The sequence below is a fragment of the Candoia aspera genome, chromosome 3 (assembly GCF_035149785.1).
Source record: "Candoia aspera isolate rCanAsp1 chromosome 3, rCanAsp1.hap2, whole genome shotgun sequence".
In the NCBI taxonomy this organism is placed as follows: Eukaryota; Metazoa; Chordata; class Lepidosauria; order Squamata; family Boidae; genus Candoia; species Candoia aspera.
Window position 1 is genome coordinate 49,652,628 of NC_086155.1, and position 72,089 is coordinate 49,724,716.

General features: G+C 39.9%; 2 protein-coding genes across 4 annotated transcripts; one reads left to right on the plus strand and one right to left on the minus strand.

Moving 5' to 3' along the window:
* The first annotated feature begins 5,616 nt into the window (after positions 1–5,616).
* Positions 5,617–30,939, plus strand: SPDEF (SAM pointed domain containing ETS transcription factor). 2 transcript variants are annotated; one of them, XM_063297620.1, is made up of 6 exons: positions 5,617–6,023; positions 24,147–24,638; positions 27,100–27,297; positions 27,753–27,800; positions 29,130–29,270; positions 30,251–30,939. In XM_063297620.1, exons 2-6 carry the CDS (start codon positions 24,173–24,175, stop codon positions 30,427–30,429), a joined length of 1,032 nt encoding a protein of 343 aa, XP_063153690.1. In that variant the 5' UTR covers positions 5,617–6,023; positions 24,147–24,172; the 3' UTR covers positions 30,430–30,939. The 2 variants fall into 2 exon arrangements, with proteins under 2 accessions (XP_063153690.1, XP_063153689.1); XM_063297619.1 differs by lacking the exon at positions 5,617–6,023 and having other exon boundaries at positions 24,140–24,638.
* Positions 30,940–46,102: 15,163 nt separating this feature from the next.
* Positions 46,103–60,391, minus strand: PACSIN1 (protein kinase C and casein kinase substrate in neurons 1). Of its 2 annotated transcripts, XM_063300098.1 has the most exons (9): positions 60,329–60,391; positions 57,991–58,147; positions 56,485–56,720; positions 54,934–55,089; positions 53,959–54,134; positions 49,451–49,571; positions 48,937–49,061; positions 48,552–48,745; positions 46,103–46,924 (listed from the first exon to the last, which is right to left on the minus strand). In XM_063300098.1, exons 1-9 carry the CDS (start codon positions 60,389–60,391, stop codon positions 46,815–46,817), a joined length of 1,338 nt encoding a protein of 445 aa, XP_063156168.1. In that variant the 3' UTR covers positions 46,103–46,814. The 2 variants fall into 2 exon arrangements, with proteins under 2 accessions (XP_063156168.1, XP_063156167.1); XM_063300097.1 differs by lacking the exon at positions 60,329–60,391 and having other exon boundaries at positions 57,991–58,150.
* Positions 60,392–72,089: the final 11,698 nt, after the last annotated feature.

The following is a 72,089-nucleotide window of genomic DNA, read 5'->3' on the forward strand; positions in this document are numbered from 1 at the left end:
ATGAAGAACAGTTTTCTGTAAATATAACTGGAAGAACAATCTGCTTCTTTCAAACACTGAGTTAATGAAAAGTTTCCTGGCTTTAGCATGCTGAAGCCCACTGGTCTCTTACCTCCTGCCATGTGTATAAAAGCTTGACTAAGATTATAATAGCATTCCTCAAACTGAGAAAAGAAAAAAGCCACCCGCAAATTAGAAAAATGGATAAGATAACATTGATGAATGTTAAAAGGCTCCTTTAAGTTATTGATAACATGGGAATGTACATACAGTGCTTATGTCAGTGGTGGTGGAGCTCTAATGTGTAGGCATCCTTTATGTTTAGTAACAAAACAGTGTTTTAATTGTATGCTTATCAATGTGGTGAGTTTTCATTGCAAAGGTTACTAGTGAAGAAAATGAGGACCTTTTCCCCTAGATCAACCAAGACCTGAACTATTGATGGGAATGGAGTGTTTCTGTTCTAAATCTTGGTCTCCTAAGTGGCAGTTTAATGTTCCAAGACAAACAATTGCCATTTCCTCTCTGATAAACACTTAGTGCCACACTGGCATTTTCCATGGAAACCAGAGATCTACCCTGCTTGAGAGGTAGAGAGATCATCTGCTGCCTTTTCAATGACACACACACACTCACCTACCAATTGTGTTTGAAAACTCAGAAAGCTTCTTAGAGCTATGCTGGAATCTGACCTTATGTGATTGGATTTGCCCTGAATCATTTGTGTAAAAAATGTATTGAATTCCATTATTGTGAGACAATTCAGAATCCAGTTAAGAGAAGAAACAAAAATTTTAAAATGTCAGGTTGGTTAACTTATGTATAGTTAATTATTCTTCTAGCTCAGTGTTCTGCCTTTTGAGTGATACTGCCCAGATTCTCGAGAAAAGCTCACAAAGAAAGCTAGAGGGTGGTATTACAGGGAAATTGATTCAAGTTAGTTATTAAGAAGAATTTCTTGATGGGGAGAGCTGTCAACCAGTGGAATAGGCTGCCTCATGAAGTGGCATGTTCCTGTTTACTGGAAAGTTGATGCCCATCTCTCTAAAATGCTTCCATTGATTCTGTAAGTAGGGGACAGCAGCCCTGATGAGTGGTCACAAAGTGAAAGATGGTGGTTGAACTCCATCCCTTTGTACGTGCATGGCATTGACACATACAAAAGAGGTAGGGCTTCAATCACACGGTCCCAGTGGCCATCTTGATACTTTTGATTCCCCCCACCCCAACAAGCAGGGGTAGGACTAGGTGACATCTGAGGTTGATTTGAACTCTGTGATTCTCTTTTCTGACAGGGATCTTAACACAAGGGAGGATGAGTTCTTTAGATAAATGAGTCTTTGAGTTTTTAGAGTTTATAGGCAAATAGTAGCAGGCTAGGTCAGCCTGATCCCCACTGCCAAATGATTCAGCAGGACAGAGCAGGTGGAGGAGTAGCAGAATTAAGTGGCTGCTCCTCGTTTCATTTCATTTTGTTTGTTTCATTCCATTTCATTGGACTCTGGGCAGCTTACATTTTAAAAGTAAGAACAATAAAATGAGAAATAAAAAAACCTTGTGTGATGAACCTTCAACATAGCCCTGCATAACGGGACAGAAAGGGCTTGGAGAAAGTGCCTGCTCATCCTTTCTGTCTAATCCTCTATTCTGGGGTATCTAGAGAAGGAGGAAGGAGGAGCAATTATGTTTTCCCTTATTTGCACTCCATTGGGAAGCTCAGAAGAACTGCTGCCAGTTGTCCTGAGTGAGGAAATAGAGGAAAGAAGAGAGATAACTACTGTCTCTTTGGTCACCTCTCCTTGCTTACTAACTTCTTCTTTAACCAAGAACCCACGATTCTTGATTGTGGTTTAGCATCATGAAGAGCTGTTCATGCTTCGAAAAAGTTTTGGAAAAAGTACTTCAAACTTTGTATGAGCAAGCTTGCTTTAATTTCCCACTTTCAGTCCTCCTTGTAAGGCAACTCTGTAGTCATGTTTAAGAATTGGATTAAAGACATGGAGCTTTAATACTCTTTTTTGTTTGGTTTGATGTCCAAGCCTTTGCTGACTGTGACTCTACATCCATAAACTTTGATATATCACAGATTTCTGGTCTGGTATAGTAATAATGTATTTTTTCTATTTAGCTTTGGTCTTTTGTTCTAAACTTTTCAAGTGTGACAGTCATTATCATTTGGTTGCTAGACATCCAGTGGCCTTCTGTTGTTCTCCCTCTATGATCTGTCTTTTAAAAGGTCCTCCCTGATAATTGATCTGGCTCTACTGATTTGTCTATTAATCTTTCTGGGTGGGTAATTCAGTCTCCTGAATGCCTTGTTTATTTCAATCAGTTGAGCATTTCTGTCAAGTGGGTCAGAACAAATGCAGTTGTAGCATAGAGTCTGGCTGTAGATCATAGATTTGGTGGTGTGTTCTGGGTGGAAGGTGGAACTATGTAGGTATGCAAGGTGTTCTGTAGGTTTCCTGTACAATGTGATGCTTATGTGTCCATTGTGTAGTTTTATGGTAACTTCAAGGAAGTGGACTTGTTCTGTAGATAATGTAGGCTGAGGCTGATGGTGGAATGGAAGTTGCTGAAATATAAATAGATCTTCAGTGATTTATCTAATTGTTTAAAAGTTTTTAGTTTCATCTACCAAATTTTTTTAAGTTCACATGCTTTGGAAGTAGTTATAGAAGGCTAAACAAGGAGCTTTCCATAGAATGAATAGAATTACAAATTAAAGTGAAGAAATTATTTGGTATGTAGCAGAAATGAAGGAAAGCTGGAAAATATTTTAGAGATTGGAAGAGGAATGATAATGATATCCTGAACAGTGGAACAAATGCTTTGCAACTTAGTATACAAACAACAACAACGTAATAAATGAGAAAGTTGAAAAATAATAAGGCTTCAGGTGTTGATAGTGTAACTAGAGATGTGAATGTTGTATGTTTATGCTGCTCTGCAACTTGCCTAATATGGCTGTAAAAGATGCATCTGTGCTTGATGATTGGAAGAATAAGAGTAAATGCAAAAACTACATTATTATGCAATTATGGATTAGTTTTTTAGGTGCGCCTGGGAAGGTGTTCAGCAGAATTCTGATTGAAAGGGTACAAAAGATGACATTGAGGAAGATCTGGAAAGTACAATTCATCTTTTAACTAGGCAGGGGCCTGCAGGTCAGATTTCTGCTGTTCAGCAAAGCACTGAGAAATATATGTATGAACAGATATTGTACAGTTGTTGATTTAGTGAATAGATGTGATTGCATGAACATGGTGTTGAAGGTTGTTGAAATTTTGTGGCAAAATAGTTGAATTTCAGCAGCACAATTTCAGGCTGTTTTCCAAGAGGGGCAAGAGTTAAGACTGAGAATGGTAGCAGTTTGTCTTACAGAAGCTTCCTACTCTCATTCCCACCCTTAACCTGCCAGTGCCAAATATGTCCCCCCCCGCTTCCCCTAAGTTCAGTGCCCTTTATAATTCATTCATCCTTTTCCAGTGATATTACATTGCCATAAGAGAACCCCTGCAGTTCTCCAGAAGGTAGAGAGTCTGGGTTGTGGCCCTTGGTCTTTTAGATGTCATCCCTCTCTGCACTAAAAGAAATAAATGTGACAGTAAGCTTACTTAACCGGAAATACTGAATACAGTACGCTGTTTAGGAAATAGAAACTTTTGCAACTTGCATGTAGCTGGTATAAGCAAACCATTCAATGTTTAGTTTTAGACAAATCCTTTGTTTTTTCTTTCATCACTAAAAACATTTTCTTCCTAGTTATTTGACAGTTCTTCCAATTTCTCTGACAGTCCTGCAAAATGCTAATTAATCTGCCAATACAATATATTTAAAGATGTTTAGAGTAAAATGGTGGCATTTAGGTCTCATAAGTTGTAATTGTTGAGTGTGTTTGTGTATGTATGTATGTATGTGTATATATATGTAAAGCTATATAATTATATAAAATATATAATAAGTTGTAGATAACTTATATAGTTATAACACCATGACTAACCTGACTTGTGACTGAGTTTAACAGAACATAAATTCAGCTAAATTTGTCTGATACAACTCATGGTTTATTATAGCAACAGTATGCTATTGTCTGAGTACCTTATTTATTTATTTGTTTATTTATTAAATTTATACACTGCCCATCTCACTATGAAAGTAACTATGGGCAGCTTACAAATGAGAATCATAAAAACCATTATAAAAATACAAGAAATACAAGGAGAAAAACTAAAAGGCAGAGAGAGCATCTTCAAACCACCAGCCACCCCCAGGGCTTCTTATCACTCTTGTATCCCCAAACTAGTTGGCAGAGCCAGGTCTTGACACACCTCCTGAAGGCCAGAAGAGTGAGGGCCAACCTCACCTCAGGGGACAAGATGTTCCACAGGGCAGAGACAATGGCAGAAAAGGCTTTCCTCAATCCCGTCAGCTGAAATTCTTTAGCTAACGGGGTCCGTAACATGCCCTTCCTGCCAGGCCGGGTGGGAGGGGTCAGTGTATTTGGGATGATATGGTTCCTCAAGTAACCTGGGCCCATGGCATGGAAGCCTTTAAAGGTGATAACCAACACCTTGAACTGGACCCAGAAGCACACTGCCACCCAATGCAGCTCACTCAGCCAAGATTTTACCTTGTCTGCTATTCACATGTCTTCATACAAATTTCTCATACAAGTAGTTCATGTGAAGCTTTTAAGGCTGTATAATGAGACTGCAGTGCAACAAGAGGGAGAGATCTGCCAAAATCGGGAAATATGTTCCTTACATAGAGTTGACCGGTCAGTCCCCAATGGCCATTGAATTCTCTGTCACTCAACAGATTATATATAACCCATCCTTGCTTGTTTTATATGACTGGCTCATGCTCTCTTCTTTCTACTCCTTTCATTGTTCATCCTTGTGGTTACCATTGCTCTTTTAAAAACCACCCCAAATGAGTGAGTGAGTGTGTATTCATATGCAATAATATTACGCTTACGACTGAGGCTACTGTAAACAGCAAATTGATAAATCAGTGGAGGCACCCAGAGTGGCAAGTGAAAAGGTGCTTATTAATGAATAACTGCACATTTCAGTAATATTGCAGCAATAATCTTTCTGGACCCTGTTGGTTTGTCATTGTCTTGTGGTACATACAGAGCAAGGATGAGCAATGCATGGCAGCCTCCAAATCTTGTAGGAAGGAACCTCCCATCATTCCCTCAGCACTGGAGTTCTAGTTAGGGCTGATGGGAGTTGGAATTCAACAAATGGAGGCTCTTGCACATTGTCAATTTTGATTTAAAGGGAAGGGATGCCCATGCTGCTTCAGAATATTATTAGCTTTTTCCCCCTTTGTGGCAGCCTTGAACACAAAGTGGTATTACACTAGCTGTACTTTTAAGCACGCAAAAGATAAAGAAAGCGGGGGTGGGGGGAGAGTAAGGGGGTCAATTGTCAGGACATGAAAATTTATTTGGCTCATATGTAGGATTATCATATATCTATCAAAGGGTTAACTGTAGGCTGAGATATTTAAACACTTCTAACTAGGTACGCACAAGCTTGTTTGTTCAGGTAAATAAGGAAGGAATTAGATATAATGGGGAAAGAAGGCTTTTCCTGAACACTGCATTCCTTGTATTCAACTGCAGATCTACCCTTGGTGCATAACTTTTTTCAGATGCTGATTAGATGAATGCATTTCTTCTCATATTCACTCACCATTGCACAGTTTCCCTGAACAGTGTGGCTGCCTGCCTGCATTCCTTAGTTTGTGGCAGGTACTTATGGGGGTATCTTTTCTTTGCAGGTTTGTTATGTCTTTGAGCATTTCACTTCTTGCATACAATGCTTGATTTCAGATGCAGGGATAAAGTATAGTTTTAGCTCTTTTAACCACCTTAATCAACTCTTGGCTACTCCATCCTCTCTTCTTTGACCCCTCCATGCTCAGTGAAGGCACTTAAGATTGGCTGGAGCATTTGCCTCACTATTGGATTGATGCTGCTGGTAACTGATACATCTCTGAACATCTAAAGGGTAAGTGTGAAAGTTTATAACTGATAGATTTAAGAAGCAGACCTCTTCATTATTCTAAAAATTCCAATGCCTTCTCTCTGCAAAGTCTTCAAGGAGAATGGGTAAGATTTTAAGATTTGTTGGCCAATCCTTATGTGTTCAGTATCTTCACTACCATTGAATGCCAGCTAGCTGAGTGCTTTTTCCATTCTTTGCAATTAGAGAACAATTCACTAAAGTATCTCTGGGATATTCAACAACTTTTCAAGTTGAATGGATAATCCCTTTCTTACTGCTTTGCTGATGTGGTATAGCTATGTAGTCGCAAATACTCTCCATTAGGCACAAATCTGCAGTTCAGTGAGCTAGTTCCAACTCAGTACTGACATGCCATTACATTATGGGGCCATATGTGTTGCATTAATATGCACACCCAATAATACACAGTTTGAGTTAGCTGCTTTGTATATTACAGAAGTTGTACTGGAACAGACTCCTCCTTTGTCCATTGTTTCTCCTTAGCCAGGAATAGTTTAATACTTCTTTTGCTTCCTTCCATGTTGGACTTATAGAGAATGATAGCCAAGATACTGCCTTAGAAGAAGGAACTGGAATTCAAGGGCTTGGGTACAATATCTCCATGTAGATTGTATTAACTATACTGATCTCAAGATGTCATCAGTCCACTATGGTGGGGGTCAACTCTGGTGCCATGTGGCTTGAGAGGGCAGATATGCTATATTAGGTCATAAAAACAGAATAGTGCCCCCTTTAATGGATACCTACTTCTAATAAATAAGTAAATAAATAGTGACTGCTGGGGAGGTGGAAGATATCCATTAAAAATTGTATTTTGCAATATATTTTTCTCCCTGTTCCCCATGTCAGTAACCTCCCATTTCCCACCCTCAAACCACAAGCAGATTGGCATAATGTTTTATTTTTTTTTCTTTCTCTGGTTATGCTTGGTTAGTGAAACACAAATGACAGCTTACCTGCCAAATCCTTCACAACCATTTCTCATGGGCCCAGGATCCTTGTGGGGCAAGTAGGTTCCCAGGAGAGGGAAGAGGGTTTTTAAATAGGGGCTTCTCAGCATTTTGAGGAGAACATCAAGCTCTGCTGCCCAGCTGGGGCATGCACAGGTTTATGCTCAGCTGACACTTGGACCACTCCCCGTACTGTTTTCATCTCAGAGGTAATCAATAGAGTGCAGGTGGAGAGAGGGCAGTCTGACCTTGGGACACAGAGACTTATGTATGTAAAGGCATATGAACATCAAAGCCAACTCAGAATAAGGGATGCCATCATCCATGCATCTCAGCAGTGATCCAGGTGAATTCCTGGATGTTGGTTGCCACCTTCTCTGATCTAGAGATAGGATTGAAGATCTAAGACAACATGAACATTTCTCCAAACACATAATGTTAATTTCTGGAAGATGAACATAGAGAACTTCCTTGGAGGGAGATTGAGTGATCAGCTGAGAATTGAGAATGAAATCCTGGGGAGACATAAAGGTGAGAACAAATAAAGGAATGGTCCCAGAAATGGTTTCCTGGAATATGTCTCCAAGAACGTATTAAGAAAAGTATGTTCACTTTTTTCTAGACAAAATTTTGCTTACTTCTTAGGCTTTATATTGAATATAAAATGAAATCATTGCCATTAAAAAATATTGTATTAACAAAATCTGTTGTTCTTTGTGAAAATTTTGAAGATCAGAGATTTAATCAATTTTCAGAGTGAGCATGTTGGATAATATTGAGCAAATCAGTCTTTCACAGTCTCAATTCTTCACCTGTAAAATGGGCATATGGACCCATTCTAGGTAGTTGTGAAAGTATGAGTCAAGTATTCTGCCCAAAGCTATTAATCATTGTACCTTAATAACAACAATGAACAATGCCAATAAATAATAATACAGCTGTGACAAGGAGAATATAAAAGTGCATCAGTGAATGATTCAACATGTCATCCTATTCATGGTTATTCTTGTAAATACTGTAGGATGAATCTTCCTTTTATTCATATATGTAATACCATTGGCTTAAGAATTCCTTCTGATTCTTTATATAATTATGGGCACAATGCATTTAATACTGATAAGCAGCAATATGAACAGTATAGTATAGAATCAGTATAAGAGTGAATGGTTTGTTATTATTAATATAGCTATGAAAAATGTATAATAAGATTCTATAGTTACAATATGACTATGTTAATGTGGTGTGAGAAACTTTAGCAGCATGGTGAAATAATTTTTCACCCACTGGGTTGCAGATATCTTACCTGGGTTTTAAAAAGAAACAAAACCATTTAATACATGGGACTTGTGAGTATCTAAGAATTTGGAATCAAAATTCCACCCTCCTACAAAAACCCTTTCCCCAGTTTTCTTCTTACAAAGTGGGGATAATACTGCCACCTCTCTGAGATAGCTGGACTGGTGCTTTTATCGGGATGTCCTGCATTGGGGAGATGCCACAGATTCTTAGGGTTGTTTCTTAAAGGTTTTGTGCAGAATTGTAAACAGATTACAAATGAAATAATGTTAAAGGAGCTACTGCACCATCAAATATTAATGTTAAATCTATTAATGTGTTGAATTCTTAGTTCCCAGTGTGATGGGTTAATGATCAACCTCCTCAGTGCACCTCACATCTGAAGAGAAGCAATCACATGTGAATGTTTTAAAAGTATCTTAATGTTCCATTTCAAAAGCTTGGATCTTACTTTTCTTATCAGCATTTTCTCAAGCATAGTATAAATTCACGCAGCTGCAGACAATTATATTCCTTGCCCTCCAATTATAAATGTAGCTGACCAAGTTTGCTTTGAATAGGTGTGGATCAGAACCAGGGACAGTTCTCAAGGACTTACATGTCTTTTTGCCTTTGACACATTGTGAAGGAGATCTCACATCTCACATTATGTTAACAAAATGAAAATTCTGATCTTAGAGAGGTTCATATGGTGGCTGGGCTCTCCACAATATGTGAATTCACAGTGACGATGAAGTCAAATAATCACAGTGTAAAGTTTAGTCTGTGATGGAAATATGTACATTGGCTATAGTAGGTGTTGAACTTCATAGATCAATAGAAGTATATATGAAAAACTATTTCTGTGTATCTCAATCCTCATTCAAAAATCTGGTATTTGGAATGTTTGACAACTAAACTAATGTTCTCTTTTGAACCAAGGTGCAATACCATCCTATAAGCATAGGATGCAATCTTTTGAATGGACATGGATACTGTACTGTAAAGCAAAATACTCTTGAAATTCAGTTCCTATAATACCAAAGTATCTTCCATGTCCAGCCAGGTAAACCCCCAGTAAAATATTGCTTTTCCCTCTACACCAGCTAATAGGAGTTTACATATTTTTGTTCCAGCCAGGTAAACCCCCAGTAAAATATTGCTTTCCCCTCTACACCAGCTAATAGGAGTTTGCATATTTTTGTTCCAGCCCTCTAGATTTTGAAAGCTTGAAAAAAACCCAAAACCAACTTAGCATTAGGCTATTTATTTATTTATCAAAATTTGTAAGTCTGCTTGACTCCATAACAACTCTAAGTCATGTACAATGTTAAAAGCAAATTAACAATAACAGCTACAGTATAAAAATTGTGAACATCCAGAAACAGTAGAATCAGCACGTTCCCAAACATACAATATTCCTACAAGGGGCCCACCACCCAACCTATCCCAAGGCCTGGGTGAAGAATCAGATTTTAAGAGCCTGTTTGAATGAGGCTGGGGTGCGGGGAATACAAATCTCTTGGGGGAAGCTGTTTCAGGGGGTAGATGCCATAACAGAGAAGGCTGGCTTCCTAGGTCCCATCAGATGACACTGCTTAATTGATGGAACCCAAAATATTCCAACTCTTCCAGATGAAGCAGGGTGGGCAGACACTACTATTAAGTCTAATACAAAGTATTAGGGACTTCAGATGTTTCCTGCAGAAAGACTATAACTTCTAGATTTGGGGAGGGGGTGTAAAAATTTAAAATAAAATGTTTTGCTACATTGACAATAGACAGGACTGTAAAATATTTTTCCATCCCAAATCTAGATAAACTGTAAAGCTTTGAGTAACTGTGAAGAAGTTTTATAAAATTTGAGAGGAGGGTAGGATGAGCAAACAGGAAAGGTAAACTGCATCAGTGAAAGCTGTAGGAAAAGCCCTTTTCCATACTTTAAAGCCAACCAAATTCTTGGTTCCATGGGATATATCTATATTGTCATGTCCAATATTCTCAACACAAGAAAGGGGCCAACAAGCAATCAGAAATTCAGGTGGCTTTTTTTGCTTCCACTGCATTTCCCCCTGATATTTCAGATTTGTATTTTTAGTTGATGTACTTACTTTGTTCAGTCTTATTCTTGTCTTAACTGCATTTCATGGTTGAAGAATGGTCTGTGCATTTTAAAAAGAATTGAACACAACTGGGTAGGCATACATTTCTATAATTTGGTATCTTTCAAAAAACCTTCTTCTCAATTTGTCTCCTGCTAGGCCAAACACAACCTGACAATCTGGATTTGGAATGATCTATGGTTAGGTTGCGTTGGTTTTTGTGCCCAGTTTTTGTTTAAAGTTTAAATAGCACAGAAGACCTGCCAGGTTTTAAGTCACTGGAAGATTGGACACCAATGGGTGTATTCACACAGACTCCCTGAGCTTCTGTCTCCTGGGCTTCCAGCAGTGCTGTCAATTTGCATATGTTTACTTATGGAGCTTTGCTATGCAATTCATCCTAAACCAAACTGTTTGCTTATGGAATTAGGTTTAATTAATAGCCTCATTGTTTGGAGCAGGCGTTATTCTCTGTTTTTAATAAAACCCATCTGGGCTTTGTGGAAAACAGTAGAAGAAAATGACAGACTGCCTAAACCAAGGGCAGAATGTGACAATTTTATATGGTGACTGGACTTAAATCTGAACAGCTTCACAGTGTAAAACACTGTTCTGGCTCAAGCAACCAGAATTTGATGATTTTTTGGTTTTACATGCATGATAGGCCAGTGACACAGTTTGAAAAATGTTTACTGGAAGCTACCCATGGTACTTTGGGCAGCCTGCAAAAGAATCACATTCAGAGAAATTTGTTCAGGGCCACAAAGTGGCACAGAGGTAGTTTTCTGTCTCTCTCTGCTGCTATTTGTATGCTTGCAGTTCAGTTATAGTAGATGTAGATTTTTAGACTTTTTCTTCACTGGAAGGTCAGGACCTGGATAAAGAAATATGAGAAGCAACACTTTGAGGCATGTCACAGGATGGAAAATACGAATTCATGTATATTTATTTATTTATATTGGTTGATTGATTGCTGAATCTTCATGAATATAGTGTTGTATAAAGAACATCAGAAGAATTATAATGTAGAAATAAAAGTTGGAAACCAGTATCAAGCAGGCCATTCCTACCAGCCACACTAAAGCACAGCATGATGTAGGCTTGCCTATAACAGATTTAGAACACCGGTGAGAATAAAATACTGTTTTGTCTGGAAAGACCTTGGAGAAGATCCCATCTGAAAGGTTCTGGCCTTTAAGCAATTAATATAAGCACTGAGAATGCATCTGTAGCATGCACTGGTATTGCCAATTCAAATTCAGCACATCTGATGTCCCTGGTATAACTAATGTACTACTAATCATATATATGCTCCTATGATCCCAAGGGCATGAAAAAAGAGAGATGATATAGATAAAAAGGAGAGTTGTGTGAAGCTTTAGTATGGAGATTCCACAGCAACTTGATCACATCTGCAAATTGAATCAAACTTTAAATTGAACCAGAAAGTTAAATTAGAATTATTAGATTGAATCAAATGCCTCCAAATTGGTGCAATTGTTCAGAAGGATTTTGGAAATGTGCAACTCCCCTTTTAAAAATCACATTGAACTAACCCAACTCAGTGCTTCAAATTAGGCAGGAACCAATCCACACACCCTTAATAAAACGGTCAGAGAGGAAAAAAGAATATGATTCAGTTTCAATGTCATGCTGAGCCAAAACCTGGCTTGCTTGTTTATGATTTATCATTTTAGATGAATTTGGTTCCTTATAGTTTGTAAATTATGGATTATGGCTTAATGTGGTTTAATACACTGTAGCTGATGAAACTAGAGTTAAGCAAACCATGCTTTGCATGATGTACATTTTGCCCCACCATTGTGAGGTGAGTAGGCTGAGGTCAGAAAGCTCTGCTTTTTCATCATAGAACAGCCTCATCCTGAAACTTAGAGTGGCTACTTGGTTTACGCCTTTGATAATCTGGTGAAAACCAGACTTTTCTGGATGGACTTCAAAGACAGATTGTTCCCACTTGTTCTGTTTCTGGTAATGACTAAATTGTAATTAGTGTTTATTTGGTTTTTATTTTATTTCAATGAACAGTGTATGTTGTATTGTGTTATTTTGAATTGTGTTGTTTTGGGATTTAGGGAGAATATAACTACTGTGGTCATGTTATTAAATTTTTAATGAGGTTTTGAGATAAAATAATGTTTCAAAGAGGAGAAAAGTTTTATAGAAACAAAGAAGTGAAATTGCTGAAAGGAAGAAACATGTGAATTGTATGTCTTGTTGGCCTGGGATGATTCACGACCTCTGCATAGAGCCTCAGAGTTTTGCTGCCAATACAATCTCCTGGGTGACTCTCCAAGAGCTGATGCTTGATATCTTAAACAGCTGTTGAGTTGGACATGAAAGGGAATTTATTGCTTCAGACTCTCGCTCTTACTTCAGTTTGCTGTTACAGTGAACCACCCTCTGAAGGTAACCAGATCTCCACCTATCCCATAAAGACTGGCAGCAAAGAATATATGCCAAAGCCAGAGAAAACCAAATAAAGATCTCCACCCTTAGAGTACAGTATATTTTATGCTGGGCTTATTGAGGCTTTTCACTCCCATAACCTAAAGATACTGCTCCTCCTGGCTTGGTTTTTTTTTTTCCCCAGACCTCAGGCACTTGATTTTTCAGAATCAGATGTAGCCTCCTTTCCATCCACCCACCCCGAATCATGAGACTTGTACTGCCAGGACTAAGCCCCTCAAAGCTTTCTCCTGACCTCTTTAGTCACCCCAAAGCATTTTCCTCCTCCCCCGCTAGATAGTTCTGCCATCTAGATAGCAACAGCTGACTTGGGAATTGGAATTATAGTGGTCCTTCCTTCCTTCCTTCCTTCCTTCCTTCCTTCCTTCCTTCCTTCCTTCCTTCCTTCCTTCCTTCCTTCCTTCCTTCCTTCCTTCCTTCCTTCCTTCCACTACAGCTAGGGTTGGGGCTATGTGCTTTGTCTGTAATGTCTGCACAAAATGGAGGGTCACTCAGCATGGCAGCAAATGGGTTTTTCTTGTATTTGGCTTGCAAGGAGAATATAATCTTTGTTGAACTTATTCCTTGTGGTTCTGCAGGAATTTACACAGATCTGTTAGCTCTTACTAGTATATTTCATGTTTGATGCACATAAATTAACTGAAATGCCACTGAGAATTGTTGTTGGAGTCTGGCAGTATAAAAATTAAAGTAAGATAAAGTAAAGTACAATACAATATAATGCCAAGGAATAAGGATACTTGACTTCATATCACACCAGGTGCTAAACAAATAACTCTTACTCAGGGTTTATGGCAGCAAAATCACTATAAGTAGTTTCCCTTAAGTCTAGATGGCTGAAATAGAACTTCCAGTATTTCCCTAGCCAACATGGCCAATGTTAGGAAATGCTGGAAATTGTAGTTCAGCAACTTCTGAGGCAATATCTCTCAAATCAATTAGAAATATTAACCTGCAATACAAATAGAACAAGATGAATTTCAATAGAAGCAATTGCAATGCATAACCGGTGGAGTTAAGTGTCACCTGGTATATTCTAAGAAAAAGAAGTTCTGAATTATTGATGCAATATCAATGCTGTAAAGAAGGATGCACTGATTTATTGATTGATTATGGTGATGCTGGGGCTGAATAGAGACCAGTTTAGATACTGCATAGTTGTATTTTGTAATATGGACTTGGATTTGATGACCAGATTACCTAAAAATGTCATTTTTTTTGGTACTGATAAGTCTATACATATTTTCTAGGCAGACATTTTATAAAGTTATCTTTTTGTTGACCAGAGTCTGTGCCAGTGACAATGACAGCTGTGAAAATTCTGCTTTTTTTTTTTGGTAATACCTTAAATGCTAGGAATCCCTAGTGGGAAGAAGCTTGTGTCTCTGTGTTTCCCTAGAGATATTGCCCAACTCCAAACCTCTAGTTCATTTGTTCTGGATGAAATTAAGGCTTCAATAAATCTTGCCTAAATCCAGCCCCCATATGGCTTCCAGAACAAAAGGGAGTTTGGTAACAGCTTGCAAGCCTTGAGTCCTAAAAAAGCCATTTGCCAAATTATGACAGTGGGGAATTGCTTGGAAGTGGGATTAGATCACGCCCTTGCTTGACCACAAGCAAAAGAAGTAACAAAGAAGATAGGATGTGAGACGTTTTGAGGGCTTGGTGTTAACAGGGCCGCAACTGCTAGTTGGCCCCTCTCTGTCACTTACCATGCTCAGGCCGTCCACATCCTGTTCAGGAAAACACAAAATGCCACCTGCACATCAGCATTTCAAACAATGCATGCTGATACAGACCTGAGGTTTAGAGCGTTCTATTCATGAGGAGTACAAAGGCTTTAGATTAGATGGAACAGACCTATTTGTCTAGCAGCACACTTCCCTCAGCAGACTTTCGAGAATTGAGTCTGGAGGATGCAAGAGTGATGAAGGTTACTCCAGTTGCATTACTTATGAAGTTACCTATACCTTACCAGGCTATTAAACAGTTGGGGGGGAAAGCAAAAGGATAATATTTATGGCATATTGCTGATAATTGAATTTTCTTTGTTGAAGTGAATCCCATATTCCAAGGCACTGGCAGGCAATTAACAACTTCATTGTCATCACCATCTCACGTATTAAATTTATATGCCACCCAACTCCCAGCGACTCTGGGTGGTTTACAATTGTTAAAAACACTTAAGAACAAAAAACAATACAAAACACACAAAAAACAGCACAAGACAGAAGAACAATGATGGTAAAGAAAACAAACCCAGAGGGGAACAGAAAGGAAGAAAGGGGCGTCAGTCATCCTCACCAAAGGCCTGGGTGAAAAGCTGGGTCTTTAGGGCTCTTAGAAATACCAGTAGGGTGGGAGCCATTCAAATTCCAGGGGGAACATCATTTCAGAGGGCAGGCGCTGCTACAGAGAAGGCACGCTTCCAGGGTCCAGACAGATGGCATTGTTTAATCAATGGAATCTGGAGTGTACCACCCCTGCTAGATCAAACTGACCAGCAGATAGCCTGTGTAATTGTCACAAATAGAAAAAAATGAAGTCTGAAACATTTCTGGGCAAGATCAGAAGACCTCACTTGTGCCACAGTTCTCTGCTTCATGCTCCATTCACAATCGATGGTCTGTACACACTCACATGCACAATCATATTCTTAAAACAGAGTCAAAATACACCAGAATTCTGGGGAGAGAACTCTTTAGCATGTAATAGAAAAGCACCATCACATATATTGTACTATGGGAAAGACAGCCACAACTGCCCTCAATATGGATTAACTAGTCAAGATCTAATTTGGAGAAAGTATCATATGTTCAGTGATGCAAATATAGTGAAAGTGAGGAGGCAGCCATCTTGCAGCCCACTACCTCTCATTCCTTCGTCACTCATGCCATGCCCTCAACAAATCTGACTGCAAGGGATAGGGCTACTATATTTGGGTTCAAAAAAACTGAATGATGCCCTAGATGGCAGCAAAGAGAGTTAATGATAGCCCAGATTTTTGCAGTCCAGATACCATACACTGTTTCTTCTGGAATCTTCTGCCTGGAGCACCTTGAACCACCACTGCTTCAGAAGATTTTCTTCTAGAAATGCCAAACCATCTACTGGAATGGCATGCTTCTGAGGAGATTCACCATGGTCTGGAGGGACATGAATCATTGCAGAGTTCTCCAGACCAGTTTGCTCCCAGATCAATGAATTTTGCATAACTGTTATAAATACCTTTAAGACCTTCTTTCCTGCCCTTGAGAGCCAGTCTCAGTTTTTCATGCTCTCTGAAAATGGCCTTATTAATTCACAGTATGCATATATGTTCTGCAAGTAGCCTTTGTTCATAAGATCATATCCTAGATTTATTATTATGTTCATTACTCTTCTCTCCTTCAGCCCCCTAACAGTTCCTCATGTGCTTAGCAAGAATAAGAGAATTCTTTGAGACTTGAGAGACTGTGTGGCATAAGGGGACACATACCGATGTTATTTCTCAGACTATGAGGTCTATATTTTCTTTACAAGCACAAATAGTTTTTCTCTGTGTCTGTCGCTGAGCAGGAAGGCACCAGCAGCAATCTGTTCAGAAAGAACATTTGTTCTATTCTAGCACTGACTCAGGTTGGCCCAGCAAATCTTGCAAGATCTCTAGAATTCATGCAGCAAAGGAAAAGAATTGGTGGCCCTCTAAATTTTTGAACTATCCTTCTCCCTTGCCCATGATGCTTGGTTCTGCTGGGAGTTACCAACTGCAAGGCAATGGGTTCCCACCTCTGCCATATAGATTGCACACACACGCCTATATAAACATCTTTAACCATGGTGTACAATTTAGTCTTCTTTTTGTTCCAACTGTAACAGACCCCTCTCAGTCCTTTGGTTTGGATGTGGATATTCTCATAGTTTGCTTAATATTACTTCTTTTTCATTATGAATATTAAAATCTATGCTAGTATTAATATACCAATAGTATGAGACAGTCCATTTTTTTCTGCTTTAACCTAGAAGGTTCAGCTATATATCTGAGTAATTTATATCCTAATACTTCCAGGTGAACTTGATCTTATAAGACAATAAAGACATCCATTTTATCAACAAGAGTGTGGGTTTTAGGCTAATGTCACTCTGAAGATATCATCATGAGCTGGATTAACCCAATATTCATGTGCATTAAAGAAGTTTTAAGAATTTAGAAGTACCACTTCTAATGGATTAGAAATCCATAACTAAAGCCCAGATATAAAGAAGGAACTTAGTTCTTTGAAAGGGAATGTGCATTGCGCACAAGCTGCCCAAGTTCCAAATTTAAAATATATTAAATCAAAGGTCATGGCTACATTCATTTTTTTTTTGTCTTGACTCTGCCTTCCTGTAGAAGTACAAACTCCAGCAGGCCCTAAAGGCTGTACATAGCCCTTGATCCCCTCAAAGTTGTGCACTCCTGAGCTTGTAGCAGGTGATAGGAATGAACTCTATTTAAAGTCCTGGAGCTGCTACCAATCAAAGTAGAAGTATTAATCTAGAAGAATAAGTTTGGTCTAGTGGTTAAGGCAACAGGCTAGAAACCAGGAGACTGAGAGTTCTAGTCCAGCCTTAGGCCTGAAAGCCAGCTGGGTGACCCTGGGCCAGTCACTCTCTCTCAGCACGACTCACCTCACAGGGTTGTTGTTGTGGGGAAAATAGGAGGAGGAAGGAGTACTGGGTATGTTCCCCACCTTGAGTTATTTATAAAAATTATAGAAGGCAGTATAGAAAATAAATAAATAAATAAATCAGATCTGGCAAGAACAGCTTTTTAGGTTCCTAAATGTGTATATTTTGTTGTTTATTCATTCAGTCGCTTCCAACTCTTTGTGACTTCATGTGTATAGTATATACACGTCTATAAATGTGTATATTAGCAGTCTGTATTTTCATTGAGAATTCTCCAAAGGTCACTGTACTCAGTATATGCCATTGAACTGAACAACTCTTTGAACATTGATTCTTGATTTTCAGGTGATGTGTTTGAAATGCCTGGCAATTAAAAATTACACTTTGTCAGCAACTCTATCTTGAAACTAACTTGTACTTCTTGTGCAAAGAAGGAATGCAGAGTGTGCTTTGCAGGGGTTAAGCTGTTATTATACAATGTCCTCAAGAAGATCCAGACTTCTAAAGATCTATGGCTGTGATACTAGTTTTCAAAATACTAGTTTCTTCATTGTAGTTTTATTAGTATTAATCTTTAGGTTCATCTACATAATTCTAGTTTTTTAAAACTTGATCAGAGAGTCCATTTCATTAAAAACTATTACATTTTAGCTAGGCTGTAGATAATAATATCATGGGTTAGTTATAATAATAGCTATATTAACATCCATACATTGTTTACTTGGTGACCATATATATTTAATTTGTACTTTTAATTTTTTTAAATTTTTTTAACTGTTTTATGGTTTTTATGATTGTAAGCCTCCCAGAGTCACTTGTTGAGATTGGCTGTTATAGAAATTAAATAAACAAACAAACAGACAAATAAATAATAGTCAGATAACACATGACCGTAGAAAGTAACACTATATAGTGTTCCAAGTACTGACTGAATTACAGAACTTCTCTGTAATTTTTAATAACTTCATAATGTTAGAACTCCGTCAAGCAAATATGTTCACTTCCTCACTGCCCGACCTTCTAACTCCATAATGCAGTGGGCTAAATCATGAACAGGAGGAGGAGGAGTGGGAATGTGTATTTCCAGTTTGGTTTAAGAACAATTCAGACTGTAACATGGCCTTTCGCTGTTGCCTTTGATTGACTAATCAGAATAATAGATCTCTGGCCTGTGACAAATAATGGCATTTAATTATTTCTTATTTACTGTATATTATTCCTTCTGGGGAGCAGATACGGATTCCAGGTCCTGGACAGAAACCTATGGGGACCAGCAGCAAAGATTGCGGGGGTGGGGTGGGGGGGACAGATTGCACTGAGCCAAATTGTGCAGGACACATCTTCAAATAAAACTGCTATACAAAAGACACCTTATTTTGATGGTCACTAAAGATTACTTCACTACTGTCCTTCAGAATGCTATAATTCCCATGAATCTAGAAGGTGGCCAGATCCTAAAGGGAGGATGCTGTAAATCATGATGTGATAGGAGAAAATCATTGCACATTCTCTGACAATAGGACCATTTACTACTCTTTCATTGCTAAAATGGGGTAGGGGACGTTTTGTAAAACTCTTATCCTTTGTGAAGTGTCCCTGTTGGGATATTTTCAGGAAGGAAGTTACTGCAAGTCTGCAACTATTTTGAAATTTGCATTGCATGCTACTTGAGAAAAAAATCCTGCATTGTTATGTTAAGCATTTACAAAGTACCTGATTTTTTCTAAACACTATGCAAAGATGGCTCCTGCCCTGAGCATACTTAAACTGCTTTTAGAATTTTAGCAAAGCTAAAAAAATTTATAAATAAATAATCTATTTCTGAACAGGAAGAGGCACAACTCCCCTCTAATGCCCATTCTTTTCTGCCTGATCATGCTGAATTTTCAATAGGTTTTTGAGGAGTGGGGCTTGTCATTTGTTTCCCCCCTCAATATTAAATTCCTGCAAATTCAACAAAATCTATTTTCATGGAAAGCAGTTATCTTGTGACTTATTAGCTCATTGAATGAAGAGAAGAACAGCTGCTTCTTTTCTGGATAATGAATGTATCCAGCCTGCCAGGGATTGGTCCACAGAGGTCTGAAATGTGCTAACTTTAGCTGTGTAATGTCAGTGTAATCCTATACAGGTCTGTTTGGAAATATTTCTTGCTGAATTAACTGGCTTACTCATAGCTAAGTATATGTACTTGCATTTGTGTAGAGAGAATGTGACAAACTTTCTTCTACACACTGTTTGTATTGGATTGTTGCTGAGATGCAGGACTACTGGAGACCAGAAACATGGCATTTGAAATTTCTGACCCATGTACATTCAGTGGCATATGCGGAAGGGATCAAAAAGGCCAAGATAATGGTTACAACAGCAGCACCAAAGTCTCACCCTCTGCAGCATTGGTACATGCCCCCAAAGTGCAGGGTTTTAATCATATATTGCCATAACTACCATCTTGACTTTTTTGACTCCCCCCACACCATTGTGTAGATTAATTTTGTTATGATTACTGCTATGTTCACTCTTTGTTAGTTAATGCACTAGAATGACTACATGACAGTAAAATAAACCAGCGGTTCCCAACCTTTTTGGCACCAGGGACCGGATTGGTGGAAGACAATTTTTCCATGGACCCGGGCGGGGGATGGTTTTGGGATGATTCAAGTGCTTCCTCTTTTTCCCGACCTTTTATTCTTTTTAATTTGCGCCATTTGGAGATAGCAACCAATGGGCTTGCTTTCTCTGACAGGAGGCAGAGCTCAGGCAGTAATGCGAGCAATGGGGAGCAGCTGTAAATACTCAGGTTGTAAATTTGCTTGCTCGCCCACTGCTCACCTCCTGCTGTGTGGCCTGGTTGCTAACAGGCCATGGACCAGTACTGGTCCACGGCCTGGGGGTTGGGGACACCTGAAATAAACATACTGCAAGTCAAGCTCAGTTTCTGATGACTGCAAGGATACAACCACAAAGTGTTCTAAGCAAAAATGTGGAAGGAATTTGCCCTTGAATTCCCAGCCTAGTCCATAATTCTGGACTTTTCTCATGGTCTCCTACTCAAGTAGTAACCCTGTTTAGCTTTGAGATCAGCTAGGTATTTCTGGAATATGTAGTGTTCCAAAAGATTGGGTGGGTGGTGGGAAGGATAGTGAACTATTTGTTTGATTTGAGCTTCTGTGTAGCACTAGAAAAATACCCATGGAAAGAAGAATGCTTGTGCATTCCAGCATGCTGTTCCCAACAGCAGCCTTTTAACTGTGCTCTCATTTCAGAGGGATTGTCTCCCCCCCTCCTGCATCCCCACTCCACACACTTTAAGCCCTCAAGGAATAGTCAGGCTTTCTGTTTGGTTCATGACAGCTGCAAAAGTTGCCATGGAAATCCAGCAAGCTCATCTACTTCTCTGTTGAGCCCAGGCTACTGTTCACCAGAGACAGATGGAAATGATGGAAGATTAAAAGAAAGACAAGTTGAAATGTTCCACCAGAATATGATTTCAGAGTGTAACTGAGAGTCAAAGATCCCATTGGATATACCCCATCTCTCTGCCTCCATGCTGAGTTTTGCTGATGCAAAGGAATACCCTTTGAGAGGGAGGGAGGGAGAGAGGGAGGGAGGGAGAGTGTTTTGGTCTAATGGTTAAGGCACCAGGCTAGAAATCAGGAGACTGTGAGTTGTAGTCCTGCCTTAGGCATGAAAGCCAACTGGGTGACTTTGGGCCCATCACTTTCTCTCAGCCCAACCCACCTCACAAGGTTGTTGTGGGGAAAACAGGAGGAGGAAGGAGTATGAGGTATGTTCCCCTCTTGAGTTATTTATAAAAATAATAAAGGTGAGATAAAAAAATCATTTAAAAAGTGGAAATTGTCATCAGCTGCACTTTAGAGGATCTGACTTAATTTCTTCAATGGATGCTTCAGTAAAACACTGTTCATTTACCCAATCTCAGTTGTGTACATATAGTTCACTGCCTACCCACAAATTCTTGTGAAAATATTTCCAGGACTGTGGACTTACGGTGGTGATGCCCAGCATTTCATTTCACCAGAATGTTGGTATTCTAACTTAACTAATTTCATTTGGAAATAAATTCAAGTTACATGTGTTAGGTTTGGAGGTTGAACATTAAAGCCAAAGTTGATGTCCAATGTGCATCCAATGAATTATGTGAAACTCTGCCTGCCTCTGATGTATAACACACATACTAAATTGCATTTATTCTGACTCAATGGGTATGGTCATAGTAAACATTCTGTAGCTTAGGTTTCTTCCCCATGGCTCAGTTAAAGTGCTACCTGCTAATCCTTGAGCCAGGAGAAAACTATATTGACATGACATTTGCTCCCCTCACTGTCATTCTCTATCTTGTCACTGGAAGTATACTGCTATTTGTGGTGTCTGTATTTACTGTGAGCAGGGCAGGTTAAGGAATGGGATTGTTAGATTCCCCCAGCTTTCTTTCCCTACCCTCCTACCAAATATCACCAGCTGGTAGGAAAACATCCTCCAATCAGTCCCCATAACTGGGATGCAACTGAAGATAGGGAGCAGGTGAGTTTTGACATATGGCTAAACCAGTGAGTGTAGCCATTTGTCAAAAGTCATTCCAAGCTTTGCCGATTGCATGGTCTGGGAGAGATAGCAAGTGATGGGATGAGTTCCATGGCATCAAAGATTTGGATAAACCACCATCTCTTTCCCCTGTTACTGCCATCCCCCCCAATCCTGGCAACAGAAGAAATCTCAGTTTATTACATGGCTCCCCATAAGCTGCTTTGAAGACTACTTTTAAAACTGGGTATAGCATTATTCTGAAGAGCATGAAACCTAGGTTTGCCACTCTTTCAGAACAGCACTGAACCCAAAGTAGCCCAACAAAGAGCTGATAGATAGATCAGGTGGTTGTGAGTGATGAGAAGGAGCATCACTGCACTGAGGAATCACCCCCCACAGCTATTTTTAAACATGGGTGTAGCTCTCTTTTAAAAGAGCAGTATAGCTAAACCACAGCTGACAATTATAGTTGGGGCGGGGGTTGCATCATGAAGTGCCATAGAGTTGGCACTCCTTCTGTTTTAACTTCACAGTCTCTTTGGTCAACTACTACAAGGTTGATCCAGGTCTCCAAATGGGGGATTACCTGTTCAGTAATAGAGAACTCCTGGTTTGAAAGTTCTGGAACCTACTCAAATGAGAATGTCCCTAAGGATAGTGCCAGGGTGGGGTGGGGAGTAGGAACAGCCACATTATTCTAAAGTGGACAATGGTTATAAGACTGTTCCCAGGCCCTAGAGGTCACCTGACTGCAACATGGATGAATGAATGAGTCAGTTCCATTAGGTTGCACCCATGGCAAAATTGCTATGGCTTGTTGCCTGCTAATACCAGAACTGCTATGGATGACTTTAAACTGCTTCAGGTTTAGGTTGGGAATGTGATTAAGGTAATGTCGTAAGAACATGACCAAAAAAAAAAGTTCCGGGGGGGAGTTGTTTGTGGTTATCCATAGCTAATATAACTTAACCTTCTGTAAAGGATACCCACTGATATTTTATTTCCAGTTTTTCCCATCAGTCAAACTGGGAGGAAAATCACCTAGCCAAAAGAAGAAGTGAGAAATTCTGTATAACATCTGAGAGGTCAACATTTGCCTTGGCTTGTTAACTTAGTGTGCCACCTCACTGACATTTTAGCCATAGTTTTAGATGTTGGTCAATTTAACTTGTGCAAATATAAGCAGGAATTGCCTTTCATCTGAGTAAAGGATAAACAAATAGCAATAAAGCAATTGGTTTGGACTCTCAAAAACTTGAATAGTCCCAGGGTGACAGTGCAGTGATACTCCCTCTCACATTGTCTGTGCTGCCTTGTAAAGTGTTGGGTTATATATGGTTTGAAGAAACAAATCTAGAGACTAATATTTTGTACAATCATATTTGGGAAAAAAGATAATAACAGTAAATGAAGTTTTGGGAGGGGCTATCAGCATTTGTGCAGATATGAAATATTGTTCTTTGAAAATGATCTGGCCTTTCAACAAAGCTATTACTTCAGAGGGGATAAATCTATGCACAACAAAGAAGAAATAATGCAGACAGTTATTTATTGCATCAACCTCCCCAATCATCCACATATATTCATAAAGACTCTCCACCCTCTGAATATTTACATGGAGCCCCAATTTCATTTCTGCCCATCTTTGATTTTCTATGAGACGATGCACCTTCCCCACAAGGACTGTTAGATGAGTTCCTCATATTGTGGTCTTCTTTTCTTAACCTTTGCTCTTTGGAAACTAGAGAGATTTACTTCATTCTCTAGAAACTTATCCCTGGTAACTTTTTCTTTCCTGCATTTGCTTTTCCCCTTCCTATCATGATTCCTTCCCTTGCCCTCTTATTGCTCAATGACCCAGAAGGGAAGAGTTGCCTGGGCCCTTGAAGAGCTATTTAACCTATTTTCATCAAGGGGTCTCTCTGGCCATAGAGTGACTCTTTGGTGGTTTCTTTTCCTTTAACAGGCTTAGCTTTCCTCCATTGTGCCTGATCACTGGGCAGAAATGCAGAAATTATTATCAAACCATCCCTTCTGACTGAGGCATATGTTTCCACCCCTCCCTTCTTTTCTTCTTTCTTCTTTGATGATAGATCTGGAGGAAAACTTGCACAGAGTGATGGGCAGTGCTGGCCAAGGTCTGGCTGTTCTGCCCCACAGCCGGGTCACCCTTCAGGATTCTGTGCTCTTTTCTGGCCTGGAGAAGCTACCTCTTGCTCAAGACCCTGACAGCCCAAGCTGGCGGTCTCTTGACAGCCCAAGCCCCCCTGCTACACCAGAGCAAACCCTTCCCACCTTCTGCCTGCAGTACTTTAATATGCTTTACCCAGATGACAGCAATTGGGTCCCAAAGAGTTTGGGTGAAACTCAACCACACAACAGTCAAGGAACCAGGACGGAAGTGCCTAAGGAACCTGAGCAGTGCCCTATCATTGACAGTCAAGGATTGAGCCTCACCCCTGAGATGGATTATCAAGCCAGCCTTCACCTTGAGGAGCACTCCCTGGAACAGGTGCAAACAATGGTGGTGGGTGAAGTGCTCAAGGACATTGAAACAGCTTGTAAGCTGCTCAACATTGCCGCAGGTGAGTAACCCAGGCCTGCTGTTCTTATAATATTTGGCACAGCTTAGCCCACAAAAGGGAGATGTTTGTGTAGTGGCATGATAATGCACTGCAGAACTAGTGAGGCTGTTGTGGTTCTTTGACAGCAACTGACAATATTCTTTGCCTATCACTGGTGGGTTTCAAGCTCCTTTCAGATTACCATGTTATTTTTTTTTCCAGCAAAAACAATGACATGTTTTGTGTCACCTTAAAGACTTATCATTTGGTTATTATGTAAGATTCTATGAATCACAAAATGCATCTGGTGGAGTGGACAGTGATCCGAGTTAGCTTATGTGATAATAAATTCATCAGTCTTTAAGGTATTAGAAGATTCTTTATTAATATACCTTTTATCCTGACATTAGGAATATAAGCCCCAGTGCTACTGGAGTTGATGTGAGTGAGGATCAGATAATCTTTCAGCCTTATTTATTTACTTATTATACAATTATGTATAATATAGCAGCTCTCCAAATTCATAGGCTGGTTATCACAGACTAAGTATTCTTCCGTGACAGTGGAAATAAAAAGATTTGACAGAGCAGGAGCAATGAAACAAGGGGGGAAATGGAAAGGGAATGGCTTTCTCCTAGTGTGCACATACTGGCTGTTGCATTCCTCACATAAAGGCATTGTCACTGGCTTATTCATTTAGACATGCTTTGCATATAACAGAAATCAGTGCTGGACTTCTCATGGAATACAGTATTGTTTTAAGGGAAGTGGCAGAGCTGTGATTAGAAATGGCAAAATCTGTCTGGTTGTTAGGGCAAGGGAGTGGGAAAATATTAAAATGCAACATGCAGTTTGCATTCTTTGTTTGGATAAGCCTTAGCAATTTTAAACCAGCCTTCCCAAACTGGGGTCTTTTCAGGGATGATCCCATTATAACTCATAATTAGCCATGCTGTCTGGGGCAGATAGGAATAGTAGTTAACATTTGGATGAACTCAGTCCAATTATGGAAGGCTGCCATAAACCAGCTTTGGAACTGTCCAGATATTGTTGGACCCAATGTCTTGACTCTAAATCATGGTGGCTGTGAATGTAGAGCTTGAAGGCCAGCAACATCTAGAGGAGAACAGATCCTTGTCATACACCTTAAACCATGCCATGGGTTTCTGCTTTTTCACTTTATTCATCATTGTCCAGTTACCAAATGCTTCATTCACATGTATGCATTTGCATGCATCCATGTGTATATAATGAGCATGTAACCGCTGTGCTAGGCTAAAGGGAGCTCACTGATGGAGATTAAGCAAGAGCAGTGAAATGTGTTATTTTAGAACACATTTCTACAGGAGAAAATACCACACCAACCCCCCAATACTGGGTCATCAGGACAAGGAACCACTGCAGGTTGGGATTCCTCTCACTCTGTTTCAGGGTAAGGGGGACACGTTTTACCTGGTGATTTGGGACTTCACTATAGGCACAGACTACCCTGACACTGATCAGCTTTTTGACCACACAATATGTCATGTTCTTCATAGAGGTCACAAAAGAGAAGCAAAGTCAGCATAAACAAAGAAGAAATAGCATCAGCAGGAGTGCTCTGTGGTGCTTTAATCTGATGATCTACTCTGAAATGAAGATTTCATTTCGAAACTGAAGTGTGTTTCTGTCTAGATTGTAATTTGGTCAATTTCACAGTATAGTCTCCCAATCTGAGAAGCCCTTAAGAGTCGCTTATTTGAGGTAGTGACGGGAAGGCATTTTCATTTATCTGAGGTTTCCAAATTTTGCATACTAAAAGAGGGCTGTGCTCTTTTTAATTCAATCAGGATAAAGGAAATACAGATCATGACCTTCAGTTGCAATACAGATGGATATCCTAGCATATCAGGCTCCTCCTCTAGCTGCAGTGTGTTTCTTGCCAGGCAAATGTTCCTGGTACAAAAGACGTTTTAGGCAAGATCTATGTGCTGCCAGCACAAAATATAAAATCCAAACAGTCTACGCAAAAGCCAGCCTGCTTGTTTCACCTCTTCAATTAATAGAGCATTTCTGAAAACAAGAAAAGCTGAAGACTAATATGGCAACTACCATCAGCCCATATCAGCCTCAGCCTGTCCATGCCAATGTAGGGTACTAACCTCAGACCTATTTACTGCTGCATCCAATATGAACTACTGTCTGAGAGATCATTGGGATGTTGTTGGCTGTTGTTCTGCAGTTCCAGTCATAGCTTTACTACTGCCTAATATTTTAGAGACAATTACTGCTTTAAAATCTTAGCAGAAGCCATTGATATGATAGTTGTACAGTACGTTGGCTGATGCATCAGAACTGTGAAAATATCAAAAAGCGGAGAAGTTCCCCCTCACAATGCTGGTCACCTGGAATATTTTCTTAGAATATTGGCTCTGAAGAAGCATTATGACTGAGGCAGTAAGCACACTCTCTAGAATATATATATTTTGGGGTATTTTTGTAGACCCGGCAGACTGGAGTCCAGGAAATGTCCAGAAGTGGATCTTATGGACAGAACACCAATATCGATTGCCCCAGATTGGAAAATCATTCCAGGATTTGTCTGGGAAGGACCTATGCAACATGTCTGAGGAAGAGTTCCGTCAACGTTCTCCACCATGTGGTGATCTTTTACATGCTCATTTGGACATTTGGAAGTCAGGTACTTATTAAGAGACTTGAGAAACAAATGATGAAGCTGAAAAACTTGTTCTTCAAAAACTATTTCAGTATGCAGTAGGAGCAATAGATGGACTTTTCTCCTGCTGATGTCCTCCTATACTATCTTGGTACTTCCAAACTACTCTTGACAGACAAATGATCCATGCTAATGATCTTGCTTGGGCCACTGGCTTCCCGCTGCCTTTTGGGATATTGTCCCAGCGTTCAGCCTAGTGCTCCAGCAGGTCTTTGGACTGGATCAGTTTGGCACTAATCAGTTTGAGGTAGAAGGGTGATTGTGCTGCAGAGCAGGGCTTTGGCCTTTGCCCACCTTCGAGTTGTATGAGCGATTGACTTTAAGTGCTATTGAAGAGACCTCAAGAGTAGGAAAAACTGGGAAAATTCAACCTGTCAGAATCCATTAGATTATCTTTTCATGTTATGTTTGCTTTCCAGCTGCCTGGATGAAAGAAAAAACTGCTCCTGGAGAGCTACATTACTGTGGTAAGCTAACTATTGCCAGCAATAAAAATAAAATAGATTTTATATGATTTATTATTCTAATAATAAAAATTACTTTAGTGATGGAGAAATGTTAGAAAGCTAAGAAACTGTAGGGATGCAGGAAAAAAAGATATTCAAGAATCCAAATGTTGGTTCATTACCAAGCAAATGTCATAACATGATTTCAATTCCTATTAGTAGAAGCAACCTTCTTGTTCTGCTTATGGTCGAGATACTGTTAGATCAAAAGAGGAAAACATACAGTCCTTTCAAGACCAGAGGGATATTGGCTTTAGTATACGAATACAATACATTACGATATATGTTATTTTATTAAAGAGTTCATTTCTTACAGTAAGAGTTAAAATAAGGAACCCATTGTACAAAAACAGATGGTTTTTAAAAGTGGGATGACACCTTCAGACTATTGAATTCTGTATATGAGTTGAGAGAGAGAGAGAGACTAAAATAATTTTTGTGGCCATAGATAGCATGTAGCATGATTTGGGTGAGTGGGGAAGCATCGTTTTCTGCTCAGCTAGAGCCAAAATTCCTTTGGCCCTTGAAGATTGAAAGAACAAATAACAGAATGATGAAAAATAATTTAAGACCAATAGCTTTTTTTAAAAAAAAAATCAAATCTCACAGAAAATAAAGTTAGAAATTTGCCAGGCTAAATGCTTGCTTAAAAAGAGAAGTCTATGGGGACTGGTAGAAGACTGTCAGAGGAGGCATGATGGTGGACCTACCACATAAGGGATTATTTATTTATTTAATATTCTTATTAAAATCAATTTATTTATTTATTATTTTATTTATTTATTTATTATGGCCAGATGTAAGAATAAGGAAGGTTCTCTTTCGAATCTTGGGCATATAGAAACCTGACATTTTCAGATAAGACACAAAGAAGAATATCTCCAGCACAGCTCAATCAGTGTGATGCTCATATGGAGAGAAGGGAGACCTTTAGCTGGTTTGATCCTAGACCATTTAGAATATTACAAGTGTTGATTGGCTTAGAAATAAGCAGGGCGTTAATACCACTGTTGCAAATGGAATGTTAACATGTTCCTGATAGCTGATTCTTGCTGAAACTTTAGTTACCCTGTTCACACTAGCACCTGAGGATTCTAGCATTTTTCAAGAGTAGCTCTATGCAGTGTGCATTACACTATCCCAATCCCCTTCCTCTAGCAATAGCAAATGTGGTGCACAGTCTAAGCTACGTGACACTGCCATTGCTTCTGGCTAAAGCAATTTGCTTCTTCTAATAAAAAGTAAATTGCTTTCTAAAAATTGATTTGAATGGGTGTTTCCTTTCTATAGGCAGTGAAGAGAACTGGACAGACAGTGAGGTAGATTCATCCTGCTCAGGCCAGCCCATTCACCTATGGCAGTTTCTGAAAGAGCTTTTGCTGAAGCCTCATAACTATGGTCGCTTCATTCGTTGGCTCAATAAGGAAAAAGGTCAGTGATATTGATTTAATATTGGAAATGGGAGGTAAATTCCTTACTTGGAGCGATCAAGACTCCATAGCTTGGAAAGTCCTTTTCCAAGGGCCTTCTAATATACAGAGGGTTTATACAGCTTGACACGTGTGACATTCCCCAGGGGCAGGAACTGTTGGGGGTAGGTGGAATTTCATGTGTGACATTGGTGTCTTCAGTATCTGAAAATCCATTTTACCATTTCACCCACCCCCACACTTCCAAAAGGCCCCGCAAAGCTTGAAGCTGTTGCCTCACCAACCCTGGGAATTCTGTCGCTGCAAAAGAGCTTTTTATGTTCTTAGGCTGCACTTGTTCCAACTCTTTTCTTGAGATACCAAGAATTCCTGCAAGTTTGCACTACAGCTCACCAAAACTGGGGAAGGGGGAAAGAAAGACAAGAACACCAAGTGTGAACTTAAGGGAAAACTAAGAAGGAGGGAAACAGAGTGACCAGGAATCTACATGGGAGCTCCTAAATAGGCAATGTATCCAGGCCACTCTCAGCTGTGGAGGACCACTGCTCCTGTCCAGATGTATGAGAGCAATGGGATGGGTCTGATGCTTGTCAGGATTCATAGGTGTTTTACTGATCAGTTTTAATTTGGGTTTTGATTTGAATTATATGAATTTTGCTATGTTTTATATACTGCAGTTTCTAATGTTGTAAGCTGACTAGAGCATTGGAATAGTAAGCCTGGCTATAAATCCAATAATAAGAACATTAAAAATGTTCTTAAAAATACTGAGCTTTTGATTCTGCTTCTCCAAATATACTTCTTTTATTTGCTTTTTGTGGTTCTTTCCAAACATTTCTTCCTCTTTTTATTAAACAAGCTATCTTTTCAGTTAATAGTTCCTCTAATTCAAAGTATCATAATAGCACTAAGGCAGTAGATGGCTTGTAGCTCACAGAGCCAACATAAATGGATTTATTGTTTCTCATATTTACTGTCTAGGTATATTTAAGATTGAAGATTCTGCCCAGGTGGCTCGGCTATGGGGAATCCGGAAGAACCGGCCTGCCATGAACTACGACAAGCTGAGCCGCTCAATTCGGCAGTATTATAAGAAAGGGATCATCCGGAAACCAGATATCTCCCAGAGGCTGGTCTACCAGTTTGTACACCCTGTCTGAAAAGCAGAGCAAGCAGAACAAATTCTGAATAACTGATTCCTTTGTGGGCTGGAGGACTTCTGCAAAAATAGCATCCTTTATCCTCTGAAATGTTGATAGAGCTAAAAGCAACTGTTGACAAAGAGGCAGGCTGTTGGTTTGGCTGGTGAACTGTAGACATTCCTATGTACCCTAATTATGACTGGGAAACAGGAAACATTTACTGTTAAAGTAGAATGGCAAAAAGGAAGTGAACTGAACCACTCAGATTTCATTCTAGGCCAATAGGCTATGGTTTTGTAGTTTTTTTTCACTTTAAAAAAAATAATCTAAATATCTCCAGCTACATGGTATGGGAATCCAAAGAAGGTGGGAATCCTTTGATGGAAAGGAAAAGAGAATACTGATGCTGTAGGGACTTGGAGTCTATGTTGCCTCCTTTCCATTGTAATAACTGGAAGATTACTGAGATCAAAGGAGCAATGTAACATTGTTTGCAACTTTGTAAATTAAAAGAGTGGGCAATTATAATATTGTGTAGCAACCTCCTGACCTATCTGAAAGTTCCTATACTCTCTAACCTTCCTTTTCTTTCTTTGTGACAAGCAGAAATTTCAACAGCCCATTCTCTGACAGCAGAAACAAACTTGGGGGATATACTTCCAATGATTTTCTAATCTGCTTTTTTCCCCTCCCATTCTTAGCACAATAATTGGGCTTTGTTATTTGGAGTTTGATATTGGAGAAAAACTAATAATCATGATTTGCATTTCGGAATAATGGTGTAGCAATCTACACCATAGTTTAGAATCTGTCTGGCCCTGTTGTATGGGATCTATGTTGGTTAGAGGAATGCAAACTTGTAGCTTAACTCAAGGGAGCAGGCCAGAAAGTCTGTCCAGGTTTGATATTAATGACATTGATTAGTTTTCCATATATGCAGTGAATGTAGTCACTGTTTTGGGTATTGTTAACAGAAGGACAGAGTCACCCATTCTCGGTGTGTGAACAAACCCTGTTTGAGGGGAAAGACAATAGGATTGTGCAAAGCAGCCTCCAGCTGGAGCTCAGGCTGACCCAAAACAAGAACAATTTGGCACCTGCCTGCCTGTGGAGGCCAACGAGCTGGGCATCTGGGAAACACTGAAGAAAGCAGACAGCACCCCCAGCCCGCAAGGCTGCCTGAACATGGTGCTGGCAATGATACAGGTTGCTCTGGTGTATGAACAGTATCTGGATGCCTATGCTGATCCCTGGAGGATGATAATTATCCCAAAATCAGGTAAACTCTCCTGTAGTAGACTTCCTGAAATTATGCTGCAAGTTCTGGTAGTGCAGTAACTACACTGAGAATTAAAAATCACCTCCCAACCATGTGCCTTTACAGGAATCGCTTTCTCTGTTAATTGATGCTCTTGGTTTCCAGGCTGCAAAATGGCCTGGGCCAAATCAAGTCAGCAAAGACAGAAATGCTGGCTGATGATCAAAACTAAGGTCATTGTGACTGTCATTGTGTAAGGTAAGTCTTACACTGCCAATTGAGAATTAAGAGAGAAGCTGAAACGTATGTATGTAGAAGCTGTCTGGGCTACCAAAAATTAGGAGAGATGGGTGTGATGCTGAAAAGTGTGGAAGTGACACAATACTTAGAGGCAAAAGAATTATGGCCAAAAACTTCAAAGGAGTGTATACAAAAACCTATCATTACTCATACCTGCTTTCAGAAAAAGTAGATGTATTATTCTTTTGCAGAAAAAGCACCAAAGAGTCTCATGCTCCCATACATACTAGCACATTGATTATGGCATAAGTAAACTTGTTAAACTTTGAGGTGCCTTAAGACTTCAGTATTTGACTTAAGGTAAGATCAAGTCTCCATGGTGAATTTAACTTCTGGTGACTTCATGGACATGTCTCTATACATTTTTATTGGAAACAGTTTAGAAGAGGTTTGCCTTTGGTTAGATGATGATGACAACAACAACAACAATAATGGAATAAGACAATCTAGCTTACAGCTCTGGTGTTTCCTGATATTCTCTTATGCAGGTATTAATCAGGTCTTATTTACCAAGTACCTTGTGACTTTACTTACATTTTCAAAATTAGCCAATGTTGGCTAAGTGCTGCCACCAAGAGGAATATTGACTTCCTGCACAGCATATAAATTTTTAGATTTGTCTAAAATTTGTTGCTGGGTGTGTGTGTGTAGAATGAGCAATATTTTTAACACTGTTTAATCTTTATGAACACTCTTTGGAACTGAAATAAGTCCTTTCTTAAGGTGCCAGATCAGATATGCATATATGCACCAAACATTATTCAAAACTGCTAGTCCAGCTAAATGGTTTTAGTCACCAACGTCTTTTATGGCAGAGCTTCTGTTCTGTGCATATTATTACTATTATTATTTAATTTTATATGCTGCCTGACTCCCAATGACTCTGGATAGTTACAAATAAAAGCATTAAAAACAAGAAAAAAATCAACAATAGACAAAAATGAAGAGTAAAGATAGCAAGACAAAAATATTAAGTGAAAAGAAACAAACCTACACAATCCAAAGGGGACTTCACTGACCCTGGCCAAAGGCCTGGGTAAAGAGCCAGGGCTTCAAGGCCCTTTGAAACACCAGCAGGGTGGGAGCCATCTGGATCTTCCCAGACAGATGGCACTGTTTAATCAAAGGAACCTGGAGCACGCTAGCCCTACCAGATCGAATTGGCTGGGCAGATACTATGGGAGATAGGCAGTCCCTCAAGTTACCAGGCCCTATGCCATGTAGGACTTTGTAGGTAATGACCAGCACCTTAAACCATACCCAGAAGCAAACTGGCAACCAGTGTAGCTTGCAAAGTAAAGGTGGTACATAGGTATACTAAGGCATGCCCAAGCTGAAGCTTCCAGGTGGTATTCAAGGGCAGCCTCATGTAGAGGGTGCTGCAGTAGTCAACCCATGAGGTGAGTAGGGCATGACTGACTGTCCAAAGGGCCCACTGATTTAGGAAAGGATGCAACTAGTGCACCAAGTTAAGCTGTGCAAAGGCCTTCCTGGCCACAGCTGCCACCTGCTTGTTGAGCAGGAGCTGTTAGTCCAGGAAGACCCTCAGATTGCAAACTATCCTTGAATGGGGAAGTGCGACTCTGTCCAAGGTCAATTATGGAATAACCCCAGATCGGGCAGCCCAAACACCCACAGCCACTCAGCCTCGGTAGGATTGAGCCAGAGATATTTGCTCCACATCTAAACCTGCACAGCCTCTGGGCACTGGGACATAACCTTGACAGCCTCACTTGGGCAGCCCAGCCCAGGGTCAAAAGATATTGTATATGGATATCATCAGCATATTGATGATGCTGAACCCGAAACCAGCAGGTGACTTCACCCAGTGGTTTCATATACTGTAGATGCTGAAAAGGAGGGGAGAAAGGGTAAAACTCTGTGGCATCGCACACAGGAGGGGCCTAGAAAGTGATATCTCACCACACAACCAACATTGACTGGAACTGGCCATGGAGAAAGGAAGAGAACCACCATAAAGCAGTGCCCCCAAACTCCAACCCGTCAAGCTCAGAAGGATACCATGGTTGATAGTATGCTGCTGAGAGATCAAGGAGCACAAGGATGGATGCACTATCTCCATCCCATTTCCACCACAGTTCATCAAGTGCGACCAGAGTTGTCTCAATGCTGAATGCTGGCCTGAAACCAGACTTGAATGGGTCTAGATAGTTTGTTTCCTCCAGGGTTTCCAGGAGGTTTTAAGAGCTGATAGATATGTGGGATTTGGAAGGGAAGTTGTTTCCTCTGAAATTTTATAAGTAATGTTTGATTCTTGCAGTGATTTTCTGTATAGGTCTACTGAAAAATAAACCTGAATGGATTCAGTTTTTAAAAAATCCTCCAAGATAAGGGATTATTGGATTACTTTTCTATCCCAGGTTGCTTGGTTCTTTCATTAGTAGAAATATTTTGAAAGTTGCCACCTGGATATTTATTTATTTACTCATCAAATTTATCACCACTCATCTCCCTGGAAAAGGGACTTTGGGCAGTTTACAATAAAATAGATAAAAAACCATATAAAACTATAGAATAAATATAATACATAATAAAATATAAGTATGGTGGTAACCCAATGGCTAAAAGTTCTCTATGACCCACAAGCCGAACACAGCCACTCTTAAGCACTAGCCATCCCTAGAAGTGACTATTCTCCCCCCTGCCCCAGGCATAGTGACAAAACCAGGTCTTCAACCGTTTCCTGAAGTCCAGGAGGGAGGGAGCCAACCGCACCTCCGGGGGAAGGATATTCCAAAGGGCGGGAGCTGCTGCAGAGAAGGCCCGCCTCCTGGACCCCGCCAGATGGAATTCTCTTGCAGATGGGGTCCATAGCATGCCCTCTCTGCATGACCAGGTGGGGCAGGTTGATGTAGTGGGGATGAGACTGTCCCTTAGGATATGATCTTGTCTTAAATTTATTTTCCATGCTATTTACTGGTGGTCCAACCTTGGGTATTCAGGTTCTTTTTTAGATCAGGAAAGGGTACTTGAAATTGTCTTATGCTGATGTAATTGCAATTTGTCAGTGTAACTGTAGAGACAGCCAGACTATGATTGCTCTGAATAATGCCATCTTGTCCTTCAAGTGCTAATTCCAAAGCCAAAAGCAGGAAGGGATGAATAATGGAATTTGGCAGTGAGTCACTGGGGGAAGAGAGGGTAGAATTTTGCTTATCTGCTGCCACTTCCTTGTCAAGAGAGTGAAACTGTCTTCAGCCTGAGCCCATGGCGTTTACATGACACCCTTCCACTCATCCTATTTTTGTTCAGATAATTTGTGATGTCTGCCTCTTTTGACATTTGACTAGTTTGGTAACAAAACGAATGCTGATTAAGGTTGAAACTGCCATGATGTACATCAAGCCTGCAAGACTGTCTTTACTTTTTCCTAAAAGGTCAAGATTCAGCAGCTAATACAGCCATGTACAAAACAGTGGATTAGAAAAAGGGGCAATCATAAACTGCAGAAAGAGTTCAGGAATTTCTTTTCAGTATGAGATCTCAGCTTGCACAAAATTCATTCCTGGTTTGTCCCTACACTCATCTAGTAGATCTAAAGCTAACTTATGCCTCCAATGCCTGAGGTAGTCTGTTGCATTTATGCAATTATTTTCAATCTCTGCCTTCCCATAGAGAGGACAGGTGGGGAAGACATGGCACTGTAAATGCTGGGCAACTTCCATGGTCCTTGGCCCTTGGACATGTTCACAATTGGCTTAGAGTGAAGGATCATTGTAAAATTATTAGGCCATCTTAAAAATAAGTCTCTATTTTAGACTTTTCCCTTCTTTTTTGTCAGAAATACATATTTGGAGGATTGTTTAGACTCCTTTTTAGAGGAAAGGAATTACACAAATCCCCTTACTATCATTCTATTTCCAAAATAAGGAGATATTACAAAATGGATTCTACTTGTTTGTCAAACAGCAACATACAACCTAGAAGATCAATCATGCGCTTGTCTGTGAATAATGGGAGACAAGCAACCAAGCATCTGGCAAATAAATTAGCTGCTGGAGAGCAGGACAAACATTTAAACCAACTGAACATTGTGGTTTTTCTTCTGTTGAAGTAAATAATGTTTATATCAAAAATCTGACAATACTAAATGATTGATATTAGTAAGTTTTCATGGATGTGTGCTTTTTCATGTGTGACCATGGATGAAGCCATGGATGCACTGTACAGTTGGAAGTTACCTATCTGACAATAATGCAACAGAAAAAACACTTGTAGGGAATAATTGCCACCCTGGAAGATTATTAGTTCAGAGATAAATGGCCAAAGGCAATTCAGGTTGTCTATTATGCTCTGTTTTAGTTAACGTAGCAGGAAAACCTTTGGGTCTCTTCCAACCTGCTAGTCAACTTGTACCTATAGTTTCCAATTATCTAAACTTTTAATTTATAGGGACTGAGGCAACCAGAATACTTAATTTTAAATTGCAGGTGTGTTTCCAGAGCACATATGTATCTTTTGTCAGATTTCCTTTAACAATAAGGACTTTGACTTTTAGAAAGCTTCAGCTGAATATCCAGTGAGCTAGCAGTGATTAGTGGTCCTGTTAATGGAGTATATCTCTTAGTATTGCTCCTGTGTAAGAAATGTGTGTGCATGCATAAATGTAACTGTAGAATATTTGCTAGTAAAGATATCCAAACGATTTAGAGTTAGGTGAATCAAATGATAAATTGAGGCATGTGCCAAATCCTTGATTTACCTCAAAGTTCTTCAGATGTTCCAAATGTTAGTAGCAACCATAAATGCAAGCTGTTCCCCTCCCCCTCCTCCAAAGTAAAACATCTACCTTGAGTTAGCATACATTATGTTTGCTTTCTCTGAGCAGGGTAACAAGAGGCAGTTGAAGTTTCCTGTAATTTTTAATAGCTATGTGAAAGTGAGAATTGGGGCAAACACTTTACCATATATTAGACACAGAGTATCCAGCTACATATGCAGAAATTCCCTCTTCTACACAGTGGAACATGTATAGGAGCACAATTCTCTGTTGCATTTTGTCAATGAGCTGACATTTTCAATGTCATAATAAGAGCTGATCTGTCCTCATGATCTGTGCCAAAACCACTAACAAGGCAAGACACACTATGCATGAATAAAATAATCCTTTTATTATTGTATTTCTTAAGTATCGTTTTTGCTCTTTATGGAAGAAGAGGCAGACCGGCATGACACAGAATGTTACTCTCCATCTCCTAGTACAGTGTTGCTCAATCTCAACAACTTTAAGATGAGTGGGCTTCAACTCCACAGCATGCCGACTGCAGAATTCGGGGAGCTGAAATCCATACTTCTTAAAAGTTTCTGAGACTGAGAAACACTGTCCTAATATGTAGCTTTGTTGACAGTAACACATCCTTCTAAATTAACGTGTTCCTCTCTAAATCTAGTGGGCTTTAATCAACAAAAATCCATAACTTCTTTTCTTGGGCCTGGCATTTACCTTGTAGACCTGGAGTCACATAGTGAATACATACCACAGATTCTTGTAAACATTTCCATTATGGTAGCCTAATACAAGACACTTGTTTTATGAAGGGGTGAAACAAACTTTTCTGGGGGATGCATTTTGATGTTTTTCATATTACCTTTGACCTACAAGAATGTTAGGGCCATGGCCAGTGACATGTTGAGGTCACTGAGATGGGTGGGACAAACAAGTACAGTCCTGGGAGGAGTTGAGAAGTTCAGAGGCAAAATAGGAACAAATCTTAGTTTATCCATTTTGTCCCTTATTGGGGCAAAAAAAGGGAAATCAATCACCAAAAATCCACTGTTTAGCCACTAATCTTAAGTAATGGAAACTCATTTCAACTGAGAACCTGCATAATGGTACGGGGTGTGGAGGTGAAGGCTACATGTGTTCTGTGGGTTAGGGTCCTCACCCCAACATAACATAATATGCACACCTGCCTCCATATACACACACCCACATACCTACACACCTGTACCTTCTTATCTACCTATCATGGACAGTCTGAAAACGACTAAAAGTACCATTTCAGGAACAGCGTGAGAATATCAAGACTCTCCGGTTTATAATTTATTTTATGGCCAAAGAAGATGGATTTTCTCGGGGCATCTTTGATATCTTGGTGGTGCAATGGCACTGGCAGTGGAGAAGGGTTATTTCACTGGGATATTTTTTTCTTTTCTGTTGCAAGGCTTGTGGTAAATCCTGCCTCCTCTCATTTACAACCTGCATCTTTTCTCTTTTTTATCCTACCAAACATTTAACCCCCAATCCAGCGTGTCTGTGCACAACAACCCAATTTGGAAAATGACGCCTAATAGCAGTCTGGAGTCCATTCAAAATATCCTGAGCAAAATAAAAATTAAATTGGTCACAATTGGAGCCATGTAAACCAACTGTTAGACACATCTGAGTATCAAGTCGGGACTTTTTGGTTAAATTGAGTCTCGAATTTCAAGACTGGGAAAAAACTATTTTAAAAAGAAATTCCACATTACTTAGATACAGACTAGGTAGCAGATGAATCCTCTTGTTCCCCTTCCCCCAGTTGATTCCAGTGGCCTGATCTCACCAAATGATAAAGCTCAGCTTGTAAACATACAGCTACATTAGGAGATGGTAAGAAGACAAAGTCAAACAAGAATCAAAATTCATACATTTACATAGATCAGTCATTTTTTGTATACACAATAATTATATATACATATACGTGTATATATATGTGTATATATACACACACACACATACACATGCACATTTACACAGACTCGTCTTTACTGTGCTTATGCATGCATGCATGTGTGTTTGAGTGTGTGTGTGTGTGTGTATATATATATATATATATGTGTGTGTGTATATATATATATATATATATATATATATATATATATATTTGTTTCAAATTACACTATCAATGTACACAAACCAGGTGCATTGCTGAAAGAACAGCATTCATCAAAAATATCTTAACCTAACAAAATAAAACAAAACAGTTGGAGGTCATTAATATCTTGTTTATATTATCTAGTATGCCACATGTCTTATTCATTCAGGAGCAACATTGGTCACTGGGTCCAATAACATAAACCAACTGCAGTGGAAGCAGGACAGTAGATGTTTATAAAAAAGCAGTTGTAAGGCAGGCTGACTAAGAGCGTCTAAGGAAAAGCCTAGGGACAGGATGCATGAAAAAGGGAACATAAACTAAATAACTTACATTAATCATAGCCTTTGTGGATTCTCATGAGGATGAATCTAATCTAAAAAGGCTATAGCCTGTAACCAGTCACTAAAAAATGTCTCTTGGAAAAAGGAAAAATGTAGTGAGGATATAGAGAAGTGAAAGGAAAGATTATACAAAGGAATTGCATGATGACAAAAATCTATATAAATTTTGTTAACTAATGATGGGATAAACCCATTCAATGCAGGACACAGATAATATGCACCATTTATATAAGGGGCTGGAGAAAGTTCTGCCTATTTCTCCAACTGTTAAAAAAAAAAAATAAAACCTGACAAGTTGAGATAAATAAATGCTGTCCCGAATAAATAGTTTTAAGGGAATGCTTTCACATATGATTTTTTTAGGATACATAAATATTTTCAAAGCTTACTTCATCATTGTTAGTGAACTTGTAAACCTCAGGACTTTGGATCTTATTAGACCTAGCCAGAATATTGAATGGTCAAAGCTGATATAAATTTTAATTCAATACTAGAAGAGCCACCTGGATTTTAAATAACTGTATCTTAATCCACTTCACAAATAGCACCACCAACAAGTATTTTGTTTCTCTTTGGATCATGTGTTACAATTATTTTTGATAGAATTCATATTCTTTTTATTTCATATCCAAAAGGCTTTGATTCATGGCAAAAGCCTTTTTGTATGTATTTTCCTCTTTAAACAGCAGTGTCTTCCATTCTTGGAATGATACTGCTAGATGCAACTTCAATAAGTTCTGCTTCCCCATTTTTCATGTCGGACTAGTTAAACTAGACTAGCATTCAGTGTGTAATGTTGTAGTTAAGAAGAAGAATTTATCATTATTATCGTGTTATAGAATATGATGAATTAGTGACTCCAGATTAGAGACATCCACAATATTCCTGATTGACTTAATCCATGACTTCCTTAGCTGATTTGGGATTGAGAACATTTTTTTTTAAGCAAGGTGTTAGTCCTTCTACAATAGCAAGGTCACTTCCAAATCTACTTATAGCAGTAAAGTGCTAGAATTCCTTATCACAATGTTTTGGCAATTGTATGGTGCTCAACAGAAAGATGAAGCTTGCTTCTTATTCTATGCAAATTTTATTTATTCAGTACTGTATACTTGTACATTGTCCTATGATAGAAATTTGAGTCTATTGTGAATGAAGTATGTGTAAGGGAGGAAGTGTTACTTCTGTTTGGTTTAAGAACATAACTAGTTTCCTGGATTTGTAAAGTAGCTATCCTAAAGTAGCAATTGCTATGTGTATGTGTGTGTACACACACACACACGTACGTATATTCACATAAGAATAATTCTGGAGGCTGGAGAAAGTCAAGCACATTTCCACCTTTAACACAGAATGTTAAGGGCTGAGTTTTTGCATTTAATTATATCATCTATAGGTATCCACTGATATTCTCCACAATTCAAAGTTTAAGTGTGAACTCCAGACCAAGGAATAGGATAATTTAAGCATGTATCTGCTACTCCTCAAACACATTTCCTGAATTACTGAGTGATGCTAGGTAACTTTCTAAATTATATTTAAAAATAGTGCATTATTCAAGACCCCACTGGAAAATTCTTCCAAGTGAGCTTGCCAATATCCTGTAGCTGGGAATGGGATATAGAATCTCATTTTTAAATCATTTTTTTAAACTTGAATTCTACACCTTTCTGTTGTTTCTTAGTTCTGTGGTAGCATTCCTTGTTCTGGAACTTTGTTCCAAAGCTATGCACAATTTGAGCCTATAGCATCTGTGCAGAGAAATCTAACTGGCTTCTTCTTCCCACTACTTTTGAGGCACCTTTGTCTTGTACTAATACTGCTATTACTAGCCCATGCCAGCTTGTGAATATCTTCAATACTTTCATAGCCCATTATCAGCTATACCCTTCCTCAATCATACATTATATATGATAGTGGTTCTCCTGCTCCAGGTGATGTAGACATGCATCCTCTCATCCCAGTTCAGGGCACTTAGCTCTGCTTCCTCCTCCAATTTACTGTATCCTATATTCAGCCAACTTCTAAGTGGCGTAATAAATGTGCTTTGACTGAAGGCATGGATTCAGATCAAAAGTAGACTTCCAGCGGCATTCTAATAACTCACTGCAACTTAATAGACAATGAAAAACCCTAACCATCAAACAGATGGAGGTCTGTTGGATGTAGCTGCTTTTCTAGTCTTTGCTCAGGTTCTCCCCTCTCTCCAGGATCAAGCAAATCACTTCTCTTTGTCAGGGTTATGGGCCCAAAGCAGTGAGCAAAAAGTTTAATGAAAGACACAGAGGTGTGAGTCATCCTGAGCAACTGAAACAAAGACTAGAAAGAAAAGTAGACAACTTCCAGAATGGAGGAGATAGGAGTGTTTCAGGCTATGAAAAAGCCTGATGGACCATATTTTTTCCTTTGGTCTTTCAAGATGAAAATACTTCTAAAGTTGCAGGTGACTGCCTTTGTACCAGACCAAGAAAGATCCATGAATGCAGGGTAGGATCAAAGACCATGGGAGGCTGCAATGGAATGATCTGGCTGTCAGTGAGCAATCCCATTCTTGTTCAGCTACGAGGTTTAGCTAGAAAGCCAATTCATGATAAAAGATCTACAGCTTCAAAGGAACATCTTTTCACAAGGCCGGGCAATAAGCAGCTCAGAGAAGGGTGAGATATAAATCTGCATGTGAATGAGATGTCAGAAATGACCAGACAACTTGAGAGACAAAAGATGTGTGCACAGCTAGAAATGTCAATTATTCTGATCTTAATCTTCCTGCCAGAAAGTTGGGAGACTACAGTCCATGGCAGAGTCATAACAGATGAGAGAGGAGAGACAGGGCAAATCTTGACTTTATAATTTATCACCTGCAAAACTCTGATCAGAGTAACTCAAGATTTGGCTTACAAATCCAATTGCAAGAAAGGAGGTGCTTCCTGTGTAATGGCTTGGGTCATCTGCAAGCCTATTGTCCTAGAAAGAGCAAGCAAGGAAAACCTATCAGACAATATTCTAGAGTGCACAACTCACTGCAGCACAGAGAAAATGGACTATTAAGAATAAAATGACGAAAATAACAGAAAAGTCTCAGAACCTCACATTCTCCATCAGAGGATGGACTGTATGTGGATTCTTGTGCAACATGCACCCTTATTTAAGAAAATGAAAGATTTATCAAATGTTGTCACTGGATACCTGCTATTTACCAGAAGAACAAAAACTCCTTTTGGCAGGGAGAGATCAGCAAGATTCTCCTGTAAAGGAAATCAAACCACTATTACAATTCAAGGTGTGTTGTATGTCCCAGATTTATTTATTTATATATATATATATATATATATATATATATATATATATATATATATATAAAATTTGCCTGCTTTTTATGTCAGCTGGTTTTGGAGTCCAGTCTGCTCTCAGTAAAGTCTATGACACAGGAATGGTGTGAAGTAAAGTTTAAAGGCAACCTTTTGTTGTGACTCAGAATGGAGAATTATGAAAGGCACCCTCTAAGAACATGCATTGTTTGAAATAGACAGTGTTGGGGATAAGGCAAAAGCAGCCAAACAATGCAGTCACATAACCTGTTTAAGCCTATGGCACAGAAGAATGAGATATAGGAACCCAGATGCTATTCACAAATTTGAGTATTTAGCAAAAGGATTGAGAATGCAGCCACATGCAGCTGTTGAAATGTCCCTGCTCCATAAAAGCGAAAGGGGTCAGATTCCATTTCCTGAGAGGAAAGAAAAAGAGACCAGGAGGCCCCTGGAACTGGCCCACACAACATCGGTAGGCCAATGCAAGTTATGACATCAGGCAGAAACAACTACCTATTCATGTTTATAGATAATATAGGTTTATGACTTGCTACTTGCTCAGTTTACTAAAAGAATTCAAGATATATGTGTCTTCAGTAAGCAACAAATTTGGCAGAAAGCCCCAAGTTCTGCACACAAATAATGGGGGTGAATACATGGCTGGTAACATGAAAAAGTACCTGAAAGAACAAGGAATTACACATGAGACTATTATGCTCTATCCCCCAGAACAAATGGCATGGTAGAGAGAAAACCTCTCTAAGAGGAATGAAGTTCATGCTGCAAGACCCAGGACTGGCAAATAATTTCTGGAGAGAAGCAGTTACCACTGCCTTCTTTCTGAAGAACACATTACTAACAAAACCATAGATATAATGTCCGGTGAGTTGTGGCATGGAAAGAAGTCCGACCTAGGGTATATTTGTCAGCCATTACAATATTAGAGTATTTGGTTCTAAAGTCTAAGCCTATGACTCAACAGAAAAAAGGACCAAACTCTGTAACAGATGCTTGGATACCCACAATACTGCAGGGATACAGAGTCCTGGATCTCTCCACCCAAACATGCAGCATTGCTTATTTTGATGTTCAGAACGCACCTTGGAGGATGTTCCCCATGCCCAGATAAACAACCTGAACCCATAGGCTTGAAAGGGGGTCTTCCTCATGTGTTAATAATCCAACAGCAAGTCAGATCCAGAAAGAGAACCAAGGCATTGCAGCTGAGATGTTCAGGGAGACCTAGCAAAGAAGTTCCATCTTGAAGGCTTTCCTACATAACCAAGAAGGAACAGACAGAAGAGTCTTGCTCATGGAAAGATGTTGAGTATATGTTAGCTAATAAATCTAAAGGATGAAAAAACCTGCAAAAAAGGAAATCAAAGCATTTCGCAAGAATACTTGGAAACACATTAAATGACCTGAATTAAAGAAAACGATGGGATAGAAATGGGTTTTCAAGATCAAATGCGATGCAGAAGTGGATGTCCAGTGTGATAAAGCCAGAAGGCTAAGTGATACATCCCAAAATATGATGGTGCAAAAAAATGTAGACCTGGTGTTTGGAAGAGAGCAAGGAACTGCTACAGGAGGAGAAAAGTTTACTCAGTCCTGAGGAAATAACTCAAAATAACCCTGTCATGATTTTGTTTGGCATAAGATATGGTGGAGAGAAACTCTGGCAGGATTTCAAGATTCTGTTATTTTACCCTACTATAATAAAGAGCATTCCTGAAATCCCTGCTGCTTCTGTTTCTTGACCTTGCTTACGTCAAAAGGCTGATAGATGAAGACTATGATGAGACTTTTGCCAAGCACACTGCAATAAAAACACTGCTCAGTATGGCAACAGCTAGAAATACGCAGGTACATCACCTTGGTGTAAATACTACATTTCTGCATGGAGAGTTCAAGGAAGACATTTAACCAAGCAGCCACTTGGTTTTGAGGAGCCAGGAAAGGAAGACTTAGTGTGCAAGCTTTGGAAGAGTATCTATAGCCTAAACCAAGCAGCAAGAACCTGAAATAAAAAGCTGAATTAGATGGTTGACAAAAAAAAGCTGGCTCTTTATTCCAGATATAAAAACAACAGATGAAGATACTTTTTAACCTTTGTGGATGATTTAGTCATCTGATACCAAGATAAAAATATACAAGAAATAGTACAGAACATCAACAAAGAAATAAGCATGAAAGATCTGGTAGCATGTCTTCACATTCTGGCACCCGGATAGAAATAGAGCAGGATGGAAGCTACAGAAACAAAAAATAAGGGATCATCTTCAGTGCCTGAGGGTGACTGAAGCCAGTGAGGCTAGTACACCAATGGAAACAGACTTCCTGAGTCCCTACTTGAGACAGACAAATACAGGACTGCTGTTGGAAAACTCCTGTATGGAACCACACTTACAAGTCCAGATATTGCTACAGCAGTTGGAATCCAGTGTAGAAAGATAACTGCACCAACCAAAAAGAGTAAGCAAGTATCTTAAGGGCATCTAGCTCAGGCTATCCACCAGCACCAACCCTAAATTGACAGGTTACATAGATGCAGACTGGGCAGAACACAAAACAGGCTGTAAGTCCATAAGTGGGCAGCAGTTCCTCTAATGAGGTGGGCAGTTGTTACTCTGTTGTTCACAGAAGCAGGTATGTATCTGAAGCACAATCATGCCAAGAAACTGTGAGGTACAGAAACTATTAAAGGACTTTGGGATAGGTGAGCCAAAGCCAATAATATTGCCAAATGACAACTACAGATGCACTCAGCTCTTCCTAATGGGGAAGACTACGCCCAGAATGAAGCATAGAAACACAAAGTATGCTATGTACAAGATACACAGTAAAAGGGACTGATTGAATTGAAATATTGCCCATTAAAAGAGATGGTGGGGGATGAACCTACAAGGCCTTTGCCTAACAACTGACACAGGCAGTTGGAAGTTGAACCTTAGTGAATGAATTAGTGAAAATGGTGTTGCAATGGTGACTTCAATGCCACTGACTCTCTATGAACCACATGACCTATAACTGCAAGGGGCAATAAGATAGGTAGGAATTTTGTGTGTGTTCTGTGTTTATCCCTTACTCTGCCTACTGTTGGTTTGTGAACCTGTTAATCTCAAGTTGCTTTCTGCCTGCTTTTGTCCTCACACATACCTGCTTTCTTTATTCTCATTTGAAAGGATGTAGCTAGCTTGTCTATCAAATAAATCCTCTTTTTGTTTAAGTTACAAAAAGGTGCTTCATTATTCAATTTCCACTGCCCAAGAACACACAAAGTGCTTCCTCCAACAGTTTTTTTTTAAAATACCAAACCACAATTAATGTGTTTTTTTGCCTGGTGCTATATTTGTCTAAGTGGATAGATGGTCATTAGCTTCATAGTTTGCATCTCCTCTCAGTCCCGCTTTCAGGCTGGAAATAACAAAAACTTCTGATTTATCTTTGTATTTCAAAAGGGATACATCTACTTATGTCCCCAGGAATGCAGTTCAATTCCTCAAAAGAAGCTGAGGGGAAGAAGCCAGTGAGGTACATTTCTAATGAATTTCGTTGGGTGTCCTTCTCAAGTTCACCCCCTGTCTAAACTCAGAAGAAGGACAAGCCACATCTTTCAGTGGCATTGAGGAAATGATTATGGAGCAAATCTTTTAATTCATGGCATAATACACATGCCATATCGTTCAGTTGCTACCATCGTTCTGGATGATTGCTGGATGATCAAGGGGAATGTAGACTATTGCAGCTTATTGAGACTTCTTGGAAGGAACAAAGTATATCTTGTCTTTTGCTTTTGAGAATATAAATAGGTAAGAAATATCATACTGTAAAGGGGTGGGAGAAAAATAAGGAATAAAAAAGTATATTTCCTGTCTCCTTATTTTTGTCTGATCTGGTTTTTCAGTGAATTGGATTTGCCCCAGAGCTTAAATGCTAGAAGTTTTAGACAGAATAAGCCATTTGGAAGGCGTCTTAGCTACACTTTATACTTAAAATCCAACTAATCAGAAGCCTTATTGGTTACGTTTTAAAGGCTTGAAGTATTGGCTTTCAGTTACAAAACAAGCCCTCCAGTGACCGTGTTGACTTTTCGTATCTCATTATCTTTAAGAAACTAAAATAATAAAGCTACCACAAAATACTTTTTAGAGATGCAGTTAAAAAAATAAAAGATTGATTGGAAAATATGTTTGGAACTCTAACTGTGCTGAGTGAGTGACTGAAGAGCAAGATGCCTACTTGGCAGGTATAGACAGATGGTGGACTGGAGAGGGTTGAATTCTGGCAGCACAAGGAGAATGTGACAGAATTAGATAGACTCCACATAGTTAGCTGGATAAAGACCAAGTTGCCCGTTGTCCAGACGTCCTTTGCACCACCCTTGTTCATCTTCTTCACCTAATTTGGTTAATTCATCACCTAGGAAAACAATGACAAATTACAAATTGGGAGCACACTGTCAATCGGATAGCCCCTCTCTAACTACTTCCACCCTTTCTCCCAACAGCGCTTCCCATCACTGAGCTCTAGTTGTGTATTTGATGTTGAGACACATGTAAAACCTATGTGGGAAGAAGCAAGAGGGTGTCTGATTTTGAATGAGAAAACGGTCAGTGGGAAAATGGTACAGCGCACCTTCATATTGTGACTCCAAAAGACTGCTTTTTCATTAAAAACAAAATATCTGCATTTCTTAGGGTTGTGAAGTGCGCTGGATTGTGCTTCTGCACTCTCCAGTAGCCAAAATTGTCATGGTTGTTTCAAAAAGTTGCAAACAGATGCTACCTTTGTGCCATGACATGCTGCAGAAAGGTTTTTTTGGCATCAGCTTTGAAGCACTGCACAAACCCACTATATGCAAGTGTACTATATACTGTAGTTTGACACCCACTGATTCCTTTAAATAGATACTAATGTGAGGTTAATTGGCACAATGACCCCATCAAGTTAAATCATGATTTTGTTAGCCATGGCTTGTTGAATAAATTACAATTGCCTGTTGTTGCACATCATTGTTTAGAAACCACAGCTGGATTCATATCCAGCAAAATGACCAACTAGCAAATAAAATGACTTAACACAAGAAGTGAAAATATTGGTGATACGGAAATCCATTTTACCATGTATCTGTACTTGATGTACAGTATATAGAAAACTAGTTTCTTACATGGCCATGTGTACACTTTGATAAGTTGTCTAATAGGAACTGGTTACTGTAGCTGACTGCTTCTACATAAATGGCTTCTACCTATTGTCTTAAGAAATATCATAAGGAGCATATCGCTCAGGATCCCTAGGCAAGTGTAGGAACTGAACTGGCACTGACAGGTATGGAATACACTTCAGAGGGATGTATGCATAGGTGTCCAGTAGAAGCCATTATGACATCATATGGATCATGATGTCATCATGCAAATGACACAAAATATGTACTTTGCATTATTTGTGCAATGATATCATGATACATAGAATGTCACCTGCCCCCACCTCCCCCCCCCATGAATACCCATGGATGTATGATCCTAAAACATGGTTCAGCAATTGTGTTCTATTTAATTTAATTTAATTTAATTTAACTTTGAGACACTTCCTAACATTATTCTGTTCAGGTGATTTTCCAGTCAGACTTGAGAAATTCCTCAGGTAGTGCTTCAGCTGAGGGAATGGCTATGCTCAATGACAGAACATTTAATATCTGAAGGGCAGCAAGACTTTGAGGTTATTTGTGCATTATCTGTAACTATGAGGTAATTGCTAGCAAAATCAGCAACACATCTTCCTTTTAAGGGCATCTGCTAAAAGAGCAGGAGGTTACAAGCATATGACAACAGGAATAAATGCACTTAAATGCTCTCGATACAACACATTTGAGAGCTGCAGCTTCCACTACAAGTAATAGAACACCCTACAGCGATGCATCCATTTCAGGAAGAAATTTCTTTAAAAAGCCACTTTTGGTAGGAGACTCTTGGTCTTTGCTTTGCAAAAGGACAAATATCCTTGTTACTCTTTGAGCAACCTGAGCACACCACTGTTTATGCCATACCTGCTTTGAAACTCAGCTCATCCTGCTCTTGCCCATCGTAATCATACAGAGCTCGTACACGCACACCTTTCCCAGCTGTTTCTTCTTCAAAGGAGTTGGCACCACCATTGGCTTCATTGGAGTTGTAAGTGTTGCCACCCTCATCATCTGACCACTCTGCAGTGTAGGCTTGGCCACGTTCGTAACTGCTGACACTGGTAATGGAACATGGCTGATATTAGAAGTGATATTACTACCTAAATGAAGTGATATTACTACCTAAATCCCTGATATATCTAACTCTGCGGGACAACTGGCCATAGCAAGACTCTGATGCATGACACCAGGTCATCTCTAAACACAGGACCTTGCCAGGCTCAAACTGGAAGACCCCTCACGTGCTCACCTGCCACGATCTCCTCCCTGTGCTGTTGCCTCCCCACCTCCACTGGCATTGGGTGTGTTGCCTCCTTCACTCTTTTTCGGTTTCTCTCTTCGGGTTATTGTTTGTGCTGCATCTGGATTCCACTCCTGCAGATGAAAAAACGTATCACTGACCTCAAAGCCACATTCAGTTTCCAGTGCTTCAGCTGCACTATGTCTCATCTCCAGTCTTAGGAACATAATAAACACATTCTACTTCTTGCAGTGGTTTACCATGTGGCTCTGGTAAAACCAGAAGTAGGATGCAGAAGCTACACTGAAGTTGCTTCAGTATTCAGAGAGGCAGAATGCCATTGCAGGGAGCAGCAACAGGAGAGGTTAATGTCTTTTTATCCTAGTTTTTCCAGAGGCATGGACCATGGCTCTCTCAACACTGAAGCTCCAGATATCCATCATGACTAGTAGCCATGAATCTATAACCTACAGCTTGGTGCTGCAGCCATCCTTGGAGGCAGCAACCTGGGACAGCTTCTTACTTCTAACTGAGGCCAGTTCATAGGCATCCCGGGGCCACTGGTGTTACGGAACCACCGAAGGTCTTCTTGTGCATCGGCCATACGAATGGTCTGCTCCAGCTCACGGTAGACTTTTGAATAGCTGCATGTTACAAACAGATATAGTAATAAACACAGGGGATTGAAGCGAGAAACCACCAGCGTTAGACAAAGAAACTCAGTGGCAGAGGAAGTAGAGAACCTTTAAATGAGAATATTATGGTATAATCACTCTGGCATATTCACAGGATTTTACTGATTTATATTTTTATTTATTGCTATTCATTTTACAACATTTATATCCCATCCAGTTTCTATAAACAAATTTTATATGGGCTCCAGAACTTATCACCCTTCTGTCTACTTCTGTTATTTCTCCCATCACTTCTTTTCCCAAGAGAAAATCTGTTAATTAGGAAAAGACAGAAGTCTTTGATGGATACTGCTAAAAGACCTCCGTCCAGAAGCAGTGGTTTGGCATGGACAAGGTTCTACTTAGGATTGGAAAATATCTCTGAAATCTTTAAAAGCCTGATGTTTCAGAGGAGACAATAGTGAGATGAATGGACGAATAGACCTTATGTACCTATTCTATGAGAGTGTAGGATTACAGCTTGTACCACAAAATGAACATTCTGAGTAGTACTGATAGAAGATGGACCCCAAAAACCTCTGTAGGGTTAAAGGAAAACTGAGCACTCAACTTGTTCCAATAAACCACAAGGGGGCACTAGCAACACATATAAATGGACCCAACATTGCAATTTCTTAGTTTAAAAATACCTCCAGACCAGGCTTTTAATGGGCAATCGTTTTGTTTCATTCATGAAGTTTTACAACGATGCTAACAAAATCAGCTTCTGCTTCTGTGGCTCCCATATTTTCTTATGGGAGATTCTGTCATTTTCCTCCCCTCACACAAATATTAGATTACAGAGAAGATGGAATAACTGTTCAAAGTTGTCGGTGTGGCTGTACCAGCAACAATCCATTTAAAGGCATTTCAAGGAAAGGCCTTTGTTGCAAGTCCCTCTTTTAGATGATTCCGTTTCTTCCTGCATGGGGGCAAGATTCTAGTTAGGAAGATGCGGGGAGGGTGTCATGAGGGAATGGGATCTTGGTTGCAACAGGCAAAAAGAAGTACATGGAAGACCGAGGGCAGGCTGTACCTGGGGAAGGTAGCTCTGACATCTTTGTCTGATACCCCCTTCATCTCTCAATTCCCATTCTGGGAGCCAGGGTTCCAGATTCTTGGAGCCCAAGGGCTCTAACTGCTGCTATTTAATGCTAGGTTTGTCTGTAATAAGACCTTTCTCATCCATGATTTGGTTATGGATGAGAGGTCCTGTAATACTGAAACCTGGGGGGTGGGGAGGCAGAGGAGAGAGAAGTTCCTCTCTCATAAATAAGCTTTGGTGTCTTTGGCATCAGCTGCAATCCTTGGGGAGGGGGAAGGGAGCAGCTTTTCATTTGCAAGGCTCTGTGGGCATCAAGAGGGAACACACTGCAGGTAAAAGGATGTGAGACCTTGTTTGTGTGTGGCCAAGTGGACTCGCTGCTGGTCTACTTCTCCCCCTATGGCACATCAGCAGCCCTGCCAGGGCTGCTTGACTTGATTGTTGAGGTGAAGGCAGAGTTCCCCTAACTGGTGGTATTGGGAGACTTCAACTTAATTTCCCATGGCGGGAAGTCCAAAGCTACCTAGGATTTCATGGCCATCATAACAAACATAGACCCGATTCAACTTCTTGAAAGCTCAACACACACGAGAGGTCACACACTAGATCTGGTTTTGGACTCAGGATGGACACAACATGCTTTGAAAATGGGGAGCATTGAACTTTGCCCCTTGTCATGGACAGAACATTCTCTGATTGCACTGAGCACTGCAGTGCAACCCCCACTACACATAGAGGAAGGATGATTGGATTGGTCCAGCCCAAGCCCCTGATACATCCTGTCAGTTTTCAGAGGACTGTAGGGAGTTTCCTGAAGATCTGGTGGGCAGCTCGGTGAGACTCTGGTTGCCCAATGGAATAGAGGAGCATTCAGGTTGCTCTGGTGAGATTGCTCTGAAGCGGCCTCTCTCTGCTTTCAGATCCCCTGAATCCCCTTGGTTTACCAAGAAGCTCAGGGACGTGTAGTGACAGAGAATGCCTCAAATGCCACTGGAGGAAAATCTATCTCAAGTCTGATCAGACACTGGTACGAGCTCAAGCTCAAGCCTACACATTGGTGAGTTAAGCAGCAAAAATAAATATTCTGCTACTCTTATTCCATCTACCAAGTGCTGCCCAGTGGCTCTTTTTAAGGCAACTCATTCCATTTTAGGGAAGGATATTCTCCAAGACCACCTGAAAGGCTGCTGAGAAGAATTTTCATTGTACTTGGCAGACAAACCTACTGAGATCTGAGATAAGCTGGACCCAGTGTTTCACAGTATTCACTTGACTAAACATATGTTTATATGTGCAGACTAGTTCACTGGCTTTGTGATTGTCAGTTAGCTTATTTCTACAAGCATGTGGGAATAACGCCCCCTACTGCCTTGTAAAAAGCTCTGGAAACTTCCTAGAGTACTCCTGAGATGCCAACACTTCTTTCTATAGTTTCTCTTTATGGCAGCAGAATCAAACAGATTTGAAATAGCAGACAGGGGCATACAGTATCATTTATCAATTAGAAAAAAGAGCCAGTCTGGTCTAGTGGTTAAGGTGCTGGGCTAGAAACGAGGAGTCTGTGAGTTCTAGTCCGGCCTTAGGCATGAAAACCAGCTGGGTGACCTTGGGCCAGTCACTCTCTTTCAGCCCAACTCACCTCACAGGGTTGTTGTTATGGGGAAAATAAGAGGAGGAAGGCGTATTAGGTATGTTTGCTGCCTTGAGTTATTTATAAAAATACTAAAGGCGGGATATAAATAAATAAATAAATAAAAGTCAGCATCACAAAAACCTTGTTTATGGATTTCTGGAGGAAGAAATGATGGACAGAGTGATGTTATGGAAGAGGAACATGTTTTACCTGACAAGATCGAGAGTGAGTTGAAAGTTGATTTACAAATGACAGGCTGTGACATGGGAAAAGATTTACACTGGACGTACAAAAGAAACTGGTGGATGTTTTAATAATTAAAAGGGATATACAAACAATAAACCAAGAAAGTGACCTGGATAATTTTCCTATATTGGATTTACAAAAGAGGCTTGTTAAAGTTCTTGTGAGAAGAGACAAAGAAAAAATGAAATCCAGTTTTACAACATTATTTGAATGGACTAAATATTGAGATTGTTAGAAGTAAAAGGAAGGAATATAAAGTTGGTTTATTTGATCAAGGTTAAAATAGATTTGTTGTCATTTCTGGTAAACTTAATGGACTTTTGCTGACACCAGGACTAAAAAAACGATGTTTTATGGATTTGTTTATAGATAAGAGATGGGATATGGGAAGAAGAGATCATTTGTTGTATTTTAAATGGAAGTGATAAGTTACTAAAATTGTTTATACTTGTGATGAAGATGGGAAATATATATTCTTTATGTATTTCTTTTCTTATTCTTTACTATATTCTTACTTTTCTTCATTATCTATTTCTCTTTCTATTTTTTCCTTTATTTTCCTTTTCTGCACCTTCTACTCTCTCTTTTTATTTTTCTATCTTTCTTTTAGTTTGTATTAGTTTTTACTATTGTAATTATAATCTTTAATAAAATTACTACAAAAACAAAACAAAAATCTTGTTTATGTTAAATATCTTCAAGTAGAAAATGACTATGCTAGATTTCTACTTAGAAGTGGTATTTTCTCCTCAATAGCAAGCTTTACATACTCCACCTCCAGCCTGAACTCGTACAATTTTCATTTTTTATTCTGTTGCAAGTCTTGGTACAGCTTAAGACCAGTGTTGTAATCTAGGTTTCATCTGCTGGATCCTAGTATTCTGGAATGTGGTCGACCTAAGCTGGGGGAGATATATTCAAGGACCACTTGTTTTTTAGCTCAAAGATGCAAAGTAAAGACATCCAGTTTCTAAGCCTAGTCATTTTCCCTGCCTGTATGTATCACAGAATTATAGAGTCAGAGGGGAATCTTAATCTAATTTTCTGTCAATGCAGAAAATCCAGATCTAAAGTATTCTTAATGGTTGGCTTTCTACCTTCTTCCTGAAGTCCTCCAACAAAAGAAACCCTGGTTTCATTATCAAATTATATGGTAAGCAGAGATGGAAGCCAAACTTATGCAGACTAGCTTATCTACATGATCCAAGAAAAATTGGATTGCCTTGCATTGCTTTGAGGACAATTTCCCCCATATTTAGCATGTGATGCTAAAGTGCATACAAGTAGCTCTCATATAGGCATTACTGATTTGAAGGGAAAAGAAACAGAATTTCAAGATGGCACAAGTGGCCAGTAAAGGAACATCTGTATTACATAAATCACCAGAGAGGCTTCTTACTCAGCTGCTTCAGTTTTTATGAAAAGCAATCTACCTGCTGTTCTCTGCCAGGTTCAAGTGCCGCTTGATGTCTAACAGCACCTCTTTCAGGAAATTCAGCCTCTTCTCTTCAAACTGCTGGCATTGCTCAAAGACCTGCTCCATGCCCTCCATGTACTGTGGGGTGCACTTATTCACCTCCTCCACAACCTTCTCATATTTCTCCAGAGCCTGTCCAGGCAACAAAGGGGTATAGTTAAGTTCCACTGACTAAGGCCATCGCTCAATCCTGTCCATGTAAGATTTTCTGGGTAGAGAGACAATGTGCTTAAACATGTAGAATTTTGCTCTTTTAAATATAATATTGATCTACATTATTTATAGAGTGCCCATAGAAGTAAGGCCCAATGAATAAAATAGAGCATACTCCCAAACAAGCTTGCATAAAGATTTCAGTCTTGCCCACATTATGAGTTTATTCCAGATGAGTACTGAATTAAAATTAACCTCACTGTCAGCTGCAACCATCTCTATTGGAAGCATGTTTTGACAAATAGTTAATCTTGTTCCTAGAACTTGTTACAGAAATAAGAAACAAAGTTCCAACTCCGGATTTAGAAATACAGTCACCATGTGTGAACTTGTGACTGTCACTGAATAGAGTCTTTGAATAATATTTCTGTTTCAGATGCAAAAAAGAAGAAATAGCAGCTAATATGGAAAGTAGTGATTAAATATTAAATAATACATATAAATGAACAATTGCAATGATTTAAAAGTATTAACTGTACATTCTGAGACCATCAGTATACCTTGTCTACAGACAGAAGTGTATACATTTGATGTATGTACTTATACCTCCAACTATATCTAAACATGAAGATGACTCTATTTTTCCTGTGTGCAAAGTTACAGTACATATTTCTGCATGTGACAATTGTATACCTAGAAAACTGGACTGTTGCTTGTTTATATAAAAGGATGTATATTAACTTTAATTTAAGAGTTCTTTGGATGGTGGTCATCTTACCTTTTGTACATCTTGCTTGCATTTTTCCACTTTGTCTTGAAGCTTCTTCTGCTGGTCTGGGGTAATGGACTGCTCAGCCTTGCTATTAGCTTCCCGGGTCATAGCGAGCTTCTCCTCTTTGCATGCCAAGTGATATACTTTCTTGGCTGTTTCCAGCTGGTTTGAGAGACAAGAGAAAGAGCCCAGACAAATTACTTCAGAGAGCCAGCATAAGATATCAAATCCTTGTCACTCACGAAATGTCTGCATGAAGATTATGGCCAATGTTCCCTACTCTAGCATCCAACAGGGAATCCCTCTCCATTAGAAATTCTCAATTTCCTTAATGAAGTCTATAACCCTAGACAATGTTGGCTGGAGATTATGGGAACTGTAGACCAAACGATCTGGAGGGTACCAAGTAAATAAGATACTTTAAGTATATCTGTATTATGAGATGAGGAATCCTAACGTGGCTATCACTGTAAACCGAACAATACATGGTTTACTTTGTACACCTTAATTTATTCACACATTATATTCAGGTTTTCTTAGCAACTGTGAAAGTTCTGGATTTAAAAATTTGGAGAAGTTTAGAAGTTAAAATATGTGGCTTCTAGCCATGAATTGAGCCATGCATCATCGTCATCAATATTACTTCCATAGGGATATCATCTCAGCATGTGACACCAGCTAGTCAACACTGGCTGATTTCAGAAGCTAATTAAGGTTGGTCTTAATTCATACTTGGATGGGAGATCTCTGAAAATTCCAGGGCTATATATTATTAAGAAGTTAAAAAAAACAACCACCCATGTTTTGGAAGAATGTCATGGCATACCACATTTGTAATACTGCTGATAAAACTGCATGGCTGCATCTGTCAGGTACTGAGCTCAACTTGAGGCAATCTTTAGCATTTTTATCTGCATACAGGGGGTGGGTATTACTTAACTTAATATCTGAGGGTGTAACCAAAATCAGAGTTTTTACAGCTGTGTTCCATGGGGTCCTACGCTTCCATAAGAGGTTGATGGGATTCTGTGAAAGACTAAAGGGGGAAAAATAAGGTTCATTTGAATGTAGCCAATTTTCTATAAACTAGAGCTTTGCCTCTTGATCAGGAATTCCAGGATTTTCTTTTTTTAACTATTAGGTTCCGCAGCCTGAAAAAAATTGAAAATTCCTGTTCTAAACCACAAAGGGGTTCTATAGATGGGTAGCCACAACACATGATGTTTTCCTTTCCATGTTGCATCTAGTGTTTTCTAATTATCTTGCCTTGGTTATCTTAAGCGACAACAGACATGTTTGGGACCCATGATAATCTGCTGCCCCCCAGGTGTATGGGGTTCTACAAACAAGTTGGGATTGCAGCTCCCAGAATCCCAATCAGTCTGGGAATTGTGAGTTGCCATCCCAACATAACTGGAGGATACCAGGCTGGGGAGGTTGTTGTCAATGAAAGAAAAGCTATCTCAATCTCCAGGGAACCTGATGGATTTCTTTCCTCTGTAAAATGCCTGGAGTTGAGAGGTATTTTGTTATCTTCTCTCCTCCATGCCTTCCTACCTCCTTCATCTTCTTGGCCCAGGGTTTCTGTGCTTTCCGAAAACCATCTTCTGCTTCCTTGGCCTCCTTGAAGCCTCCCATGATCTGTTTGTGGAAGGCATCCTTCTGCCAGTTCTTCACCTTTTCAAAGTCATCGTTCAGTAGGCTATTTTTAACTTCCTGGTGTAGCTCACTCACTTTGTCAGCCTCTGTCATTATGGCCATCCATGCTTTTTCCAAACTGCCATACTGGGGACCTATGCAAAAACATCACCAGTAAGGATGGGGTGATGATTCGGCATCCTGAAATAACAGCCCATTCTTCTCTTACAGACCATACGCTCCTATAATGCACTCACAAGATGAGAGACTGTTCTATTTTACTAACAAAAGAATTCTTGAGAGAGCGGAGAAGCCTGCAGTGACAGAGCCTAAGGGAATACTCGGAGACCCTAGTTGCAGACTTTTGTGATCATTATTTGTTGTTGCAAAAGATCAAGTCAATTTACATGACTCCCAACTACCTATACTGGTATTTAAATCAGTAATCATGAGGGCCATGCTAAAGGACATGAAGTGGAAGATCAAATCTTCAGTGAATTTATTTTTTAATGAACAGCATCATGGCTGCTTTGAAGCCTGAAGAAGTGGTAATGGCAAATGGTTAATACTCGCTCCTCCCAGGACTCAGTTCCTCAGCCCTCAAAGCAATTGCAAGAGCCTGGTGTTTATGAAACCAAACATTGGCAACCTGCTGCCCTCCAGATATTTGGACTACAAATTCCATAGCCCCTTGCCATTGACCATGCTGTCAGGGCTGATCGGTGTTCAAGATGCAAAAGCTTGGAAGACACCAGTTTGCTCATACTAATATTCAATTGCGTGAACAAAATGAATGCCTATAATCCTGCTCCCATTCATTATTCCTCCATCATGCAGAATAGGATACCACACTGCTGGTACTGGACATGTACCACAATATATATACAAGTAAGATTATAATTGTATATACATTTCTGTGCAAGGAAGTTTCTCTGAACTGGACTTGCTTCTTAGTAAGCATGCATTTCATTGAACTGTAATGTTTATGAAACTTGTGAACTTTTAGTATTGCTCTGGCTCACTTTGATGAATGGTTTAATCTGCTGAATATATTACATATTATTCTTCAATTTTAATTGTTTTTATTGCAACAATCTTGGACCACATTTTTATCTGGAATTAATACCTGTCAAAATTAAGAAGCAATTGTCTGGAAAGGCCCACATACCTGCCTTTAAGAAAACTTGGAAACTTCAAGTAGAGGACAACAGCAGCTTATGAACAGCCAAGCTTTCCTTTATAGTAAATGAAAACAATCTGAAGAAGAAACTCCTTGGGATCTCTCTCCTCCACAATGCCCAGGTTAAATCAAGGGGGAAAACTGAGATGGTTGTGCTGGTTGCAATTCCCTCCCCCTGCTCCCTGTCAAAAAGCTCCCTCCCAGCCCACTTTTCTATCCCATTATGAGGAAGAAGTTAGAAATACCTTTCTCTATCAGTTGCCTCCACCTCTTGGCCCAATCAATCAGCTGCTGAGCATACGCCTTCTCAATCTTGGCCCGTTCATGGACACAGTTCATCAGATCATTGCAAAGCCGATATCCGTCATCAATCCGCTTCACTGTCCGCTTGTAATTCCCCACCTGCCAGAAACATGAATAGTGGCCTGAAATAAGTGGCTGGCTGTAGTTCGAGGAATCATCCTGGAGGCCAGGTCGGCTCAGGGCAATCAGGGGACAGGGAAAATGTACCACAGAGGAAGCATATGCCCCAGAGGAGGTGGGGGAGAGGTGCACAGGATAGGTGGGGGAGAAGAGGGGGCATTTGGTTTAAAAAGAGGAAAAGCGGATGAAAATGTGACTGGCGTGGGCATTTTTCTGCCTCTTTGCAGAAAAGTCTGAGTCAGGCCCTTGCCCTCAACACAGTTAATTGATTTATTTTGTTTATTTATTTTCTTGTTGTTTATTCGTTTAGTCGCTTCCGACTCTTCGTGACTTCGTGGACCAGCCCACGCCAGAGCTTCCTGTCGGTCGTCAACACCCCCAGCTCCCCTAGGGATGAGTCCGTCACCTCTAGTATATCATCCATCCACCTTGCCCTTGGTCGGCCCCTCTTCCTTTTGCCCTCCACTCTCCCTAGCATCAGCATCTTCTCCAGGGTGTCCTGTCTTCTCATTATTTATTTTCTATCCCACCTTTATTATTTTTATAAATAACTCAAGGTGGGGAACACACCTAATACTCCTTCCTCCTCCTATTTTCCCCACAACAGCAACCCTGTGAGGTGAGTTGGGCTCAGAGAGTGTGACTGGCCCAAGGTCACCCAGCCGGCTTTCATGCCCAAGGCAGGACTAGAACTCTCAGTCTCCTGGTTTCTAGCACAGCACCTTAACCACTAGACCAGACTGGCTATTATTTATCACTAATTCATTATAATTATTTAGAGTATATCTGACTTTTTAAAATAGAAATCCTACCGAAGTATTTTATAAGCAATGCTAATGGTCATAAATAAAAATTATTATTGTTGTTATAATACAATTTCTGGAATCCCTCTCACCAAGCAGTTGTTGGTGGGAGGCCAGCATGAAGTTTTCTTTTGTTTTGCTATTTGTGAGCAAATTCCTGTGAAATTGGATATGTTCGTCGCTTTTAGCTTTAGCGTGAATTTACAGATCTTACAGCGGATCTGGATGTACTGCAGTTTTAAAAAGAAAGGAAACAAAAAACTGAATGCCAACACCTGAATGATGGTGGTGCAATCCAACTTTCATTTAAGAAACACTGCTATCAAAGGCCTTGGCATATCTAAAGCACTTTAGACCCCAGCAGAGTAGACACATATTTGGCCCATCCTTTCTTCCTCCCTGGATCATTTCTGAAGTATCTGTTCATGAGTTCTCTCTCCCACTGCAAAGAGAGGGAATTTATTAATGCCAGCTCCAGACACTTCACATCTAACTTGCTGATCAGGCAGAGGGGGACTGTTCAGGAGGTCAGAAAGGCAGAGCCACAGCGTTTTTCTTTGCATCTCCTCTACAGTAATATTTTTGGCATCAGAGTTCTGATATCAACAAGGAGTTCTCTGGGAAGCTTCTGGAGGAAACAGGCAAGGACTTCTGAAATTAGTTTTTTTCTATTGGAGATAACAGCTCTCTCTTTGATATCAGGGGAAGAAATATGAGAAATCCCATGGAATCTAGGATTGTTTTCTAAACATATTTGTTCCTTGAAAGCTGGCCTTATCTTTATTCTGACAAATCTTTTCCACTGCTACTGAGCACCTTTTCTATAGCAACATGAGGCTGTGTTCTCTAGATGGGATTTCAGCATCCCCAGGAAGAAAGCTCTTTTGCATTTGGCTGGCTCTTACTATGTTAAGTCACTCCTTAGCCAGCCAGTCTTGAGCATTTCTGTCATGCCAAGGGGAGTGTCATGTTCTCGTTCCGATGTTTATGGTTCTTCGTAACGTTTCACATGTCATGTTTGCATTTGCGTGCCTGCCTGGCCACGCTGGTAAATTTCCTTTGTGCTGACTTGTGATCTTCTGGAATGTATGTTTGGGTTATCTCTGCTGTTCAAGGTTACTTTCCCAGGCCGATTCTGACGGTTGCTAGCATCTGGGGTGGGTGGTTGCTATGCTAGCCTGAGGGGAGGGTTCGCAACGGGAGCAAGGCTTTTTAAGTTTGTATTTGGCGCGCTTTTGCTCATTCTCAGCTTTCTTCGTACTTTGCATACTATTCATTCAATAAATTAGTTTTCTCTAGTAATTACTGATGAGACTCCTTTTATTGGAATAGGCAATCATTACAGGGAGGTCCTTACCTCCCAGAAGCTATCAGTTATTTCTTCAGCAGATGCCACAGACTCATCACAGGAACTTGACATGGTTTGCGGCCCTGGTTCTTTATTGCCAAGGGGTCAGCCACTCTGCCAGCAGGACCAGACCTCATGCGCTGCAAGGAAAGAACAGAGATGGTAAGGGAAACAATCACCTGAACTTTACCTAGAAACAGGTAGAGGCCTTCCTGGAGACAAAACACATCCTTTTCTATTGTCCTCCCATTTATGTGAACCCCCCCCCTTTTTGCCTTACAGTAAACAGCACCATGTTTTGAAACAAATTATTATTTTTCCAGCACAGCCTCTTTTTATTTATAAAAATTATTATAAATTTATTTTTATGTTTATTATGTTTATTAAAAATTTATAAACATTTTTTTTATTTATCCAGCACATTTTTCTCTTAGAAGGAGACAAATCTATTTGTCTGGATTTGTCTTCTTTTTTTCCAGAGAACATTTACTAAGGAACTCAGTCAGGTTTCAGACCCAGATACGGAACGGAAACGACATTGGTTGCTCTTATGGATGACCTCTGGCGGGAGTGGGATGAGGGCAGCACATCCATCCTTGCTCTTCTTGACCTCTCAATGGCTTTCGATACCATCAACCATGGTATCCATTTGGGTTGGCTCAGGGAGTTGCGGGTGGGCGGCGTAGTTCTGCACTGGTTCACCTCCTTCCTCCAGGGCCGGTCCCAATCGATGTTGATAGGGAGTGAGATATCTGGTCCTCAGCCCCTCCTTTGTGGGGTGCCACAGGGCTCGGTACTCTCTCTGCTCCTTTTTGACATCTACATGAAACTGCTGGGTGAGATCATCCATCATCACGGGACAAGGTATCATCAATACGCTGATGATACTCAATTATACATCTCCGTCCCAGGTGAAGTAAGTGATGCTGTGACTGTCCTGTCCAGGTTCCTGGAGGCTGTGGGGGTCTGGATGGGAAACAATAGGCTTCAGCTCAACCCTGGTAAGACAGAGTGGCTGTGCGTGGGGAGCCCCTCAGTATCTGGGAGTTTAACATCTTTGGTTCTGGATGGGATTGCAGTGCCCCAGACAGAGCCAGTGTGGAACTTGGGGATCCTACTGGACTCACGACTCACACTCAAAGAGCAGGTGGCAGTCGTGGCCAGGAGGGCCTTTGCACAACTTCATGTTGTGCGCCAGTTACACCCTTTCCTTGACTGGGAGGCCCTTCGCATGGTAACTCATGCCTTGGTCATCTCCCATATAGACTACTGCAATGTGCTCTACATGGGGCTACCCTTGAAAAGTATCTGGAAGCTACAGCTGATCCAAAATGCAGCCGTGTGAGCAATTTTTGGTGCTCCTAGATCGGAACACATTACACCATTGCTTCACGAGCTGTATTGCATACCAGTCTGCTTATGGGTGCAATTCAAGGTGTTGGTTATTACCTTTAAAGCCCTTCATGGCATGGGGCCAGGGTACCTGAGGGACTGCCTCTTCCCCATTACATCAACCCATCCCACCCAATCATGCAGAGAGGGCATGTTACGGACCCCATCTGTAAGACAATTCCATCTGGTGGGGTCCAGGAGGCACACCTTCTCGGCAGTGGCTCTCACCCTCTGGAACATCCTTCCCCCAGAGATAAGACAGACTCCATCTCTTGTGGCCTTCTGAAAACAACTAAACACCTGGTTCTGCCACCTCTCTTGGGGTGGGAGGGGGAGTAATCACCCCTGGAGATGATTAGCACCCTAAAATGGCCTCTTAGATACACGTGAGTGATATTCCAACTAGTATCATCATCTGGATTTTATACTGTATTTACCTTCAATATTATATTTGTATTTATATTTATTTATGGTATTTTAATGTTTTTATTCTTGTTGTAAACCACCCAGAGTACCCCCTTTGGGGGGAGATGGGTGATGGCAAAATTTAATAAACAAACAAACAAACAAACAAACAAACTCCTTTTCAATGGGCATTATCTTCCAAGGAACATAGGGTCTTTCTGCATATCAACAATTTCCAGGCAAAATGAACTAAATGCCACCATGTCAGATTGTAAAGCTTAAAACCTGAAGAACTTCTGACTTTCTGGACCTATCTGCTGAATAAGAAACACTTCATAAAGAGAACTTAGAAATATTTTGTCAATAATCACAGAAAATAATTGTGCACGGTAGAAGTACACACAGCGTAAGCAAGATTAGGTTCCCAAATAGGGCTGCTGTGTGGTTTTGTTGCCTTTCAACACTCCATGAATATTTTGTGGTATCTTCAGTAGCAGGTCATATAACACATACAAGAAAGTTGCTGGGACAACGTAATAGAATCAGCCCCTTATACCAGGCCTTTGCTGGATTACAACTTCATTGCAAAGTTATTCTTCAGGGAAATAATTTAACATTAAAATCCCAACAGTATGCCTTGAAGGTGCATTGCCTTAAATCCAAAGAAATAAAATCAAATTGTAATTGGGGTTTGCTAATTGGAGAGGATGAGAATATTTCTTACAGTTCAAGATAAATAGGGCTACTGGATTCAGATGCAAACATCCCAAAAACCATTAAATGGCAGTAAAAAGTTAAGGTTCTGTATCTTTTTGATATCGTTTTGTGGTTATCCAGATTTTTGCAGCACAAAGTAACAGTCTTAAACTAAGCTGAAGGCAACAGATTTGATTAGGCTGGTTTTGGAAGAGGAAGGACCGATTTTGCCTGCAGTAGAGTTCTATGATAGTTGAATTCACCCATGGCATTAACCCATAGTTTGCTTCACGGTGGCTGGATGAATAAGGTACAATGAGCTGTGATCATACATCATGCTAAGCAAGGGACAGAAAACTTTTTTTTTTTGCAGCCAGAGACTAAGGCTGGTGGTATCATGTCATTGGAATGACATGCCCAAAATGTTTGGCTATATTTTGGGAGTTTAGAAAGGGTTTAAGGGGATCTGCTGCCTTAATCTTTATCCCAAGTGAGAAAAATAGACCCAACTTGGGGGATTTGTTTGTTTGTTTGTTTTGATGGATTGACATTGTTACCTTCAGTCTGTTAAGGCAAACCAGCAATCTCAAATGTGTTTAAACTTTGATCCTGCCCACTTTGGAGGTGCTCTGGGTAATCAGGGCTCAGAGATGTATTGACAGAGCCATGTTTGGCTCAGGAGATGCAGATGGCCCATCCCCATTCTAAGCCATAAATATGGCCTGTATCACATAACGCTAATTTGATCCATTATGCTAAAAAATGCCATACTTAACCCCAGCCAATGACAGCGTACAGCAGAATATACTTCAGGTGGCTAACCTAGCAGATTACTGAGCTACTCCATGCATGCAGGAAAAAGAGAGATTCTTTTCTCTTCTGCCCAGGAAGGATCACAGTTGCTTCAGCACCTTCTCCAAGACAAAATCACACACAGCAGAGAAGCAAAGAAAGGAAAGGAAAGAGACCAGGTTTATTTTTATGTTGTTTGCTTTTAATCCTGAATATATATGAATGAAGGCCAACATATGTTCAGTTAATACTTGTTATTCAGGTGAGGTCAGAAAGCCTGTAAAAACAAGATGTTTTGAAATGACTGTCATGTAATACTGTCACCTCCAGATCATCCTCATATTCAGCTCACTTGGACAGTCAGAGCAGAAGCCAGTCTTCCCTTACTGGATGCCTTACAGATACCTAGGACCTTAGTTTCCATCATCCCTATCAGCAAATCTAACAGATGTTTTGGCTGAGAATGATACGGGTTGCAACTGAATGCTGAAATTTGAGGGGGTTATGATTGTAGACAGGATAGATGGAAGAGGAAAAAAATGAAGATAACCAAGCAGGGAATAGCAACATAACTACCTCTCTCTTAGGAAACCAAACCCTGCCCTCTTTTCTGCTGTGTCTGAACTGTCTGCCTTTTCCTCTGCAGTCCCAGAATGCCTTCTCCAATCTCTATCTGCAGTGAATTAAACTCAGGGAGAAAAATCAGTTTGGAACTAGAAAATGTTCTCAATAACAATAAAAAAGAGACAATAGGCAAGCTTAACCCTCTTCCCCTTCCCATCCCCACAAAAACAGGATGCATTTCTTCTCACCATACCATTAATCTTTTAAAACCCCTGCTGACTTACATATGGGGTTTCATATATGGAAAGTTATGCTAACCATTCATCTAGAATCCAGCCCTGGTTGTTACTGTAGAAACAGCTTTCCCATGGGATGCTGAGCTGGGCAAAGATTGTGCCTGATAAATATTTATTTAGATCAACATGTATATCTCCTGTGATGCCCAAAGAAAGATGGCCTTAACCTGGCTCTAGGCCAGCCTCCCTCATCCTGGATCCCTGCACAACTCATCCAAATATGTTGGGTTACAAGTACCACAAGTTTGGCAAAGCTCCTCCAATCATTACAACTTAATCCAATGGGAAGACTATGCTCCCATCCATGCATAGGATAAGGCAATGAAAGGAGAGGCTGATTAAGAGAAAGCACAGGGTTTTCTGTTAGGCAGAAGAAAACTGTGTGGGTGAAACTCTTGCAACACCAAGACAATAAAACTGTATTTGCTAAAATCTCTTCCTCTGAACACCAACTATTAAAAACCCAGGCCTCTACTGAATCTTAGTTTCCCTATGTGTATCCAATACTTTGCAGATATTTAACTGAAATACCAATATCAGAGTGACTTCCAGTCTGGATAACCACAATATTATGTGTGGCAAGATAGCGACAGCCTCAGGTTGCAAGTGGAACGGAACTGGATACAATAAATGCCACCACAGATGCCAGATTAGCACACTGTGTCAATGTAAAAACCCACAGCTGGGAAAATATATCAGGCTAAGAGATGCTGTATGATCTAGAGATTCTGGGGTATTGTTTTAGCAACCAGTGAAATCTCCTGAACCGACTTATATAGTTTTATATTGTTATATGGTTCATGCTATAAAACGTTCTTGAACCCAAAATCAGCTGTTTGCCAGAATGGAAAATGACACAAGCACAGATCCTAGGAGGTGAACAAAGGTGGGATGCATTGCTTGAATGCAGCACTTAGAAAGTGACACTGAACCATCCAATTGCCTTGGCAATACGCCTGTGGTGCTGACTGCTAGCTGCAGTCTTGGAAGACCCTTAAGGTAATATGCAATTCAGCTTGGAGGTGACAAGAGTCCATTTATACTGAGCTAACAATTTAGGAGCCAAGATTAGAGAGACCATCTTTTGGCCAGCCGTGGAATGGTTGCTTTAAGAAAGAGGTTACTGATGAATCCAAACACTTCTGTTCCTCTTGCTTTGGAACAGGAGCTCCATGAGTTTAATCATGGTTGGAAGAGGGAGGAGTTTTTCTTTGGCAGGCTCAACTGATACAGAATTCTGTGCTGAAATGGTTACAAGAGCTTCCGAGATTGTCGCAAAAGCTAGAGCTCACTGCAGAGGAACTAATTGCACCTCGAAGGCATTTGCTGTTATCACTCAGAAACCTACCAGTCTAAGCCACCCTTAAAAATAAATGCCTGATTGCATTCCTTATGCGTTGGCACAGCAATGTGCAGATGCATAAATGCATCAACCGATCAACTCACCTGGCAATGCACATGTGCACACGCAGACATAGCAATACACGTTATACGTAGATACAGAGCAGAAAGTATGTAGCTCTAAGGAATATAAGTGAAGTAAGTAAGTACAGCAGCATGCATGGCTGTAATGTATGCCTAATCATGATGGCAAGGGTAGCAGCTCACTTACAATATCATCTGTATGCACAATTACGCATTAACCATGCAGAAAAATACACACACTGGCAAATAAAACAGTGAAGGCTTGACAGTGATATGCCTATGAAAAAACAGGCCAAGAAGTTGCTTGTGTAAGTACCAATACACGAGTCTTCTGAATCTATGCACTTTCTTATTAGTACCACCAAAAGCAAAGCTCAGATAGCATGAAAGATATTAAAGTCACAATGTTCCCTTGCTATGGTTTTGGCAATAGAGCAAAAGTAAGTGGACTGATTTTTAATTATAGGCCCCACTGTTCTTGGCCTTTGATCATGTTCACTATGGCTAATAGATGTTGAAGTCCAAAATATCTAGAGGGCATGAATTTCTTATTTTTGAACTAGAGTAGGGCTAGCCCCTGAATGAACTGGTTTACCCCCAGTTCTTAGATGCTATTACCCATCTACTTCAGCCATCATCTAATGGTGGAAGATGAGACTTACAGCAAGTATCATCCTATCACAGGAGGAACTTATGGTATAGCCTGCCTCAATAAGGAATTCAAAGCAAAAAAATCATTGTTCTTTTCATATGAATTCTACAGTTATCCTCCATATTTTTTCCTATCACTTTTTTCTCAGAAAAACGAGCTGTGAATTATTACATTTGCATCAAACTTCCATCTGGAACATCTGATAAACACTGTTGTCTTGATTTAACTTGTTACAGCAAGATGCATTCCTCCAAAAACTGTCCATACCCTCCCATCAGTTCTAGGCAGCACAGCCAATGAGAAGAGATGAGGGGGACTTCATTCCCACAATATTTGGAAGCCACATATACTATTCTACAGGAATGCTTTGCATGTTTTAGTGCTGAATCGTACTGAAAAGGGCATTTTACTGCATTTGACATTTGGAAATATCTTTAATCCTGTTCTCTTGTCAATACTTTATTACACTTTGAGTGAGATATTTTACAAGTCCGCACGGAAGAAAATACAACCTTTTACCAAGATCACAAAGCCAATTTTTTCTCTAACAGTCCAACTAAACTAACTGAATATCACAGATGACTGTGGATTCTCCCTTGAATGCATATGTGGAGATGAGCATCTAGATCTGCATCTACATCAAGATGTGTATAGGATTTTGTGGATGGGATGATTTCAGTAGGATACATATCATGATTAACAAATGTACACCCCCAATGAGTTGTGTCTAGCTATGCACAATTAGAATTGGATTAAGGCAAAACCTTACTACCGAGCAATGCCAGTACCTAGGCAACCTGGATGGATCCTCCCTCCTGAATTTTGCTAGTAAAGGGATGGCTTTATATGGTCTAACTAGGTTTATCTATTAGTTTATATGGCAGTATGATGACATTGCAGAGGGACGCAGTGGCGCTGCGGGTTAAACTGCTGAGCTGCTGAGCCTGCCAATCGGAAGGTCAGTGGTTTGAATCCGCGTGACGGGGTGAGCTCCCATTGCTAGTCCCAGTTCCTGCCAACCTAGCAGTTCGAAAACATGCAAATGTGAGTAGATTAATAGGTACCGCTTCGGCGGGCAGGTAACGGCGTTCCATTTAGTCATGCCAGCCACATGACCACGGAAGTGTCTACGGACAAATGCCGGCTCTTCGGCTTTGAAACGGAGATGAGCACCGCCCCCTAGAGTCGGACACGATTGGACTTAATGTCAAGGGAAACCTTTACCTTTACTATGATGACATTATATTCATTACAAGATCTCTGATTGAAATGTATGAAATGTATGAAATGGCAGCAATATCAGAGCTGTGAACAGACACAGAAAAACAGTGGGACCATTAAAGTAATTTTCCACTCAAAGCTCTTTTTTCTTACTTTGAAAACAGGACTGATGTGTGCCTGTGTCTGTTTATGTCACCAAGTAAGCTAATTCCCCAATCACTGAGTAAACTAATTCCCCAAACCAGGAAAATATAGGATATCTATTAGAAGTACACCACCAGATTATTCTTCCCATTGAAACAACAATGTAACTAAACTCACACAACAAAATTAGTATGACATCTGCACTAGAATGTTGATGATGAGCTACACATATTGAACAAAACAACTCTGTAGGAGTAAGGACACAGAAGAAACCAGAGCTGAAGAAAGAGCAATAGAAAGGTTGGAGATAAAGTGGGTGTAAGTCAGAAGTAAAGATTCTCATTGGAACAATGTAATCAAACTAAAGGCATCAAAGACTTTTTCCACTGTCTTGGTGATGGGCTATAGAGTACAGCCTTGGCACACAGCAGTTGAAGAGGGGAGGGAATGGGCAGAACCTGTTGAAACCACATCTATTAACACTGGGTAACTGCATAGAGCAGAGCTGAGCAACCTTTTAGTGGCTGGGGCCTGCATTTTCAGTGGATTATGATGCAGATTGGATATGTTCATGTCCTTCACTTGGGTGAGCCAAGATTTTCTGTTTCTCTTGGATTGGGAGGTGGGTTCTGGGTCTTTCCCCTTCATCTGCATTAAATCTATTTTAGGGCTTATTTAATCATTTTCATGTGTTTCCTCTCTCAAAATGGCAGGAAACCATGATACCAACTTTTGGCCATTTTAATCAGAGGTTTTATTTTAGCAGCCAAAAAACAAAACAAAAATGAAGGTTGGTAGCCATGTGCAACCCCAGGCCTCAGATTATACACATCACAGGATGAATGAACCTGCAAATATGTAAATGTGTGCATGAGACAGAATAAATGAACATTAGGATAAGAATAAAAAGGAGTAATAATGCAGTTTCACTCACTGGATATATATAAAGATTGAGAAACAGTTTCCAAACATAATTAATCTGGACCCAGAATAGGACTACCCATGAACTTATCACAAATGTAAAGTGCCGTGAATCATTAAATGATGTTTTCTATTTTAATTCTGGCACATCAAAAATAGACACTATCACAGGCTGCAGCTTTTCTTCTTTCAGTTTGTTAATCAGTGCTGCACCTGAGCCAAACTAGAGGAAGAATTCCCAGTTCCAACCAAGTTCCAGGGAGAGCTAAGCACAATGGTCTCTGATGGGGCCCCTCCGCCAATGGGGGTTCCTGGCAGGTGTATCTGCTATCTAGCAACAATGCTCTGAACAGCCCTGATCTTTTGATTCTAGTTGCCATTGTTTAAGTTGACATATAATGCTACTCAGAGACATGATGTGAAATGCAAATGTCAGGTAGACCCAAGTGTTTGTCATTAATTAGAGCAGCAGAAAATGTTTAACAGGGGCATTACAGGTGGGCCTTGCTGAGGAGGTAGAGCTCCAGCAGCTGCTCAAGATCGTACAGGTAGTCCTTGCTTAGCAACCATTTGTTTAGTGATGGTTTGGACTTATGACGGTGCTGAAAAAACTGACTTACAACTGGTCCTCACATTTATGACTGTCACAGCATCCCTGAGGTCATGTGATCACGATTTGGGCGCTTGGCAACTGGTTCACATTTATTACTGTGTAATACATTTATTACTTGTAGTGTCCTGTGATAGCCTTTTTTGACCTTCCCAGCCAGCTTCTGGCAACCAAAATCAATAGGGAACTGTGGGATTCACTTAATGCCCACATGGTTCACTTAACGCCCACAATGTTTCACTTAACGACCCACGTTTCACTTAAAATTGGGTCAGATTCACTTAATGACTGCTTCACTTAGCAACCAAAATTCCAGTACCAGTTGTGGTTGTTAAGCAAAGACTACCTGTATTCTTTTGTTTCATTCTTTTTTAGCTGCTTGATTTGCATTTAAACTACATGGCAGAGTGGCATGTGTGTATTTTAAATATGCACAAATGATAAGACCCCTTTAGACATTCCTCTCATTGGTTGAAGATTCAAATTCATTGACCACTGGTGCTTTACTGGGAGTTGTAAATCATCTCAGCAGCTCTGGCTCATGTAATCTCCAAGAACTCAATATCCCCGATTGGTGCTTCTGTCCCACTCTCTATTTTGTTATTGAACTGTTGCACTTCCTGGGTTCATACAACACACTAAACCAAAATTTGGTAAGTCTGGGTTTGGCTCAGCTTATTTTACAGATTCATTTCACTTTATTTGTAAACCAAGATTTATAGTTTAGTGCATTTGTAGATCAAATCAATTATATTTTATAGAAGAAATGTAGCTAAACTACAACCTCACATAATCTATGAATTCTGTTCTGTGTAACTCTTCTGAAAGCATATGAAAGAGGTAGTTTCTTTCTATCCCCTCCCCCCACAATTATGAAACAAAGAAGTATCTGTCTCAGGTATATGCACTTTCCTTCTTTATTCCATTAGTGATCTAGGATCAAATATTCACTGTTCAAAACATTGCTTACTCTGTTCTAACTGTTCATGATTGGCTGCAGCAAATATAATATACCAATTCTGGACACCATTTATAAATACAGAGAAATATAACATTTATTTAGAATGATTTACATTAGGAGATAGAGCCTATCTGTCATCCCTCAACACTATTGAACTCTGTTTTCCATTAGCATCAAACAACAGTAATTGTCAAAGATATTGATTGTTATAGTCTATCCATATCTGGAGACCTTAAGCCTGACTCTTGCATTCCAGAACCCAGTTCATGGGCATTTCTGCATCATTGTTTTCACTGTCTAATCCAGAACAAGCAGTTTGAAAAATGACTTTATTTCTGCCAATTCAGAAACAGTGAGAATAAAAAGGGAAATACTCCCTACCCTGAGCTGTCCCAGGTCCTGCAGTAACAAAAACAAACAAAAACCCTTAACCCAGTCCATATTAATGAAAAATAAAATACTTAGTTTCCCCCAGCACCATGCATGTCCTTAATTCACATTGAGTGTATTTAGCTAGCTGAAAATCCCATCAGTTCCTATGAGGGGGAAACCAGAAAAACAGCAAGCCACGTTTCCCCTTGAAAGACCTGTTTCAGCAGCTGAAATCTAGGAACTGGGAGGCAAAGAGGCAAGGATTTCTCCAGGTGAGGAAATAGCCTGCCCATAGGTTCCACAGAGCTCAGCAACTAAAAAATAAAATAGCGTCATAATGGTTTCAAGACAGATAGATCATCCCAGTTGCTGATTAAGGATGGTTTTATAAGAACATGAAGGTCTAAAGCTGATACTGGTGCTTACGCTGCATGCATAGGTGCTCCATGTCTGAACCCCTTTCCTAGATTTAATGTAATTTTCAGATGATCTCTAGACAATACAGCTATGAAAATTAGCCAGCAAGTTGATATTCAATTCTCTCAAAACTATGTTCACATTCACAAAGATTTTGTTTAAACCGGTATGTAGAAGATCATGAGAACATGAGCATTAAAAGCTCAATCAGGGCTCCTTAAAGAGGCATAGAAATTTTAACAAAAGCAGATTTTGGTTATGTTTACACAACATGCATAAGAAGATTGGTTAAATAATTTGCAGATGGATTGATACAATTTGCTAAGATTGGTAAGGGTTTTTTAACGGTTTAACATACTGTAAAAATGCAGAAAATGGAATAATTTAATAATTATGTTAAATATGTTATATGAACACAGGCTTTGTTCCCCAGAGTATGATAAGATCTTTTCTATTCCTATTTATTGCAGGAGCTTATTTTAATTGTGAGTTTGTTAGTCATGTTCCTTAAAAACCATGCTGTTGCTATTGTACCAGGTATTCTCCTGGTCTATAGAAGGTGTGTCCCTAGGCTAAATGTTTTAAACCAGCTCATGCAAGTTGTGGTTTAGAAAACTACAGAAACAAATTCTGGGTTCTGTTCTACCCACTTCCCCCCCCCCCCAACTACTATTTAATTAGTTTCTGGTTTGTGGCAAATCATAATTTGCTATTTGCCATTAAATCTGAATTATTTGTTTTATATTTTAATCTCAGTTTTCACATACTTGTTTCCCAAAGCATCTCTTATCAATGGAAGGCAAAGAGAGAATGAGAGGTCCTAACCAAAGGCTTAAAAATGAAAAATTATGATTTCTGCTTGCTGGCCAATCTTGACTATAAACCTTGACAAACATACAACT

Coding starts and splice junctions, on each gene's coding strand:
- SPDEF (XM_063297619.1), top strand. CDS start 24,140: ATGATAGATCTGGAGGAAAACTTGCACAGAGTGATGGGCAGTGCTGGC. Junction 27,298..27,752: donor TTTGGACATTTGGAAGTCAG/GTACTTATTAAG, acceptor TTTGCTTTCCAG/CTGCCTGGATGAAAGAAAAA. Junction 27,801..29,129: donor TGGAGAGCTACATTACTGTG/GTAAGCTAACTA, acceptor TCCTTTCTATAG/GCAGTGAAGAGAACTGGACA.
- PACSIN1 (XM_063300098.1), bottom strand. CDS start 60,391: ATGTCAAGTTCCTGTGATGAGTCTGTGGCATCTGCTGAAGAAATAACT. Junction 54,135..54,933: donor GCAAGCAAGATGTACAAAAG/GTAAGATGACCA, acceptor TTGCCTGGACAG/GCTCTGGAGAAATATGAGAA. Junction 49,062..49,450: donor TGAACTGGCCTCAGTTAGAA/GTAAGAAGCTGT, acceptor TTTCATCTGCAG/GAGTGGAATCCAGATGCAGC.